The sequence below is a fragment of the Silene latifolia genome, chromosome 6, assembly GCF_048544455.1.
Source record: "Silene latifolia isolate original U9 population chromosome 6, ASM4854445v1, whole genome shotgun sequence".
Taxonomy (NCBI): domain Eukaryota; kingdom Viridiplantae; phylum Streptophyta; class Magnoliopsida; order Caryophyllales; family Caryophyllaceae; genus Silene; species Silene latifolia.
Window position 1 is genome coordinate 128,758,489 of NC_133531.1, and position 72,089 is coordinate 128,830,577.

General features: G+C 39.1%; 4 protein-coding genes and 1 non-coding gene across 5 annotated transcripts; 3 read left to right on the plus strand and 2 right to left on the minus strand.

Annotated features, from left to right (window-relative positions):
- Nucleotides 1-10,978: 10,978 nt before the first annotated feature.
- LOC141587272 (uncharacterized) lies at nt 10,979-12,141 on the plus strand. Its single transcript, XM_074408723.1, has 2 exons — nt 10,979-11,101; nt 11,359-12,141. Exon 2 carries the CDS (start codon nt 11,379-11,381, stop codon nt 11,793-11,795), a length of 417 nt encoding a protein of 138 aa, XP_074264824.1. The 5' UTR covers nt 10,979-11,101; nt 11,359-11,378; the 3' UTR covers nt 11,796-12,141.
- A 1,067-nt stretch (nt 12,142-13,208) lies between these two features.
- Nucleotides 13,209-18,264, plus strand: LOC141658993 (protein neprosin-like). The gene is made up of 8 exons (XM_074465697.1): nt 13,209-13,338; nt 14,940-15,067; nt 15,157-15,249; nt 16,028-16,258; nt 16,436-16,591; nt 16,696-16,749; nt 17,610-17,744; nt 17,867-18,264. The coding sequence occupies exons 2-8, from the start codon at nt 14,948-14,950 to the stop codon at nt 18,236-18,238; spliced, it is 1,161 nt and encodes a 386-aa protein (XP_074321798.1). The 5' UTR covers nt 13,209-13,338; nt 14,940-14,947; the 3' UTR covers nt 18,239-18,264.
- Nucleotides 18,265-22,981: 4,717 nt separating this feature from the next.
- On the minus strand, nt 22,982-23,718 carry LOC141658995 (VAMP-like protein YKT61). Its single transcript, XM_074465698.1, has one exon. It carries the CDS (start codon nt 23,681-23,683, stop codon nt 23,081-23,083), a length of 603 nt encoding a protein of 200 aa, XP_074321799.1. The 5' UTR covers nt 23,684-23,718; the 3' UTR covers nt 22,982-23,080.
- An 11,173-nt stretch (nt 23,719-34,891) lies between these two features.
- LOC141658996 (protein neprosin-like) lies at nt 34,892-35,917 on the plus strand. Its single transcript, XM_074465699.1, has 4 exons — nt 34,892-35,029; nt 35,134-35,187; nt 35,279-35,413; nt 35,502-35,917. Exons 1-4 carry the CDS (start codon nt 34,901-34,903, stop codon nt 35,871-35,873), a joined length of 690 nt encoding a protein of 229 aa, XP_074321800.1. The 5' UTR covers nt 34,892-34,900; the 3' UTR covers nt 35,874-35,917.
- A 29,301-nt stretch (nt 35,918-65,218) lies between these two features.
- On the minus strand, nt 65,219-65,325 carry LOC141589390 (small nucleolar RNA R71). Its single transcript, XR_012520331.1, has one exon. It is a non-coding gene; the product is annotated as a small nucleolar RNA R71 (small nucleolar RNA).
- Between the last annotated feature and the right edge of the window lie 6,764 nt (nt 65,326-72,089).

A 72,089-nucleotide genomic window follows, 5' to 3' on the forward strand; every position in this document is an offset into this window, starting at 1 on the left:
TATAAATATAAAATGAGTTTTTGTTGAGTTTTAAATGAAAAATAAAAATATGGGTTGAATTTCACTTTTTATTAAAGTTAAGGGGATTAATTATTACAATTGAAACTTAAGGGTCTAATTTTACCAATGAACAAAATTAAGGGTTAGGGGGCTAATTGCTACTTTCACGTATTTGAGAAGTTTCAACTCTTGAAACTTGAAAGTCATTAAACTTGGGATAGACAGTTTTTCAATAAGTTATTGAGAGACCAGTCTTCCGTACCCTTTTGTTTATATTTCGTGACCCTTTTCTTGTTGATCGTGACATAATACTTTCGTTTTTATTTACATAACTAGATTTGTGACCCGTGAAATTCACGGGTTTATCTATTTTAGTTTGATATTTTTATCGTATTGTTAATATTTGTTCGACCAATTAGTTGCTGGTCCATTTAAAAATATACAGTCTTGAAATACATAGAAATTAGTTAGTTAATACCTTATTTCTTTGACAATTTTGGTTTATTTTTTAAATCAAATCCTGCAAATGACAATGTGATAGATACTTATAATACTCCACTGAACCGAAGACGTTAGTCGGGTGGGGTACTCCCTTGAGAGTTCCATTGATAGGCTTAAAATCTAACTAGTGTTTAAAGGGATTGAAAGTACTACTCATACCAACAAAGTGCACTTTCTTTTCTGGTTATCCATGCAAAAGAACTCCACAGTTAAGCGTGCTTGGCTGAGAGTAGTCTTAAGATGGGTGACCTCCTGGGAAGGTTCTCGGGATGCGCATGAGTGAGGACAAAATGCGCTGGAAATAGGGATGGCAGTGGGTCGGGGACCCGACCCAGACCCTGAGGGTCGGACCCTAATGGGTCGGGTATGGGTCTCATTTTTTCAGACCCAATGGGTATGGGTCGGGTATGGGTCTTAAGAAAATATTTTGGGTCCGGGTCCGGGTCTAAGTTATGAGACCCATACCCGACCCTTGGACCCTTTATTAAAGAGAAAAAATCAAAATTACAACTTTTTTGAATTCATACTGGCAGACTGTAGAAACCCAACTAAAGTCTCTTTCTCTTCCCTCGTCCCATAAAGTGATAAAACTCAACCAAACTCTTCTGACAATACCACAACTCCACCACTGACACAAGAAAACCACCACCACAGCACTGATACGCGACTGGCAACCACCTCTTTAATAGCCGGCGACCGACAACCACCATTAACGGCAGATTAATAAACTCATAATGTTAAAGTAGTATGATTTTTTTTTTAATATTATAGACCCTATAGTTGTTAATCTTGTTATTAAAGTGGCTGAAACTCGGACCCGCGGGTAGACCCAGACCCTACCCTTACCCATAGGGTCCGGGTATGGGTCCTCAAATTTTAGACCCTTACGGGTCTGGGTCGGGTACGGGTCCAAAGGGAAAATCTCGGGTCGGGTCCGGATCTAGGCGGACCCTACCCAGACCCTACCCATTGCCATCCCTAGCTGGAAAGACCCGTGTTGATATGTGGGCCATGTACACAGCCTGACAAGCTACCGTGAGTGACCGCTCCCGACCCTAGGTTTGGGCCAGGGTGTTACACTACTAATTTTAAGAAACTTGACAAAAGAGCAATGACAAGGACGACTCATTATATATACGTGTGTTTTATTCCACAATATAATAAAGTGAGTTTTTTAAATATTAAAAGTTGAAACCATCCATATATAATAAATTCTGTATGGAAAAATCTTCAAGGACGACTTATAAGGTTGTAAACTCAATACCTCAGTATAGTCATCTCCAAAAGTTTTCCAGACCTTTCAATCAATCCTTCTATATAAATATCTTTGAAGTCTTATCACCACGTGCATGCTTCAAATATTATTTACATCCGAAAAATATTTATTATATCGATAGAAAAATATTAGATACGATTCAACGGTATGGTCGTTATCTACTCCATGTATGTATTACAAATTAAATTTTCCTTTTAATTGCTCAATAATCTAAAAAACTATATTCCCTAAATCCGAATTCCAAAAGGTTCATAAAATTTTTTAAGTTCCTTATTACTATTTCAAGAATTTGAACTATCATTTGTTATACTTATGTCCACGATCTTATATAAAAATAGAAAGAGTATTAAAGACTATAAAATAATATATTCCGGTTTTGAAAAAAAACACATAAATTTAAAAATATACGGATTAGAATTTAGAAACCATACTATTTAATATTTATCTGACGGTTCACTTTCGTTTCCTTTTAGTACCTTTTTTTTAGTATGAAATGAGAAAGAAAAATATATGTTAGAGATGATTATACTCATGAATATAAAAATACAAATTCAAATAGGTTGATCGGAAAAGCATAATAGTAAAATTACACAACAATATACACTTAATAACAAATTTAAAGAAATATTATAAGATCTCCATTTTGAGATCAACGATCATCTTATAATGGTTAAAAAAGCATAAACCACATAAAAAAAAAGTAAAGTAAACTTTATAGAAAACAATCAAAAGGTGAGAGTTGGAGAAAATTTAAATTGGAAGAGGAAATGACATAATTAAAATGATTAATTATTGTCATGATGGTTCAAAAATTAAATTGTGAAATTTTAATGATTTTTCATTCAATTATTTGTACTTATTTATTTATCATTAATTATGAGAGTAGGTTTTTTTCAGAAAATTATGAGAGTAAGTTTTATGTATTATTCCTGTTTTGACAAAAAAAACACATAAACTTAAAAACATACGAAGTAAAATTTAGAAATCATACTATTTAATATTTACCCGAAGGTTCATTTTCACTTCCTTTTATTACATGCCTTGATAATATTTCATATAAAATGAAAAAGAAAAATATATGCTATAGATGATTATACTCGTGAATACAAAAATACAAATTCAAATAGGTTGATCGGGAAAGTATAATAGTAAAATTACACCACAATATACGTTTAATAAGAAATTAAAAGAAATATTATAAGACTTCTATTTTGAGATCAACAATCATCCATTAATTATCAGTTTCTGCCTTACGTTTTTTTACCTTTAGTTTACCTCAATTTTGTGCCTTTTGTATTTCTTCCCTCTTCAGATTACCTACGTGATGGTTTGCCTTATCTGCATTCACATACGTTTCATGGTGCTTTAAAGTTATATAAAAAAATACATTGACCAAAAGATAAAACATCAACCTGGCAAAAACTTGACAAACGAATCAAAACATTGTCAAATGTATGTCACTTAAATTAAACCGACTGAAAAACATAAATTCAAATATAAAGAAAACAATTCATAAAACCAACAACATAACAGATTAAAATATATTTTATTGGATATAACAACAACAACAACAACAACAACAACAACAACAACAACAACAACAACAACAACAACAATACTCAACAATAATACTCGACAATAATACTCAATATAATCAATATAATCAAATAAATAAATTAAACTATAAAATACAATCCACAATTAGAAACTCATGACAAATGGGCATATTTTAAATAAATAAAGTGAATAGACACTATTATAGATATTATAGGTTTTATAGTCATTACACAACCATACCCATATTTTAATTTATTTTGTGGTATTATTAAATTAAATAATTGATTGTCGAGGACCTCAAGAGATGAATTAAATAGGACAAAATGTTAATGAAAATTATGGTTGTTGAGTAATATAAGGAGTTTTAATAAAATTATTCACATATTATATTACAAAAAATAATTAAATAGGAAAAAGTTTTAATTAATTTGGTGTGTATTAAGTATTATGAAGAGTTTTAATCAATTTATTACCATGTTTAATTAAAAAAAATTAAATAGGAAACTGTTAATAATGGTGGGTGTTCAGTAATATGAAGAGGTTTAATTAATTTATTAACAGGTTTTATTACAAAAAATTTAAAAATAATGAATTAAATAGGAAAATGTTAATAATGGTGAGTGTTTAGTAATATGAAGAGGTTTAATTAATTACTTAACATGTTTTATTACAAAAATTTCAATTTTAATTATAAATTATGAAATTTATTAACATGTTTTATTACAAAAATTTCAATTAAAATGTTAATATTAATTATAAATTATGAGATTCGATGTAAATTTGTAAGGGTTATATAAATTTTGGAAGACAATATATTTAAAATACAAAATTAGTTTAAGAATAATGATAATATCCTTAAATATCATAGATATAAGTGAATTAAATTAATTTATAGATAAATGATTTAAATTAATGTCATGTAATAATAAATTGATAATCCATGTCACATTAATTTGTCATGTCGCATTAAAAATATGCAACATCACATTTAAATATGCCACGTCACATTAAATTTTAATCTAGGGGGCTTTTTGGATCCTACGTGACTTTGTCGAGGTGGCGTTTTGTCATTTTAGGGTAGCCTTTTAATTATATTTTATAGATAAATGCATCTGTTTTATCTTATCATAATTTGTAACTATTTTATTATCTTTAGTACTCCCTCCATTATTTTATATATGACGTTTTCATTTTACGAGATAAGACTTTGACTTTCAATTATATAAAAATATACTATAGAAAAAATTATGAAAACTATATCATTAAATTCGTCATAAAATCAATAAAATACTATTAAAAGACATCCTAAAAAATGCCAACTAGATAAAGCCACGTAGGATGTGGAAAAACCACATAGACATTCACATTGCCACCTTGGTTAAGACTGACACACGTCTACCCAACCATTGTCCACGCACACATCTATAAAAGGCTACTTATACCATTTAATTTTATTCCACATGCCATTTTTGGATTGGTTAATATTAATTAATTTTAATTTATATTGCTTATTTGATTAATGACAATTGAAAACATGACATTAACTTATAAAATTAAAATTTTAATTGAATATTTTGTAATAAAACATGTTATTTAATTGATTAAATTTTTTCATAGTTTTTATTTTTAATTTATTTTCATATGATAAAATATTGGTTGAAAATGTTGTATATTTTTTTTTGGTAAAATGTTAAACTTAACTTTTCTGAAATTGTAACACTTAAAATTTACACTTACATCTATTTATTTAAGATCGTTATACAAATCCTTTTAATTAAAAATAAAATAATTGTGAAGTTTAATATATATATATATATATATATATATATATATATATATAGAGGAAGGATCAACTAAGGTCCTCTATATATTTGAGTCCATAAGTCCTATTGTGAGCCATTGGATGGAGGGAGATGGATGGCCAAGATCAACCTCCAAAAGTGTGTTTATGTACTAATATCACTCATTCTCTCCTCCTTCACTAATCCTTCTAATTAATCACTAATTCACTATAACTTCTTTTCCTCTCATTCACTTCTCTCATATATCACACAACTCATCTTCTCTCTAAAACCCCAAAAAATAAAAACCCAAAAAATCCAAATAAATAAAAAACCAAAACCCAAATAAATAAATAAAACCCAAAAAATCCAATTAAATCAAAAAACCCAAAAAATCCAATTAAATCAAAAAACCCAAATAAATCATTCATTCTTCTCTTCCTCATTCACCACCACCCACCACTATCCCACCCGACACCAACTCACCGCCCACCACCGCCGCCACCACACCGCCACCGCACCGCACCGCCACCCACCGCACCGCCTTTTTTTTTTTTTTTTTTTTTTTTTTTTTTTCGTTTGGTCTTTATTTTCATGTTTTGAGTTGTTTTTTCCATTCAATTTTTGTTGTTGTCTTTTATTTTCTTTTATTTTGTTACTTCTCCTTTTTTATTCATTTTCTCAAATCTCTTCTTGTTATACTTTTTTTTAAGATTTAGGGTTTTAAATCTTGTTATTTGGTTTATTTTAGATTTCGGGTTTGGTTGGGTTGTTGGTTTTTTGGTTTTATTATTGTTATTTGGTTTTTTGTTTTTGTTATTATGAGTTTTTTTGGTTTTTGTTATTATTTTTTTTTCATATTTTTCATATTTATTGTTTGATTTTTTAACTATTTACGACTAAAGTTATACATTTTATGACCAAAGTTATACAAAAATGCACCAAAGTTATACAAAAAATGGACTAAAGTTATACAAAAAATTGGACTAAAGTTATACAAAAATGAACGAAAGTTATACAAAAATGAACCAGAGTTATACAAAAATGAACCAAAGTTATACAAGAATGGACCAAAGTTATACAAATATGGACTAAAGTTATACAAATATGGACTAAAGTAATACAAAAAAGATCGAAGTTATACAAAAATAGACCAAAATTATACAAAAAAGATCGAAGTTATACAAAAATGGACCAAAGTTATACAAAAATGGATTAAAGTTATACAAATATGGATTAAAGTTATACAAAAATGGACCAAAGTTATACAAAAATGAACTAGAGTTATACAAAAATGCACGAGGAGTTATACAAAAAATGCACCAAAGTTATACAAAAAATGGACTAAAGTTATACAAAAATGGACTTTGGTGCATGTTTGTATAACTCAGTGCATTTTTGTACAACTTTGGTGCATGTTTGTATAACTGCAGTGCATTTTTGTATAACTTTAGTCCAATTTTTGTAGAACTTTAGTCCAATTTTTTGTATAACTTTAGTCCATTTTTTGTATAACTTTGATGCATTTTTGTCATACTCTGGTGCATTTTTGTACAACTTTGGTGCATGTTTGTATAACTCTGGTGCATTTTTGTATAACTTTAGTCCAATTTTTGTAGAACTTTGGTTCATTTTTTGTATAACTTTAGTCCAATTTTTTGTATAACTCTGGTGCATTTTTGTATAACTCTGGTCCATTTTTGTATAACTTTGGTTCATTTTTGTATAACTTTGGTTCATTTTTGTATAACTTTAGTCCAATTTTTGTATAACTTTAGTCCATCGTTGTATGACTTTGGTGTATTTTTGTATAACTCTGGTCGATTTTTGAATAACTTTGGTTCATTTTTGTATTACTTTGGTTCATTTTTTGTATAACTTTTGTCCAATTTTTTGTATAACTCTGGTCCATTTTTGTATAACTCTGGTCCATTTTTGTATAACTTTGGTTCATTTTTGTATAATTTTAGTCCAATTTTTTGTATAACTTTAGTCTTTTTTGTATAACTTTGGTCATAAAATGTATAACTTTAGTCATAAAATGTATAACTTTAGTGGTAAATAGTAAAAAAATCAAACAATAAAAAAAATCAAATCAAAACATAACACAAATCATACAATCAAACAAATAAAAAAACTTGAATAACAATAATAAAAACCAAATAACAATAATAACAATAACAAAACAAAAAACCAAATAACAATCACAAAAAACCAAATCTAAAATCTAAATAAAAACCCAAATAACAAAACCAAATTTAAATATCGTGTGTATAACTCTAATGCACGCAGTGTATAACTTTAATGGACAAGATGTATAACTTTAGTCCAAAAAATCAAATAACAATAACAACCAATTAAAAAAATAAAAACAAAAAACCAAAACAAAAACAAAACAAAGAACAAAGAACAAAAATAAAACAAAAAAAAAAGAAAAAAAAGAAAAGAAAAACGAAGTACTGGCGGAGGAGGGAAGGAAGGAACAAAACAAAACAAAGAACCAAAACCAAACAAAAACCTGAAACAAAACCAAACAAAAATCTGAAAAGAGTGAACCAAAAACAAACAAAACAAACAAAAATCAAATAACAATAGAAAGAGTGAACCAAAAACAAACAAAAAAAAAAACAAAACAAATCAAAAATCAAAACCAAACAAAAGAGGAAGGGACTACGCGTGTGGGTGGTTCGGGTGTGGTGTGTGGTGCGGTGGTGTTGGTGAATGAGGAAGGGACGGCCGCGTGTGGGTGGTTCGGGTGTGGTGTGTGGTGGGGTGGTGGTGGGTCGGGTGTGGTGTTTGGAGGAGGGGTGGTTTTGGGTTTTTTTTTTGTTGTTTTAGTTTGGTGCGGTGTGGTGCGGCGTGGTGGAGTGCGGTGGAGTCGGGATTGGTTGGTGGTGTTGGCGGGTTTCTTTGGTGTGTGGCGGGTTGTGGGTCGGGTGTGGTGTGTGGTGGGGTGGTGGTGGGTCGGGTGTGGTGTTTAGAGGAGGGGTTATTTTGGTTTTTTTTTTTGTTGTTTTAGTTTGGGTTTTTTTTATCAACTGGTTTTTTTTTTTTTTTTTTTTTTTGTTTAGAGAGGGTGGGAAGAAAATGAGAGAGAAAGAGTGAATGTGAGAAATGAGAGAGGATGAGTGAATGAGGAAGTGAGTTGGGAGATTAGAATGGTGGTAGAGTTGTACACAATTAGGTAGAGTTATACACAATTAGGGAAGGAGATTAGGGAGGGAGATTTGTAGCCCTCCATTGAGATGTAATCTCATCCCTCCATCCCTTCCATCCAAAGGCCCTTATAAGGACTTAGGGACTTATATGATAGGAGGACCTTATAAGAACCCTTCTCTATATATATATATATATATATATATATATATATATATATATATATATATATATATATATATATATATATAACGGGTTGAAAAACGTGGATGCGCCACGTGTCAACCTTGACCTTAAATACACATATTAATTACAGCTGAAATTAAATACAAACATAATAAATGTTGTATAAATCTCAGCAAAATATTAATTATAGTTTAATAAATTTTATTATAAAATTATATTAAATAATTACGGTGATTTGATTCTAAATTTACTAAAAAGTTATTTTGATAAAAATTCTAAAATGTAAATAATTACGTTCATTGTGAAAAATGCTTTCATTTGAGTATAATTTTCATTATATTTATTGAAATATTTATTTTGATATATAGAGATAATTAAAGTGAGTGTCTCACAATGTTTTACATTTACGTAAAAAAATATTTTGAGAAAGTTATAAAACTTAGACTATTAAATCCATTAAGAAAAATATATTTGGAAGAGTCGTTGTATATATTAAAAACACAACTTTAAAAACACTACTAAGAGATAAGTTTTTATAGTCTGGGAATGAAAAATAATTATATTGGACAAATTGAATACATATGAGATTTTGATAGGTTTCAATAGTGTGATAACGAGTATGTGTACGAGTGTGTATGTACATAGTGACCGCGAGTGCATTTGAATAATCAAAACAAAAGTAATGATTATTAAGTAATATAGTATTATACGACATGAAAAAGTAGAAAACACGTTACATTTTTCTTTAATATCTTTAATTAAATATGTATAAGTCAAATGTAAAATATTGATTATGACTAACCAAATACTCCGTATTACTTTTAGTTAAATATTTTATATGTTATCTTTTAAATACTTTGAAGTTAAATATAAAAAAATAATATTTGAGAAAATTCAACCTATTATATTTACATGTAATAAACTCTTAAACATCATTATATATATAATTGTTTAACAAAACAAAAGGTGCAAATTTTTCTTAGATATGTTTGACAAATATCACATGCAGGACACAATCAAAACATTTGAATAAGTTGAGGTTGAACTCTATATGTTTGATAGATAAATGTCACATGTTATACATAAAAAATTAAAAATTACATAAAATTATGTTCACATCATTGTGAATAAATATTAATTGATTTGAGACATAAAGTATCGTGAAATGATATTATTTGAGAACTTATTGTTGGTTGTTGTATTATTCGAATAAATTTTATTTTGATTAATATGATATTTCACCAGTCACAAATTTATTTATAAAACGTTGATCATGCATAATTAATTATCACTTATTAGTTTTAATTAAAACTCTTATGTATTTTATTTTAAAACATTGAAGTTAAACTTAAAAATATTAAATTTTGAGGAAAAATTATTTATAAGAGAAAATATCGAAGGTTATATGAATTATATAATTTTTTTTTCAATTATAATCATAAAATATTAAAACAGGTTGCGCGAAGCGCGGAATACTACCTAGTATTCTTAAAAGTAAAGGTATGACATTTGATTTAAACCACTATTTAAGATCAATAATAATAATAGTAATTTTCATTAACATATTTTTCGTATTTGTTTTACCTCTTGAGCTCCTCACTAATGAATTATCTTATTTAATAATACTCATAACTGAAAAATAAATGAAAAGGCAAATTAAAAGATGTGAATCAATCGTTATGAAGTTCCAAATTACAAACTATATTCCATACTAATTTTGCAATAATTCTTACCACCATAAAGATTATATAAAGCAACCCATTATATACAACCCTTTGAATGTTTTTTTTTTCTAATTAATATGTATGTCATTTAAAGTTTGTGAACATTAATTTTAGTGTACATCATTTAACTTCCAAATTAACATTATTTAGCCTCTCCTATTCAAGATCGTCTCATTTGTTTTTCTCCAAACAATCATTTGGGGTGGTAAAAAATTTGCATTATTTTATTTAACTTGAATTTGGAATGGCGAATTACTAATTTGTGTATTGTTTTTTGTTGTACTTTTGTTTGTAGGCGGTACGGAAGGAAGACCTTGTGGTGAAATTGTATGGTTAGCGGCTAACTCTTGATGTCATGCACACTGCACAGGTAAATTCACTTTTTATACAACTAACAACTTCAATATTTCATTTTGATTTTAAAGTTTTCTAATTCGTACATAATCAAATTCTAAAATTTATGAATTTTTATTAGATAATGATAAAAATTAATAAATAGGAATATGTATCAATGATGAAATAAATTCCGATTTCTTTTGATACTTACAAAAAAAAAATCAACTATCTAAATTTTTAATTTTCCTAGAGATAAAAAAAGTAGTTTGCTTTCAAAAGAGTATACATTTTATATTATTAACTTATATATTTTGAGAGATATTGAAAAGAGAAGTGAGTGACTCAAAATGTGAGAATAACATATATAAAATAATAGATGGAGTATCATTTTTTTCTTTTAAAAGTGTAAAATAGGCTCCCAATAAAAGGAGATGTTTTGCCTCTTGAAAGTTAAGCGAGCAGTTTACTTTGAACACTCCCCATCCCACCTCTTGAAAGCCTTATCAGAACTTAAAAGCCTTATCACTTTTGAATTTGAAAGCCGTTCCCCTGAGCTTCGACCTACTGCTGCCCTCCATTCTTCTGTAAGTTTTTCTACTTTAATTAATCACTTTAATCTTAATTTTCTTCTTATATTCTCCATTCTCCATCCTTGTTATCAGGAGTCGTGTCCCACTTTGCCGTATAAGGCATATATGCTTACTGTATATCAACCACATTGATTCTTTTTTTTTTTTTTTTTTTTGTATCGGTATTTTAATCAAACGTAAACAAATGAATGAGACAAATGAAGTATCTTTTCAAAAAAATGAATTTGGGCAATCTTGATATTCCTATGCAGGTAAATTTATCCGATAAGCAATGATGGCAAATACAATAATGTCTCCAATACCCTCCTGTTCAATTACCAGAACTAGCAACAACAAATTATCTAACCCGAGTTTTCGGGTAAAAGCGATGAGGATCGAAAAATCGCTAGAAGAACTTTATAATGTGAGGGTAGAAAGGAAAGTAACTCCTGAAAGGTTAACAGAATTAGGGGTTTCAAGGTGGTCAATGTGGAAGACTGGCAAGTGTAAATTGCCTTGGGATTGGCATGTTGATCAATTGGTTTATATCGAGGAAGGCGAAGTTAGGGTAGTCCCTGAAGGGAGTAAAGGGTACATGAGCTTTAAGGCTGGGGATCTCGTTCGCTATCCTAAGTGGTTTGAGGCTGACCTTTGGTTTAATGGATATTACCAAGAACGCTATCGCTTCAGAGCTTATGGTGATGATTAGTTACAGCTGTAGCTGTAGCCTGCCTGTAGGGTGCATTATCCTGCAAATTGTAGAACTGTAGTGTCGCATTGTGGCATGTACCCTGACGAGGTTCATCTGAATTGTATGGGTCTTATATCATTTTGCGAATTGTAGAACTGTAGTATGACATTATGGGCGGCATGTACGCTGACGAGGTTTAGTGTGGTTGTTTCTGTACGAGTTTTATCAGTCTTGTATCAGTTGTATCGGAACGATCAGTTGTTTCTCTAGGAGTTTCGTATTGAGGAGCTTGGTTCAATATATATGAGGTTTATTTAGTCAAACATTTGAAAATGGCTTGAATAAGAAATGTTGGATTTGGTTATCTTGTTGGTAACTTGCTTATATACATGGCTATTTATGTGATGATGGTTTAGCTTATGTATGATATATAGCTCAGTCTTGTGCAAACAAAGATCAGCATGTAAGTTCTTCGTTTATAAAGCGATAAACTCTCTCCCCTTTCTTCAATTTGGGAGACTCCCATGTGATTTTTATGTTGGCTTGATGTCTTCTTCACAACTTAAAAAACTCTGCCGAAAAGGTGGATTTAAGTTGAATATGGCGGGAATAGTTCCCCTTCCCCAGTCCCCACAGCCGAATATAACGAGAAAGTGTGGCTTTATTTAAAAATTTAAGAGTTTTGGTCATAAGTTTAGTGTTTCCAAATTTATTTCGAGAACACTGAGTGTGTTTATTGCATATTGAGAATGACGAGGAGATGTAACAAAGGAGATGAATAATTTCTTAAAGACGAGGAGATGAATAGTTTCTTAAAGATGACAAATTAACGGATTAATTTGTCACTGTGTATCGGGACTGAACCAATGACTGAAAAGTTTATCTGAATGACATTGTTGAAGAAGACTCCCACAATTTGATGGAAGAGAAGCCTGGTCTGAAAAAGAGAGTAATTTAATGGTTTCTAGCGCTGTTGAGGATCATGTTGAAGCATTTTTGGAATCTAAGAGATTTGATTTCAATGCAAAGACGACTAGGATGGGATTCACGGACAGTAAGAGAATTTTCATTTATCTCAAGTGTCTGCGAATCTCGTCCTAGTCCTAGCCATTTTTTCTTTGAAATCAAATACCTAGCGACTGATTGTGTGTATTCAGAGTGAATAATTCAATGGAGTCTACCATACAGACAGCCACTGATTGTGTGTATCTATGGAATAGTGTCTTTTGCAGGTATTCGGAGCAAGTACCTGAGACGATTAATCCGTTCATTGTAAGATCTTGTCTTCTTACGAAGACAGAAAAAGATATAAGAATATAAGATTCTGTTATTTGCATCAGTTGCACTGTATCATTTATTTGATTTAATTTTGATGCTAATAGGATGTCTGTTTTTTTTCTTTTTTTTTGGTACAATGCTAATAGAATGTCTGTATGGTATACTAGATCAACCTAAGAAATTGACGTCATATCCACCGAGAAAGGGAAGAGTTTATGCAGGTACTGAAAGCTTTAATGGTGAAGATGGACTGGATAAGCTGCCTTTGTTACAGGTGCTTGAGGTAGAACATCTTTTGTTATCTGTTGATTGATTTTTATCCTTATTAATCGTGGCATATTTCAAATCCTTTGTATATTACGAATCTTAAGAGATTCACTGGACACAAGTCGAGCTACTGTTTATACTGAAATAGAGTGGATGCGGAGTTGATTAATTGCAGCTCTCAAGGGTTTGTGGTACAGAATACAGATGCAACTTATGATTGCTGTAATTGTGCGGACCTCCCTTTTTCGCTCTTCTAGGAGAATTGTTGAATTAGTTGTGTTGGATTAGTAAGAGTTGCATACGGATTTCGTACCTGTATGGCTGAGTGTCATTTTGGACATGTGTGCGGCCCCATAATAAGTGAAAAGCCAATCTAACATAGATTATATATTGATTAAGATTTGATCGATTCAATAAAACTTACACTGATCTTTGGATTCGTATTTAAGATTTCAGTTATATGTAGCTAGACCTGTCAATAACCCGAACGACCCTCTTTTTCTAGGTTCATAGCCAATTAGGTCGTAAATCTTGTTTGCAATGCATTAAAATGAACATGATATGGTAATAGGAAATTCATAAAGCTTGTATCTTCATATGAGGCCAATGGAAATGGAAGAACTAGTCGATAAAAAGAAAATCATTACAGTATTGGAGCTACTGTCTTTATGTTTAGAAAGAATTATCTCAACCAAATGCTCGTATATTCTCTGTGCTTAAAGAGAGGATAACGTATTGGATCAGTCATAACTTGTATTAAAAAACAATTTGTGAGAATAAGAGACTCCCATGATTTGAACTTCAGAGCTCGAGTTCATTGAGGCTAGAAAGAACCATCTCAACCAAAACGCTTAGCTGAGGTCAATCAATGATTTTTTTACCTATACTCAGCACATATGTTTTCACCTTCTGAGCACAGTTTTCAATTTTTATCTTAGCTATGCCATCTGCACGGTGGAAAATATTGCGGAAATTGACTAGAGAAGTGAATGAGTCGTTTTTCAGTTTTTGGGTAGATTTTTGATTGTTATGAAATGTTGAGGCATTAAAGTAAGTCTACCTGCAGTTAAGACACTCTCTTATCCTACCAGATCTTTTACCTATTTAGGCTTCTATCTGCAATCTGTCATATGATAATAAGGAAATAAATCAAACTACAATTGTTGAATACTTGAATTTATTGTCAAACATAGGGATCTTCTGTTTATGCCATCGAATATACTGAAACCCCATCCCCCTTTCTTTTATAGCCCTGGGATATAAAAATGGTATCTTTACCAATTTCTGAGTGTATCAATTTAAACTATCGATCATATCTGCAGGTTTTGTCGACCTTTTAGTGGTAATTTCCAGATCCTTGGCTATATAGCAGGCTTATGTTAATAACTTAATGGTAGTAATGTTGTTAGCTTGTTCGCTTCAGTCTTCAGACAGGATGTTTGGTCTGTTGGTTTTGTTCTTTTAGACGAAATGTTTTTTTTTTCCCTTGTTCTGACCAACTGTAATTAGATTTTACCTGGCAAAAGAAAAAAAAATGTGTTTGCTTGTTGTCGTACCAATGAGCCGTCCTCTGGTACCAGTTTCTTATACTAAACTCCCGTAATTTATTTCATGCAGTTCAGGAAATGGTATTACAAACTATAAGGCATGCTCTCTTGATATGTTTCCTTCTCTCAATTTTTGGCAATGTTGCTACGGGACTTTCTAGAACGGACGGATCAGAATATGTTGGCAAAACTGTTGAGGTAAACGATTTTGAGTGAATTCCATAGGAAACAATGGAGTCGTTCATTACTCATTTTAATGACCCAACATTAATCTGAATGATCCACAGAGTGAGGATGGAGATATATACGATTGTGTAGATTTCTACAAGCAACCTGCATTTGATCATCCTCTCTTGAAAAATCACTCTTTCCATCCTCAGGTATTTCTCTCTTTCAACTTGCTGTATCAGACTTTCGCAACTCCCATCTGACCACAAAACAGTAGCTTTAGAAGATCGTTGTGGATATACGTTTTAGCATAGAAATGACATCTGTTCTCGACAAAACTACACATCTAGGAGTTTATTTCATGCCAAAATCATAGAATTATCATTTGTTCTCATTCTGTAGGTTACTGTACCTTTTCATATATTTGTTCCCCATAGGTAATTATAAGTATATAACCTCACAAACACAACAAGTCCTATCGTGTTCATGTTTATGTCACCTATAATCAAGTCATCAGTCACTCACACTAGAACACGACTCGATTATATAAACAGGGTGTGACATGAACACGACTCAACCTTAACTTGTCTAACATGTTATGAATAAGCCAGTCAGTTTTTCATCTACTGAACCTGTGTTTATGAACCCCTTTAATTTTAATTTGGAATTCATACCATATAGTTCATCGAAATCCTAGACCTAAATTGTAGATTATATGTGCTATTTGTATTTGGGTTATGTAGAGTTTGGGGGTTAACCCAATGCGGATCACAAGGAACGTAACCCATTTATACAAATGGATTACATGTGACATGCTCGTGTTGATAAACGTCACCGCAGGTCCGCAACAAGACCCGAATAACTCTAGTGTTGGGTACGACCATACAGGCCGACCTAGAAACTTAAATGGGTGACAGCGCCCTGAGTTCATGTCATGTTATTCAATACTTGCCGACTTGATGTATATATAATTTGGTGCTCTTTGTGCAGATGAGGCCTACATTTCAGCCTCAAATGATTAGAAACAACGATGTCTCTTGGGAGATGAATGCTACCGAAACTGATATACCTCTATTAAAGGATGGAGGCTGTCCGCAAGGGACAGTCCCTATTAGAAAGATGAACAAGAGCAGTGGCATTTCTGGAACCAATGTACATCTACAACGATATTCTAAAGCTAAGATTTCGAATAAGGCAAACGTAAACGTCTCTGGAACAATTGTAAGTTTTTCCTCTTCGGAATTAAGAAGTTTTCAATGGCTTTCTAGTTTCTATTCCTTGTGCATATCCCGAGCAGATATCACGGGAATGAGCACTCAATGATCTTATCTAGACTTGTTTCTTGAACAAAGTTAATTCTTGATAACAAATGGTTTGCTTAAATTGTTTGTCATGTAGTTAGCGGTCGTTCAAACGAAAGGTAATATCGGGAAGGTTTACAACGGTGTTGGTGCAACTATAAGCGTTTACAACCCACGAGTTTTGCCATCCCAGTACAGTTCAGCAGAAATTATGCTTAAGGGTGGTACAGATTTTATTACTGCAGGATGGACAGTTAGTGACCTGAACTCAACTTTTAGTACTCGTATTAACCATGTTTTTATTTATTTATTATCCAGTAACTACCATTTGATTTGTTTGCTGTGTTCATTTTCCAGGTGAACCCTATCAAGTACAAGGATTCTAAGACAAGATTCTTCATTTCTACAGTTGTAAGTCTCTTCCTATGTTACTCCCACACACCGACGCAGTATCAGGTGCAACACAGTGTCGAGTGTTTGATACCTTGTACACATAGATACAGTCAATCGAGTGTAGTATCTTGACCAATGATTAGACGTGAACATGTTTTGAAAAATATTTAAACAAGCTATGCTCTGTGCAAAAAGAAATAAGAGAGGAAACTTAATGCTCCTCTTTGGTTTAAGTGGATAGCCACAAAAATGTGTATGCTCTGCTAGATGTGTGGCCATACAAGGAAAGATTGATTGATTAATGAGGTGGTTCAAGAGAAGATAGGAGTTGTGTCAATTGAAGATAAGATGAGGGAAAATCGCTTAAGGTGGGTTGGCCATGTGAGACGGGACCACATGAGGCCCCGTTAGGAGGGTTGAAAAAGAGGGAGATGATATGACTGTCACGGGAAGAGAAAGACCCAAACAAACACGGAGTAGGGTGTTTGTAAACGACATAAATTTCCCGGGGATTAGACAAATATGGCGTTGGAGAAGGTATTATGGAAAGAAAGAATCCCTCAGAAAGATGTAGTTTGATTTTTGCTCTACTTTTCCTTTTATTTTAAAGAAACCATTATTTTTCAACTTGTATTACTCCTTGTTTCTTAGTTTTACAAACCTTTTTGCCAATTCGTGTTAACTGGTTTCGAAAGATGATTCATGTTAACCACCTGGGACATTTTACGACTACTGTTATGTTCTTCTGGTTGAAGGCGCCTCCCCCATGCCTCATTCATATTTCTTCTTGAAATGTTGTTGCATTGTTATGAATTTATGATATTGAAGTGGTGGGATTCTTGGTCTAATTGATACCCATATTTGTTTCGTTTTTACAGGCAGGAGACATGCACTGTTTCGATTCTGAATGCGGATTTGTTTTAGTCAGATCAGACTACCCCCTCAACTTTGTACTGAAACCAGTATCAGTAAGAGACGGCAAAGTCTTCGTAAACAAGTTCTTTATCTATCGGGTATATACAGTCTAAAACCAAGATTTAATACCCCATGTTTTTCAAATCCTTTTAAAGCCCTAGTCTTTTTTTTTCATTGGGAAGTACTCTGTGTCTGATAGAAAAAAATGTTGATAAATTAGGATCCGACATGGGGAGCATGGTGGCTCCAATTTGGAATGAAAAATCCACCAATAACGCTCGGGTTTTGGCCACAGAAGATCTTTAAGGGTTTACAACAGTCTGCAACTTATGCAGCGTGTGGAGGAGAGGTGTATACTCCGGCAGGATTACAGGCTCCGGAAATGGGGACAGGTTATTTGCCGAATTATGAGAGGGATGATGCGGCGTTTTGCAGAGACTATGTTGTGGTGAATGATAAGAACACCATTGTAACTGTTAAAGACACTGAGCCTTATGAAAATAGTAATTTCTATGGTGCTATTGATCAATATAATAGACCTGGTCATTACGTCATTTTTGGGGGGCCAGCTCATGCTGACGATGTTTCATAAATCTCTTATCCATTTATTGTAAAAAGTTTATAGTCCCATTATTTGTTTACCTTTACTTTTGACCCAACTGAATATTTAACATCATGCAACTTTGAAATTTACGGTACAATCAAGGAACAAAAAAGCCATAGAAACACATTGATGCAATAACTTGCTAGAAATAACGATAAATAAAATTTAAAGGCATTACTAAACGTTTATTTTCTTATGAGGGGTACTTTAATCAAACGTAAACGACTAGCTGAATTGGAAGGTCGAAAACATCAAGCAAAAGAGGGAGGAGCAATCCAGTAAGCTTGAGGACGAATGTTGGCAAGATCCCCAAGAGAAAGAAATGGTGTTAAACATTTTGTTTCCAAGTCATAGAAACCGAAATCATCAGCAATATAAACACAATTCGACTTGAGCCCTGAACATTCACGAGTTGAGATGAAAAACGGCTCGCTATTTCTTCCTAAGAAGAGCGCCCGATCACCTATGGATTCTACACGTTTCAACTCCCCATCGCCCTCTAATTCAATCTTATACAATTCGATATCTTTAGTCTCACATTGAACCCCATCATCTTTAGCTAAATGTCTAATGACGAAGAACAGACTTGGATTATTTTCTTCCGTTACCACCAGGAATTTCTCGACATTATGGTTCCATGAATCCTCAAATAATTCATCATATTTTGTGATAACTTTCGGATCCATAAACAAAGACAACTCACGGCGATTCTTCACGTTTTTATCATCCTCTAAAGGATACCATAACTTAATTTGGAGATTCCCAGAGTTCTCCAAGTGTAATTCGTACAAAGTGTTTGATTTCCTGTTATACGCCACTTGAGATATCGAATTAACTGGGCCTAATTGTTTAAACCATCCATTGGCGTAACCAATTTGCCTATCTTCGTTTATAAGTGCAAAGTTGTTTGACATTGGATCACCAGCCAGAGTAAAATGCAACCCTTCTCTATACATAGTGGAAGTTGCGGGTAACTTGCGACAACTCGGTTCAGTAGCGTAAGGGTTAGCCAGGAATAGACTACCATCCGAATCAGTTTCGAATGCAACCCACCCTTTGGCCGACCCCACACAAATTGTGTTGAATGGAACGCTCCCATGTGCTGTCGGACGGTCGATCTTGATAATTGTTTTGTTGATTATATTCAAGTAGTTATCAGTTGGACCATTCGGACCGTCTTTAACGTCAGGGAGAAGCATTAGCCATGGTGTTGATAATATTGGCAATGATGATTTGTACATGTTGATGATGAAAACTGTTTCTAGGGTTTTTTTTTTTTTTTTTTCTTTTGTTACAGTTTTAGGGTAAGTTATTATTATGGTCTACTTTATATTGGACTTGAAAACAGGTCAATCGTGTTGAGTTTAGATTTTTTTGGTTATCAAATCTCCTTTAAAGATAGAGTTTCTTGTTTCCAAAGCTTTAGATATCCAACGTGATTATATTATATGATATATATTATTAATTAATTTATTAATAAGGGTTTTTCTAACGTGTGCCATATTAATAAACCAAATATGGAAAAATTCAATAGGATATTCTCATCATAAATGCAAATATAAACTTAGTTTACCATAATTAGTGAGAATATAGTATGAATCTTTTCATATTTAGTTTATTAATGTGTGCCCTTAGGATACACGTTAGAAAAAATTAGGTAAAGATTTTTTTTACTTAGCAATATATATTTGACCACACACACAATAATAAAGACAAGAATAAAAGGGACACAAATATAACGAGGTTCACCAAATTGGCTACGTCCTCACTGCGGTTGCACTAGGATTTTATTGATCACACTCAGAGATTACAATAAGAGTAATATACACAAGAGACTTAAAGACTACTCTTATTATTACACTTATAACTCACAATGAGGATTTGAGGGATGCATATTATGAGCTTTGTCCATCTCCTTTTATAGGCAAATGAACCTCATACGTGAGCCACCATATTTTACTTTGCTCACAACAACCAATGCATACACACATACATTTCTTCATTTCATATTGCTTTCCGTAAGTTAGTGCAAACTTTATTGACAAACTTACTTCACTCCAAAAATGGAGGGACCCACTATCATGTCAACAACCCACTATCATGTCAACAAATCTCCCACCTCCCAACGCTTTTTGGAGGTACCATGAAAAACACACCTCATCTACCTGATCCACCTAATACAACCGCGTCTTCGCTCATGCCGACTGCAAGAGCCCAATCGAGGTACAGTCCAACCTCGACCCAATATCATCCAAGTCTGTTCCCAACGGCAACCATACATGTCGGGTTTCACCCATCGCTCCTCGGGGCGTGCACTCCCACCTGAACGAAACACCATTTCGTGCCTCCATGGAACTCCTTGAATTTCCGCACACATTCCAGCGTGCCAGTCTCACCTTGTGCGTTCTCGGACCACCTTCTGCCTTCAAGCCACCGCCTTTACTCACACGGTGCTTAGTGTAAGGCCCACTATGCATAGTTTTCGGATCCCGCGACAAGTCTCGTGAAACAATTTCAGACTTCATCCCTCCAACAGCCTACTCTACTCATGTCACAAACACCTGCAGTGGTGTACAAAGTTCCACTCTTAGTCCCACGAGCTAATACCATAGCTTCCTTGACTATTTTCCAGGAACTCCCCTCAAAGACAACCTTATAGCCTGCTTTATCGAGCTTTCCAACAGATATCAATTTCTTTTTCAAGTTCGGGATGAACATGACATCTGTAAGCTCCCACCTACTCCCAGTCGGGGTCAGGATTTTTACATCACCTCTTCCCATAATTGGCATAGCCTTACCATTTGCCAGGTAAGCGGTACCACACCTTCCACCAATAAATTTATGAAAGGAATTTTTACATGGGGTAGCGTGAAATGACACACCGTAGTTAACACCCAAGACTCCATCGGATCTTCGACACTCACGGTACCAAAAGATCACCCTCACTCTCAACAGCCTATCGCCGTACTACCATCCTCATAATTACGCTCGCTTCCTCTCGGTTTTCCTAGGATTCACACAATCCCTCCCGACATGTCCACTCTCCCCACAATTCCAACAAGTCGGGCCACCTTTCACTCGTGACTTAGATCTCCCATGATGACCACCTCTATAATTTTTCCTCCCTCTACCCTCTGCAACTAAACCACTCCCATCATTGACTGTGAGGTCTCACCTAATTCCTTCTTGCGAATACTTTCGCTCGTAATTAGATCTCGTACTCGTCAAACTTGAGCTTCTCTTGTCCTTGCGAACTACTAATTGCAAGTGATGAGTATCCCAACTACTAGGTAACGAGGATAACAAAATTAAGGCTTTTATCTCGTCATCAAAATCTATTTTTACCGAACTAAGTTGCCTCGTGATCACATTATAATCATTAATATGATCAGCCATTGTGGTTCCTTCATGCATCTCAGTAAACCAAACAAGTCTCACGATAAGGAATACCTTATTTGTAGCAGATGGTTTCTCATACATGTTCTCCAGGGCATTCATCGGGTCAACCGTCGTCGTCGCATTCATCACATTAAATGCAACGTTTTCGCCGGCGTCAACCGGACCACACCTAGCGCCCGCCTATCCAATTTTTCCCACTCGGCCTTCTCCATGGAATCCGGCTTAGAGCCTTCCAATGGAAGATGCATATTCTTCGAATACAAATAATCGATTATTTGCATTTTCGAAAAGCAAAATCTTTCCGTCGAATTTATCGAACATGATTTTACCTCCTTCCATTATTGCGAATTTTTTTGTGGTTCACTCTTCCCTCACCCTTACTCGCCCAACCGGCTCGATACCGATTTGTAGGGGATTTTCGTAGGGTAATATATTTGACCACACACACAATAATAAAGACAAGAATAAAAGGGACACAAATATAACGAGGTTCACCAAATTGGCTACGTCCTCACTGCGGTTGCACTAGGATTTTATTGATCACACTCAGAGATTACAATAAGAGTAATATACACAAGAGACTTAAAGACTACTCTTATTATTACACTTATAACTCACAATGAGGATTTGAGGGATGCATATTATGAGCTTTGTCCATCTCCTTTTATAGGCAAATGAACCTCATACGTGAGCCACCATATTTTACTTTGCTCACAACAACCAATGCATACACACATACATTTCTTCATTTCATATTGCTTTCCGTAAGTTAGTGCAAACTTTATTGACAAACTTACTTCACTCCAAAAATGGAGGGACCCACTATCATGTCAACAACCCACTATCATGTCAACACTCCGGTAGTCATTCACTTATAAGGCGTTTAGTAAAACCACACTCGTTAATTGGTTTTATAAGCATAAGTGGAGAATCAGACGCAAACAATGAGTAGTGACACTTATTTCTGCTGCCAAGTTGAGACCGCGTAGAAGGATTTGAGGTGTCGAAAGACTATACCATTGGCCTATAAAATTGTATGACAACTACCAACATAGCATTATTATTTGCAAAAGCGCGAATAATAATGCATATGTTAGTTAAATTGTGCTCAATTGCTAGTAATATTTCTGGAATGCGATTCATTCTTCTTCAATAATTTGGGATTTGATTAGAATTCTACTGTTCCATTGATAGAAAATTCAGGTAAACGACACTGTTACGAAGACTCGCCCAGATTCGACGTGAAAGAAGTCTGGGCATTTGCTAAAATTACAGTAATTTCAATAATGGATCAATCATCAATGCATGGTAATTAACAAATAAATGATTGTTTAAAAAGAGAATGAAGAACAAAGCACAATGCAATCATGTCACTGAATACAGAATGGAGTTTTCATGCAATATTATGTGTATAATTTATTAGAGTACGCATTAGAGAATATTACAGAATGAGTTGGTGTTCTTCGCCTGCTTGTAGAATTGCATGCGTTGGTGTTCTTCGTCTGCTCGTTGAATAACGCTATTAATGGTTCTGTGAAGTATAATTTTGGTCTCATCCAAGTCCCTTTGTATTTTTAGCAGCTTATCAGTTTGAGCTTCCCTTTGTATTTTTAGCAGCTTATCAGTTTCAGCTGGATCCTGATACTTGGCCAAGGCTTCATTCAGATAAGCCCAGGGTTGTGTGCTGTCTCTAGTCACGGTTTTCCATGAATCGCCAAAGTTGTTTTCGTATTTATCCAGCACCTTGTTTAGCAGTAAAAACGAACTTTGAATAGGATAGTGGTCATCCATAAATCCCAATGCACAAAGGCCTCCTCTATTGTACGCATGAATTTTGTATCCTTCATGTCCAACGGTTTGACGTTGACCGGCAGGAATACGCTTAGCAACCATACGAGAGACCAAAACGATGAATTTAGTAATACTATACCTCTGTAAATATCCAAATTGGGATAAATCTGATGCATTTGCTAATATCGTAGGGTTTTCATCGTTTTGATTAATCTTTAAGATTACTAAAGCTGTTATTTTCATCTTCTTACGTCTTTTTTGTTGGTATGAGAAACAGAATAGTGAATAATAGAATTGTAGTAATTATTATTGATGCATAAGCATGTATTTATACAAAAGCTAGAAGGTAAAGATCAATGGAGAGAAACTAGACTTCCATATAAATATGGAAACTACGTAACTTAGTAATTAAGCTAAACTTAAAATAATATTTTCCTACTTTATCTTTTCCTAATATTATTAGGACAATATAATCATAATATTCTCTAATATATCCCTCAACTCTAAGAGCCTGTCGCCCTATAGAGTTGTTCATGGATCATCCCGTCCATTTGACTCGGACGAGATTTTAAGAAAAATACAAAGGTTCAGCCCACTAACCCGTCCCAAACCCGATAACCCGCTTATCTGTGGGCCAAAAATGTATCATGAGCCCGGCCAATGTCCGACCCAAACCCGCATTTGAACACCCTACGTCCCAGGAAGAGGAACAAGGTATATATAACATTTTGTTCTTTGCATCACTTGCATATGTATCATATATCCGATTACTGTTATCCTTGCTAATAATAGCTATAAATATAATAGTTGGATCTCAACCATCACCTTAAACTTACAAACAAGAGAGAGAGAGAGATGCCTTTTCTAGAGAAATAAAGTAATTATGAGTGACACACCTTACCAACCGAACCACCACAACCCTTCCCCTTCCTCTGATCATGCCACCCCTGTCCCCACCCCCTCCTGCCTCCCTGGTTGTTCTTCTGGGAGCACCGCGCACGATGGCCAAACCCCAGAACCATCACCCATCCCGCCGTCTCTAAACCCCCACCACAAAACCACCACACCGATCACAAGCACCTCGCCACAACTAACCCCACAACAAAAAACAACCACCACCCCAACCACTTACAAAACCGCTCTCACCAACTCTCTTCTGAACCCACAACAAAAAACCAACCCCCCCAAATTCCCTATCTTTTCCCCTATCCCCGGGAAAACCACCTCCCGGCGCGATCCTGCCGTTGATCTGCCACCTCATGTTCTTTCCTCTTTAAGATCAAAGTGGGAAAATTCTTTAATTATTAAATTAACAGGGAAATCAATCGATTCCACCCATTTAGCCTCTTCAATCAAGTCCCTGTGGAATTGCAAAGGTAATCTGCAACTAATCGGTCTTGGAAAAGGGTTCTATTCCTGCAAAATTGAGTCTAACTCGGATCTTAACCGCATCAAGGAAAACGGACCTTGGTTCGTTCAAGGAAACTACTTGCATGTCCAACCGTGGACCCCCAACTTCCAGCCGTCCACAACATCTATCACCTCCATCCCAACCTGGTGGTTCCTCCCTGAACTTTCGATTGAATACCACCGCGCTGACGTCCTCAAAGCCATAGGGAATTCAATTGGGGTCTTCATCAAGCACGACCCAAATGGCCTTCACAGAAATAATGCTCGCTTCGCCAGAATTTCCGTTCACTTGGACCAGGCCAAGCCAATACCCGACGTGGTGTGGCTCGGTAATTTCAAACAAGAGGTTAAACTTGCTGATAAACAAATCTACTGTAGAATCTGCCATGGATTTTGCAAAGGGCAGTGTCCTGGCTCTACTGATGTTGCCAAACCGTCACCATCAACTTCTGCTGAGGAATCTGTACCTCCCTCTGTTGTCCCTGCTGTGGATAAAGAAATGTCCCTGTCATTATCAGAAAATTGGACCATTGTGCCTTTTAAAAGTCCTGGTAAGCACCCCCTACCCCACCTTTACTGTCTACTTTACCCAAAATTTTTAAAACTTTCCTTCCTTGTGTCCCTTCCTCCCCTGACACTAGCCGTAACCCCCCTTTCCCCAATCCTAAATATATCTTTGACCGACTTTTTGGTTTACCCTCCCTCTCCCCTCTCTTCACACAACCTCTCCTTTCCCCACCTTTTTTTCTCTCCTTCCCTTATTAAAACTCAAAACACCAAAAACCAAAACAAAAATCCCGAAACCACCTCCCAAAAAGATGTCACATTCTCCTTCCCCCTCCTCCCCGGCCCTGACCCCTCTCCCTTTTCTCACCCTAACCATTCCGTCCTCCTACCTCCTACCACCTGTGCTCTTCCAGCCAGACCCCCTGCCACCCCGAGCCCCTCTAAAACTTTTACTTTTTCCCCTGGATGCGACTCCCGTGGATTACTTCCAACCCCCTCCTCTAACCCTTCCCGAAATACAAATCAACGACACAACCTTCACCCAAGAACCTCGCCTCGTCTCGCATCAAGCAAACGTGTGCAATCTTCGAGCCATCCTCGCAAACCCGTACAAACCACCCCAAACCTGTCTCAACCTTTGCCTCATCAATACCAGGATGATTTCGGGTTGCCTGCACCCTGCACACATTCCGGACCTTTCGGATCTGCAGCTTCTTCCACCAGCTCTCAAATGCTTCCTGATGTGGTTCCTAAGGGAATGACACACTCTACACCCATCACTAGTCGTCCCACCAGAACTACAGTTTCTGCTGGACCCTATGCCCATCTTGCCTCGATTGAGGCGGGTTTATCTATTGAGTTTGGCATCCAAGGACCTCAAAACTGCGAGCTTCTCAAATGCAATAGTGATCTTCAGAACTGCCACTCTGTTGAAAGCCCTGGATGTTTGGATCAGTTGGGACCAAGTGCGGGGCCGGAACACGAGGAGTCGCTCCTCGACCATGTGCGGTCTGAACCGCTTCAACCCCAGCGACTTCTCAAGCCACGGGCAAGACGTGGCAGAGGACGAGGTTAACCCCTCTGACCTAGCTACCCCTTTTATCCTTCCCTCTAATATGAATATTCTCTACTGGAACTGTCGTGGCATTGCTAGACCCTCCTTCCGCACCCATCTTTCCTACCTCATAAACGCCCATAACCCTTCTATTGTGATTCTTTCTGAGACTAGAGTTCGGACTCCCAATTCCTTGGTCATCGTGCGCAAGCTCCCGTTTGACTCCTTTGAGATCTTGGACCCGGTGGGGTTCACTGGTGGCATCATTATCGTGGAATGCGGGAAAGGCAGCTGTCACCCTCCTCAATAAAACTAACCAGCTGATTAATGTGGTGGTTCAGGTACCCCTCACCTCCTTTATTTTCTTACTTTCTGCGGTTTATGCTAGTCCAAAGTTCAGATTTCGAAAGATTTTGTGGAATGACATTACAAATGTTTCTGTTAATCATGACCTCCCTTGGGTTTTCTTAGGAGATTTCAACGAAGTCACCTGTAGTACTGACAAAATTGGGGGACGGGGCATAAAACACAATAGAGCTAACCTTTTCAAGACTTCTTTTGACTCTTGTAATCTCATTGACATTGGATTTTCTGGACCTAAGTTCACTTGGACTAATAAGAGACGTCTTAATCCCATCCTCGAGAGACTTGATCGTGTCTGGGTTAACCAATCTTGGCTTGACCATTACCCGAACTCCCACAACTTCCACCTGACCCGCCTCTCCTCTGACCATTGTCCGATTATTCTCAAGACTTCCCTTCCCCAGTAACCCGTGCCTAAGTCCTTCAAATTTGAGACCTTTTGGACTTGTGAACCTTCCTTTTACCCTCTTATTGCCTGTACTTGGCCTTCCCTGAATGATTCCATTCCAACTAGGCTCTCCAACCTTAGCCTAACCATAAGTGACTGGGCTAATGCGATTTTTGGCAACCTTCCCATTAGGAGAAAACGACTCTCCTCCCGCCTCCTTGGTGTCCAACGTGAGCTTTGCCTTAACCCTAGCTCCAATTTCCTTCTTAACCTCAACGATACCCTCACCCATGAACTTAACTGCATTCTTGACTTTGAACATTTTTATTGGAAAGACCGTTCCCACATTAGTTGGCTCACTGACGGTGACCGTAACACTTCTTTCTTCCAAAAATCTGTCACTCTCCGCAGAAGCTTCAACCGCATCCTCTCCCTTACCAACAATGTTGGCCTTGAGATCTCTGGTCATGATGCTTTGAACACCCATATTACTCACTACTTCATTGATCTCTTCACCTCTGGCAAAGAGTCTGCTTGCCTTGCCTCCACCACCACTTCCCCCCCTTCTGGCCTCCCTTTCATCACCTCTTACTTGATCCCCTCTGATGATGAAATCCGTGCCGCCCTTTTCTCCCTTGGCTCCAACAAGGCTCCGGGGCCTGATGGGTTCCATGCCGGCTTCTTCAAGAAGTGCTGGGACATTATCAAGCCCGATTTTATCCCCTTCATTCAGAGTATCTTCCACTCTAAAACCATTCCTGAGCCCATCAACAAAACTTCTATCTCCCTTATCCCAAAAATCCCCTCCCCTCAATCCATCACAAATTTCCGACCCATTAGTCTTTGTAACACCACCTACAAGATGATTACTAAGATTATTGTTAACCGCCTCAAGCCTCTTTTGCACTCTTTGATTTCCCTCAACCAAGGGAGCTCCATCCCTGGAAGGGGTACCGATACTAATTTCATCATTGCTTCTGAAATCCTCCACTCCATGCACACCTCCAAGAGTAAACTCGGATGGTTCGCTCTTAAGCTTGACCTTGAGAAGGCCTTTGATAGACTTGAGTGGGACTTCATCAGATCTTGCCTAATCACTGTCAATATTGACCCTGATACTATTTCTCTCATCATGAGCTGCATTTCCTCGACCTCTGCCTTTGTGACCCTTAATGGCACCCCCCTTGACAACTTCTTCCCTTCCAGAGGAATCCGGCAAGGTGACCCCCTCTCTCCTTATCTTTTCATTATCTGCATGGAAGCCCTCTCCCGTCTTATACACCAAGCCTGCCATGACAATGAGTGGACCCCCTTTCCTCTTGGAAAAGGGGTCGTCTCTTTCTCCCACCTCCTTTTCGCCGATGACATCCTTGTCTTTGGTAGAACCTCGGAAAGGAATCTGTGCTCTCTTCAAGACACCTTACTTTCCTTTTGCTCTAACTCTGGGCAAAAGATCAACTGCTCCAAAAGCAAGATTACTTTCTCCAAGCACACTCCCCCTCTTGATGCCGCCCTTTTTGAGGATGCTCTGGGAATCAAGAAGACCAACAACCTCGACACCTACCTGGGCTTCCCCCTCCTAAGAAATAAGCCTAAGAGGGCCGACCTTCTTTTCATTCTTGATAACATTAAGTCTAAGTTAGCCTCTTGGAAATCCTAATTCCCCTCTAGGGCTGGCAGGATCTGCCTTATTAAGTCCACCATAAATGCCATTCCTAGCCATGCTATGCAATGCATCCACCACCCCTCCTCTATCCTGCGGGATATCGATAAGACTGCGAGGAACTTCCTCTGGTCTAGTCAGTCTGCGAACAAACTCCACCTTGCAAATTGGGATCTTGTCACTCTCCCCTCACCCTTGGTGGGCTTGGAATTAAGGCTGCTGCTCCCCTTAATGATGCCCTTTCTGCTAAACTCAGCTCTAACATCCTCCTTAATAACCATTCCAGTGCTGCCAAGGCCTTACATAGCAAATATTGTTCTCCCACCCGCTGATCCTTTTCCTGCGGCTCCCACATTTGGAAAAATGTTGGGAGAGGATGGAACACTCTAAAAGAACACCTCTCTTGGTCCATTGGAGACGGATCTTCTATTAGCCTTTGGGATGAACCCTGGCTTAGCCATGATCCCCTGAGAAAGGTCATCCTTGGCCCCTTAAACCTCTCTTCCTCCTCGGCTAAATTGAACACCATCATCATCAATGGAGCTTGGGATCTTGATTCCCTGGACTTTGTCCTACCTGATCACATCACCACTAACATCCTCTCCATCCCCATCCCGGCTACACCAAGACCGGACACCCTTTCCACCTCCCTTGCCCCCAAGGGCAAATTTTCTATCAGTGAGACCTACCTTTCCCCGTGCCGCCCTACTCTCACCCACAACCCTTCCCCTCTCTCCTCTGACCTGAGCTGGCTCTAGGACCTCCCAACCCAACCTAGAATCAAAGTCTTCAGTTGGCTTGCGTGGTGGAACAAATTACCACATAAAGCTTCTCTCTTTGGGAGAAACATCTTGCCCAGTCCATCTTGCTCTTTGTGCCCCAACCCTTCTATTCCTGAAACCTCCCTCCATGCCCTTAGGGTCTGCTGCTTTGCCTCTCATTGTTGGACCCTCCTTAATGTCCCTGACTCTTTCTTCACTTCCGACCTTCAACCTTGGCTCCTTGCTAACTGCTCTTCTCGCTCCTCTTCCTAGAATACCCTCTTCACCTTCCTTCTTTGGCGTCTTTGGCTTAGACGTTGTGACCTAACCTTCTCCACTCCTAACTCTCTTACCCCCTCCTCCTTTTGTGCTTCCGTCACCTCCCAGACCTCTGCCTGGATCCATGCCTCTGATCACACCCGCTCTGCCCCCTTGTGATTACCACCCCCCTTGATGCCTTTAGCTACCCTTTGAGCTGGGCCCCTCCGCCGCTTGGTTGGCTTAAGGCCAACGTTGATGCGGCCTTTTCCCCCTCCTCTTCCTTTGCTAGCCTGGAGTGTGTTATTAGAGACTTTTCTGGTTCCTGGGTTTTTTGTTGGTCCACCCGCCTCCTTGCCCCTAACCCTTTCCTCAGTGAGGTTCTCGCCATCTACGATGGGATCCTTCGCTCTAGAGTCCATGTGAACAATGTCCTGATTCTTTCTGATTGTCTTGATGTGGTGACCTCTATTTTACGCCCCTCCCCCCCCCTTGTGGACCGTGTACTAACATTATTCTTGAGTGTAGGGACCTCTTGCAGAACTCCCCCCATTTGAAGCTTGTATTTGAGAAAAGGACGGCCAACCGTGTTGCAGATGCCCTTGCCCACCATTCCATTTGTGACACCAGTTCTTCGTTAGGCTGCTTTGAGTAGGATTACCCCCTTCCCTTTGTTGTTGAACTTTGTATTTCGGACTCTGTTTTGGCTTGTGAGCCACTCTCCCCCGACCCGCCCCCGTGATGTAATCTAAACTCTTTTTCCTTTTAATTAATGATGTTCCTTTCGTCCAAAAAAAAAAACCATCACCTTAAAGATTTTTAGTTGAGTTGGTTCATCTAACCTGTATAACTAGTGTGACCAAAGGTCACGGGTTCAAATCCTACACAATTGCTCGAAGCCGCGAGCATTCGAGTGAGAGGGCGTAAGAGAATATAAATATAGCGTCTTGTAGCAAGTTAGATAAGCTGCCAAGAGATTGACTAGACACGAGTGGAGCAACCAAAGTTGTATACCTAATACCATTGGTGGAGCGAGGGGGGCTAGCAGCAGGGGTGCTCGCCCCCGTTGGCATTTGAAATTTCCGAAATTTTTAGTTAAAAAATTTCAAACAATTTCGAGGTCCCCTTCTAAAATTACCGTTTTGCCCCCGCTGACTTCAAATCCTAGCTCGGCCACTGCCTAATCCCCCTACTACTAAGAGAATAAAAATTCTCTTAAGGCTTGTTTGGTTGCCCATTAAAATCATGGGATTTTAAACTTCCTAGGAAGTGTAAAACCATGATATTGTTTGGTTGCCAAAATCATGGGAAGTAGAACTTCCCACATGAATCTACTTCCTCCATTATGTGGGAAGTCACTCACCAAGCCCCCCCTGGTCATTGGAACTTCCCACATGAATTAACTTCCCACATGCAAAACAAACGCTTTTTGGGAATTCACATGAATTGGAAATTCATGTGAACTTGAAGTTCCCGGGGACTTTAATTCCAAAAAGCATCTAGCTAAATAAGGTAACAAGTAAATTTTATGTTCATTACATTATTATCTTTTCAAATATTATATTCTTATAATTAAACTCTAATCTTTTAATTAAAATTCATATTTATAACTTTTTCATTCAAATACATAATTTATTATGCAATCATTTTCGTTTCCATAAATATTATTCTTTATCAGTTACACTCTAAAATTACGGAAACCTACTTCTTATGCAGTCTTTAACATAATTATTGTCATCGCTTACATCTTAAAATTACGTAAATCTGTTTCTTAGGGGTCGTTTGGTTGCCACTTAGAAAACATAGGCATTGGAAAATCCCATGAATTTGAAAAATATCCTTCATCAGTTACACTCTAAATATGGTGTATATTTAAAGGACGTAACAATCCTAACGTATTTTTTTAATTAAAAAAATATATTAGTCTACTACTTATTCGTAAATCGTATTTTTAAGTGTGTGGTATACTGTTTTTACCTGCTTTTTTTATAAGATTTATATGCGTTTTAATTAGATTACATTTTTACATCACTTAATTGTAATTTAATGTCATAAATTAGTTTCATGCAATGATATAGCATTATAGAGTTAATTTTTATAGTAAAGTAATATAAAAATGGTTTGGTTTAAGACAAAAAAAATAAACTTTTATTTTCTACCTCTTACTAAGATTATATTAGTACATTATAACATTAAAGGTACAGTTAATTTATACATTTAATTTAATGAGAATGTATCTTTATAAAACAAAACTAAAAAATACCGTGCTGTAGCACGGGTATCTACACTAGTACTCAATTAATGGCTTTATACAATTATACCGTAATACTAAACACCTATATTTGCTATTTCATTGTAATAGAAACTAGTGTAATTCCCGTGCTACATCACAATATGTTTAAGATGGAATTTATAAAGAGGAGCTTTTAATAAAATTACTAGTATAAATCCCGCGCATGCATGCGCGGTATTTCTAGATCATTTAATTTGTAATATATTATTTATAGATTTGAATTGACACATTATTACTTTTTTATATTTTAATAAGGATATAAAATTGAAATGAAAACTAATTAAAAGAAATAATAAGTAAAGTTGTAAAATGTGTATTTTAATGAAATTTTTTACCACAAAACAAATCATTTCATAATTTTTATGTTTTTTTAATACGAATCTAATCATATCAATTTACAGTTTTTCATATAGAAATTTTTAGATTTATACCAGTTTTATTTTAGTTTAATAAAATGATTATAATTTAGTTAAAAAAAGTTATAATAATTAAAAGAATATAAATTAATTAAAAGATAATAATTTCATAAAAATAAACTCTTGTTTCCTTATTTAAATAGATTCCTTTTGGAGGGAAAACTATTGAGAATTTTTATTCTCTTAGTAGTAGGGGGATAAAGGGGAGTGCAAGTTGAAAAAATATTATCCCCTTTTTAAATGTCATAGAATTATTTATTGTATGAAATAAATCAGTATAGCCTAGTCAAATATAGGATATAATGAAGCCCAAAGCCCAATATAGAGCAACTCATTTAGGCGGGAAAACTTGAGAATCTCTTATTCTTTTAGTTTAAGGGGGATTTGCATAAATTAAGCTACTTTTAATTTAATGTTATAATATACTAAATATAATATTAGTAAGGAGATAGAAAAGAAAGTTTACTATTAATAATAACACTATAATGTTAAATCGATAAGGGGAATTAATTTATGAAATTAAGTTAGATGTAAAATCTAGTTAAAAAAAATATTAGCCATATTAAGAAAACTGGTAAAAATAATATAATAGTATATATAAAAAGACGATTTACAAATTATTAAAACTAACATTTTCACTTTCTATTTCCTATAAAAAAAATACATAAAAATTGTTATACATTATTTAAAAAATACTCCATACTCCATATATTCCATATTACTAAAATAAAGATTTCATAATTCGAGAGTGCAATTGATGTGTTGTAAAATTGCATAATATATTAGGAGTAATTGAGTGTGATTGTATATTTTGGATAATATTGTAAAGATTGCATAATTTGAGAGGTTGTTCCATGTATAGGATTGCATTTATTCGAAAAGTCAAAGCATACATTTCTTTCCAAGTATAGGTTTTCAATTGATTCAAATCATACATTAGACTTGACGCAAAAGCAAATTTGATTTAGTAAAAGTCGAAAGCCTAACTTAGACTGGCTCATCAAAGAGTAGTGTAAGTTAAGCGGGAAAACTACTTGAGAATTTTATTCTCTTAGTAGTAAGGGAGATGCCATCTGCAGGGTGGAAAATACTGTGGACATTGTCTAGAGAAGCGGATGAATGGTTGTTCGGCTTTTGACTGGATTTTAATTTGTTACGAAATGTTAGAGGTATTCATTCATTTAACCTGTTTTTAAGACATTCTCTTATCCTACCCGATCTTTTACCTATTTAGCTTTGAATTCTGCAATCTTTCATACGCAATTAAGGAAATAAATCAAACAGCAAATGCTTTAGTTACAGTCAAAACACTCAAAACCAAGGGATCTTCTCTATATGCCTCTGAATATACCGAAACCCCAACCCCTTTCATTTACAGCCTTCGGATATAAAAAACGAAATCCTTCCAATCTCTGAATGTGTCAATTTCAAACTATTGATCATATATGCAGGTGTTGTCAACCATTCAGTGGTAATTTCTTGATCATTGCCTCGGCTGCAGGCTAATGTGAGTAGCAATAATGTTTTTAACTTGCTCTTTAAGACGAAATGTTTTTTGTGTCATGCTGCGACTAACTTTACGTAAATTTTGCCTGGCAAAATAAAATTTATGTCATGCTGCGACTAACTCCGCTGATTTGTTTCTTAACATGCAGTTCAGAAGATGGTACTAGAAACGATAACACGTGTTCTCTCGGTATGTTTCCTTGTCTCAATTCTTGCTGCTAAGGGACTCTCAAGGATTCATGGGTCAAAATATGCTGGCAAAACTGTCGAGGTAAAAATATTGAGATCAGAGATTCAATAGAAAACATTGGAGTTGTTGTTGGTTGACATTTTATTCACTCAACAGAACGAGTATGGAGATACATACGATTGTATAGATTTCTACAAGCAACCTGCCTTCGATCATCCTCTCTTGAAAAATCACTCTTTCCATCCTCAGGTAATTAAATGGGGCATAAAATCATGAGTTCATGTCGTGTTTACGGATAAGATCAATATTTGCCGTCTGGATGTATATATAATTTGGTGCTCTTTGTGCAGATGAGGCCTACATTTCAGCCTCAAACGATTAGAAACAACGATGTGTCTTGGGAGATGAATGCTACCGCAACTGATATACCTCTATTAAAGGATGGAGGCTGTCCTCAAGGGACAGTTCCCGTTAGAAGAATGAACACGAGCGGTGGTATTTCTAAAGCGAAGATTTCAAATACGACAAATGAAGTCATATCTGCCTCTGGAACTATGGTAAGTCTTCCTTGAACCAAGTCGATTCTTGATTACAGAAGGTTTACGTAAATTGTTTGTCATGTAGTTTGCGATCAGTCAAACAAATACAAATATGTGGAAGTTTTACAACGGAGTTGGTGCAATTATGAGTGTTTACAACCCGCGTGCTTTGGCATCCCAATACAGTTCAGCGGAAATTATACTCAAGGGTGGTACAGATTCCATTATTGCAGGATGGACAGTTAGTCATCTCAACTCAACTTGTATATGGAAGTTTTTCTTTCTTTCTTTCTTTCTGTAATGCTGTAATTAGCACGTCGTTTCTTTGCTGTGCTCATTTTGCAGGTTAATCCTCAGAAGTACCGGGATACCAAGACAAGGTTCTTCGCATATGCAGCAGTAGGTCTCCGGAACCTACTGTTTCAATTCTGAATGCGGCTCTAACTGATAGTCTGATACTCCGTATTTGTTTTGTTTCTACTTTCTACAGGCAGGAGATATGCACTGTTTCAATTCTGAATGCGGATTTGTTCAAGTCAGAACTGACCTCCCTCTCGACTTTGTACTGAAACCAGTTTCAAAAAGACGAGGCAAAATTTATGTAAACAAGTTCTTTATCTATCGGGTACATATACAAAAACTTTTCAAATCGTCATAGAGTCCTAGTCTTTTTTCATCGGTAAGTTTCTGATAAAAGAATGTCGATATGTTAGGATCCGACAAGGGGAGTATGGTGGCTCCAAGTAGGAATGAAGATGCCACCAATTACACTCGGGTTTTGGCCACAGCATATCTTTAAGGGATTACAAGAGCCAGCAACCTATGCAGCATGTGGAGGGGAGGTATCTACTCCGGCAAGTTTACCGCCACCGGAAATGGGAACAGGTTATATGCCGCAGCTTGGGGTTGATGATGCTTCATTTTGTAGAGAGTTTGTTGTGGTGGATGATAAAAGTACAATTGTAACTGCTGACAACACTGAAGCTTATGCAAATAATGATGCATATGTTGTTTTTGATCAGTATCATAGGCCTAGTCATTATGTCCTTTTTGGGGGTCCAACTCCTGGTAGTCAAGATAAATAAAGTGAGATTAAGCGTAAAAATGGGCGGTAATCTAATTGAGACGATTCTTGTTTGGGGATGGTCTAGAAAACAAAGAAAAATGAATTAAGGATTGTAAGTTTAATCCCTCCCCTTTAGTAGTGTGTTGGCCGCATACGGTTAGAATGAATTTTTAATTTTTACTTGCTAAGATTTTGTCTAATATTCTATTACTATAATCTTAGGCACACCTAGATAAATCCTAGGCCTATAAATACTCTTCATATATTGACCTATCTAAATCCTATGCCTATAAATACTCATATATCACTTATCGACGACACTTTTGTCATTTAAACACTCACAAAATAACCTAATTTACAATAGAGAAGAGAAGAAGCGCGATTAAGGAGCATTATTATTAATCTTTACACATCGAATCTTTGTAAGTAAGTCTAGATATATATACATTTAATTACTTATTTTACAACTAGTGTAGATCCCGCGCAAATGCGCGGTAAATATAGGCCTTTTAATTTTTACTGTATTAGTTATAGATTTTAGATTTATCTCACAAATTTTTATAAAAAATAACTAATATTAAAATTAATCAAAAGAATTGAATAATTCCACAAATTGTGTTTTTTTGCGAAAATATTTTAACTACCTCAAATTATTTTAATAATTTTTTTTTCTCCACGAAGTTAATAATAAGATATACAATTTATACGTATAGATTATTTTAAATGGAAAATTAGTTTAATAAATGAAAATCTAATTTGTTTCCATATATAAGCTTGAGCACTTTGGAGGGAAAATTTTAGAGAAGTTTTCTCTTAGTATATGAGAGGATTTATACTATTTAAATTTGCACCTCATTAATATTTATCAGTTCACTCCACTGTATTTTTATATGAAACAAAAAAATTGAAAATGGAAAATTAATAAAAAAACTTATTTAAGTTGTGATTTTTTTAGTGCATTTGTTTTTTGTCACGAAATTAATAGTAAGCATGTGTCAAATTATATTTTAAATGGAAAATTAGTTTAATAAATAAAAATCTAATTTGTTTCTATATTTAAGCTTGATCACTTTGGAGAGTAAAGTTTTCTCTTAGTATATGAGAGGATTTATACTTTTTAAATTTCCACCTCATTAATATTTATCAGTTCACTCCAATATATTTTGATATAAAACAAAAAAAATTGAAAATTGAAAATTAATAAAATAATTTATTTAAGTTCTGATTTTTTTAATGCATTTGTTTTTTTGTCATTAAGCTAATAGTAAGAATGTGTCAAGTTATATATTCTTTACAGTAATAATTATTGCATTACAAATAACTTTTTTTGGGCCTCTCCCCCCCCCCCCCCACTTATTATTTACAACATCCAACGACGGATGAAGTGTGGGTAAGAGACATTTTTGAAAAGGAAAAACATGTTTTTGTGTGATTTTTCATTTTTTTTTTCTTTTTGAATAAAATGCAATGCATGCCTTAACTAAATGCAAGAATTGAAGTACGATGCAATCTAGCCTATATGAATGCAATCCTACAAGTGACGTATTTTACAAAATTTAAATCTAATGCAACTAGATGACATGCGAATTCTACATATTTTACAACTAACTAAATGAATACGAAAATGAAACATGAATGGGAGATTTGGATTAAAGGGATCATATTTACATTTGGGTTGGAATGGGAGTGAGGATAGCCATCATTACTAGGCATCCTCTGTAATACCCCGTATTTATGAGTCTTCGGGTACTCTATCGAGTAGGCCTTACTCTGTCGAGTAAGGGTAAGTTGCGTTTTAGAAAAGTTTCTGACCTGTTGGGTACTCGATCGAGTAACTAGGATACTCGATCGAGTAAGGGGGTACTCGATCGAGTATCCGGTTTTACGGGGCGTTTTCTCGGGTTTTGTTAATTATGCGATTAAGATATATAACCTTCCGCCATTGTTTCTAAATCACTTTTGCAAAAACCTAATTTACTGTTTAAGAGAGAAAGCAAGCAAGTTCACCATCTTAATCGCATTGTTAGCAATTCCTGGAGTTTGGGAGGTCGGTTCTCATCGTTGGTTATACCGTTGAGTTCCTTGCGTCGAGGGTAAGATCTATGTACCCTTTTTATTGTCTTTCTTTTAATTTGGTTAAACCCTAATATAGGGATTTGGAGGTTTTTGAGTAGTATGTGATTTGGTAGCATTTATATGTCGTATGATAGGAGGAGGGTTCATAGAGGAAGCTTTTTGATACGGTAGAGAGACCGTCGACGGTGTGCTTTCCGGGTAGGATTTCTACTCGGTATTAGTCCCATAATGGGATGATTGTTGATGTGTTGAGATTGATTATTTGATATAGTAATTGTATTGTGATTGTGATTGTGATCGTTGTCTATGGTTCGCGAGGCGTGGCCTCGAGCGAGTGGTCACTTGCGGGAGTGGCTTCACGCCCTAGTTTCGCCTTCTCTGGAACCCGCCACAGAAGGGATGTTCACATTAATGGACAGGGTTATCGCTCACTATGTGGAGCGGGGATTTGGTGGTACGGGTGCTTTGTCCCCACTAACATGGGTCCAGTCCAGTGGACGATCGGTGATTGAGATGATTGGAATTGGCGTGATTGTGTGTGTGCGGCAGTTAAGCATCATTTATCTTAATATTAATATATATATTGAGTGTGTGATTAGTCACGACCCGGTGTTGTTTTGTAAAACTGCGGTGATCCATTCGGGGATGGTGAGCAGATATTGAGCAGTATTGAGATGAGTCTGGGATAATCGGGATTGTCACGACATGAGGATAGGAGTCTTCCATTTGTAGCTTATTAGTTTATTTACATTTCGATTAGAAGTCGGTTTGAGAACATGTATTACACTTTTGGTTGTTTTGAGAATTGTAACTCTTCGCTAAGTATTTATATTTAAACGTTGTTTCTTCATTGTTTATTTGATTATCATTGCCTCGGGTAACCGAGATGGTAATGTCTTCATACCTGAGTGGTCCTGGTAAGGCACTTGGAGTATGGGGGTGTTACAAATGGTATCAGAGCGACGATCCTGAAACCTGTAACCAATGAACCTAATGAACATAGGGAGTCAATTAAAATGAACCCGGGGTAAAAGTTGTAGGAGCTAATGCAAAGGCTTGGGAGACGTCCTAAAGTCGCGAACTTGCCCTACAATTTTGAACCGGTCACATGGGGGGTGTATGTCAAGGTCGTATGTGTTGTTTGGTTCGCTTGTGTAAGAATGTGATGAAGTGTGTGTAATTGTTGGATGTTTGAAGTAGAAAGTTGAGAATGTGAAAGAAAGGTTAATGATATACGTAGACTTGTTGTTGGAATGAAAACATGTTGGATGTTTACAACGTGGCGTTTAATAACATGATATAATGATTTTGTGAATCGTATGAAAGGATGCGGTGCATTGTATATTTATTTATGTTATAACGTTGATATTATAAAGTTTTAGCATGTTAGCATATGATATAGCATGCGGGTAGCGTTTCTGAGTTAACATGACTCGATCGAGTGGGACTGACTTGATCGGGTGGGTTTTTGGCGATTTTGAGTCCAGATTCGTGTTTTTGGGCACTCGATCGAGTACCTCGGGCACTCGATCGAGTAGGGGGTCACTCGATCGAGTAGCCTAGCTACTAGATCGAGTATGTTAGAGATCAGAAGGTCTGTTTGAGGTCTGATGTTGGGGCACTCGATCGAGTATGTTGGGCACTCGATCGAGTAGCCTGTTACTCGATCGAGTATGTTTGGGAACTCGATCGAGTAGGGGTCTGGGCAGCGTGTTTTCTTGTTTTGAGGTTTTGGCGCGTATGTTTATATCCACCCCTTTTCTATGATAGTTTCAAGATGCCGCCTAAGAAGACTGCTTTGTATGCGAGAGCTGAGCTTATGAACATAGATGACATCGTTAAGATGTTGTAGCATCAGGATGCTCTTACAGAAGCTTTAAAGACTGTGGGGAAAGATAAGGATAAGGATAAGGAGAAGGAGGTTGATCATTCTAAAATCAGCCTCTATATAGCGAGGTTTAACCCGAAAGAGTATAAGGGAGTTGGGGAGCCTAACCTTCTGGATAGTTGGCTTAGAGAGATGGAGAACATATTAGATTTGGTTCACTTGTCCGATGAGATGAGAGTGGAACAGCTGCGTTCTATCCGAGGGAGGCGGTGGCAAGTGGTGGGATACGGTGAAAGTGAGTGCTAAGGAGATATATACAAACCAAGGTTTACCTGCTATACCTTGGGAGGAGTTTCGTAGGGGGTGTGAAAGGAGTTTGTACCGGAGCATGTGAGGAGTAAGTTGAGAGAAGAGTTTGACAGTTTTAAGATGACCGCCGAGATGTCTCTGGCCGAGTACTACTGAGCGGTTCAATGATAAGTCTAGGTATCTTGAGGATATGGGTTTGAGTGAGGAGAATTTGGCATTGAGGTTTGAGAGAGGGTTGACCCCTAAGATTATGGATAAGTTACCCGTGGGAATCCTTGCGATGTTAAGGAAGCTTATGAGAGGGATGGGAGAGCCGAGAGGTTGGTGGAGATGGCTCGGGAGAGGTCGGGTGGTGAGAAGAGGAAGTCGAGAGCGAGGGTGGTGGCCAATCTAATCACAAGAAAGGCAACCACAATCGGTCTAAGGGGTTTTCTTCGGGTCGGGGTTCGATCTTTGGGGCTTCCTTTGGGCGTGGCCGTGGAAGTGTTAGTGGTAGTTGGGGAGTGACTGCTATAGTTTGTGGTGGTGTAGGCCACAAGAGACATGAGTGCACAAGTGCAGGGAACTTTCCGGAGACTGCGCAGAGCTATGCGAGCAATAGACCTACTGGGTCATGGCCAAACCGGGAAGTCGAGTTACCAGAGTGGAGGCAACCGCAACGGCGGTAATTCTTATCAGAAACCACCAACGAACAACAACAACAATCAAGGGTCGGGTGCTAAGCCGACCACATCAGCCAGTACTATCCAGGGAGGTGAACAGAAGACCAGTGGAAAGTTATTCATGATGGAGAAGAAAGCAGCTGAGGAGGATGCTCACGTTATCACCGGTACTTTCCTTGTTAATAGTATTCTTACCTTTGTTTTGTTTGATTCGGGGGCTTCTCAGTCGTTTGTGTCTTCAAGTCATGTTAAACGGTTGGGTTTGAGGGTATATGAGTCTGTTAGTGAACAAGTTTTTATACCTTCGGGTGAGTCTGTATCATGTGGGAGGTTGTTTAGAGATGTATCTATGATAGTTGGGCAAGTTGATCTACCTGTAGACTTGTTAGAGTTTCCTTTTGACGGTTTTGAGATGATAGTCGGGATGGATTGGTTAGGAAAGTATAAAGCTAAGATAGACTGTCATCAAAAGAAAGTGTCTTTAAGAGGTCCTAAAGGTGTTAGTGTGTCTTATCGTGGGTTTCTAGTCAAACCCAAAGTTAAGTTGATTGCAGCTGTTACTTTGAAGTCATATCTGAGGAAGGGATGTCCTTTGATATTGTGCCATGTGCGAGATGACCGGATAGAGGGTCCGACAGTTGATCAGATACCAGTGGTGGGAGAGTTCGAGGATGTGTTTCCAGAGGAGATTCCGGGGTTGCCGCCGGGAAGAGAGATAGATTTCACAGTAGAGTTGAAACCAGGGACGGGGCCAATTTGTAAGGCACCGTACCGCATGGGTCCTAAGGAGATGGAGGAGCTTAGGAAGCAGTTGGATGATCTGATAGAGAAGGGATACATTAGACCTAGTGTATCGCCGTGGGGAGCACCAGTTCTTTTTGTAAAGAAGAAATATGGGAGTCTGAGGTTGTGCATAGACTACAGAGAGCTGAACCGAGTGACGGTGAAGAACAAGTATCCTTTGCCAAGGATAGATGACCTGTTCGATCAGTTGAGTGGTGCATCAGTCTTTTCTAAGATTGATTTGAGGTCGGGGTACCATCAGGTGAAGATTAGAGAGATGGACATACCAAAGACAGCCTTCACATCGAGGTATGGTCATTATGAGTATGTGGTAATGCCGTTTGGGTTGTCTAATGCACCGGCAGTGTTTATGGATTTGATGAATAGGATCTTTAGACCGTTTTTGGATAAGTTTGTAGTGGTGTTTATCGACGATATCTTAGTCTACTCTAAGACTAAGGAGGAGCATGAGGAGCTTCTGAGGATCGTGTTGCAAACTTTGAGGGAGCATGAGTTGTATGCTAAGCTATCCAAGTGTGAGTTCTGGTTAGAGAAAGTTGCTTTTCTGGGGCATGTGATCTCTAAAGATGGGGTAGCTGTGGATCCGGCAAAGATAGAAGCAGTGACAAAGTGGGAAGCACCAAAGAATGTTGCTGAGATCAGGAGTTTTATGGGTTTAGCTGGATACTACAGACGGTTCGTGAAAGATTTCTCCAAGATAGCTAGACCTATGACAGCGTTGATGAGGAAAGAGAACAGGTTTCGTTGGGATGAGAGTTGTGAGACGGCGTTCCAAACATTAAAGGAGCGTTTGACCACAGCTCCTGTCTTAGCATTGCCTGAAGGGAGCGAGAACTTTGAGGTTTATACAGATGCCTCAAAGAATGGGTTGGGATGTGTGTTGATGCAGAACGGTAAAATGATTGCCTATGCTTCTAGGCAATTGAAGCCTTATGAGGAGAACTACCCTACTCATGATCTGGAGTTGGGTGCGGTGGTATTTGCTCTCAAGATTTGGAGACATTACCTTTATGGAGCAATCTTTAAGGTATTTTCTGATCACAAGAGTCTCAAGTACATTTTCACTCAAAAGGAGTTGAACATGAGACAGAGGAGGTGGATGGAGTTGATTGGCGATTATGACATGGAAATCATCTACCATGAAGGGAAGGACAATGTAGTTGTTAATGCTTTGAGTAGGAAGAGTGTACATTCTCTGTGTACAGCTCTATCTTTGATGAGGCTGAGAGATGAGGTAGCAAGGTTTGGGATACATATGATGCAGAAAGGAGATGCCATGGGTGATATGACAGTGCAGCTTGAGTTTTATGATGACATTCGAGGTAAACAGGCGTTGGATCCTAAGATAGTTGAGTGGAGAGCTGGAGTAGAGAAAGGGACAGTGTCTCGATTTTCTATTCATACAGATGGTAGTTTGAGGTTCGATGGTAGGTGGTGTGTCCCTAATGATGAGGAGTTGAAAAAGAATATCATGACAGAGGCACATTGTACACCATATTCAGTACATCCAGGTGGTGACAAGCTATACAAGGATTTGAAGAACACGTTTTGGTGGCCTGGGATGAAGAAAGAGACAGCTGAGTTTGTGTCCCGTTGTTTGACATGCCAAAGAGTTAAAGGGGAACAGCGATGACCACAGGGTAAGATTCAGTCTTTAGAGGTACTTGAGTGGAAGTGAGAATCCATTTCCATGGATTTCATTGTGGGTTTGCCAAAGAGTCAACAAGGTAACAACATGATTTGGGTAATAGTGGATCGACTGACCAAGTCAGCTCACTTTGTTCCAATGAAAGATATATAGACTAAAGCACAATTGGCTATGGCTTATCGAAAGAACGTGCTTAAGTTACATGGAGTCCCTAAGGACATAGTGTCTGACAGAGATGCGAGATTTATATCAAGGTTTTGGAAGGAGTTGCAGGAATCGTTGGGAACAACTTTGAAGATGAGTACAACTTTTCATCCTGCGACAGACGGACAGACTGAGACAACAATCAAGACTCTTGAGGATATGTTGCGAGCTTGTGTGATGGACTTTGGTGGTAGCTGGGAACAGAGGTTGGACTTGATAGAATTTTCTTATAATAACAGCTATCACACTAGTATTGGTATGGCACCGTTTGAGGCTTTGTATGGGAGGAGATGTAGGAGTCCAATCTGTTGGGACGATAGTCTTTGAGGCAAAGTGGTTTTAGGACCAGAGATGGTGCATGAGATGGTGGAACAGATTAAGATGATCAGGGAACGGATGAGAGCAGCTCAAGATAGGCAAAAGAGTTATGCAGATCTACATCGCAGGGACATAGAGTTTCAAGTGGGGGACAAGGTTCTTTTGGAAGTGTCTCCTATGCGTGGGGTTATGAGATTTGGGAAGAAAGGCAAGTTAAGTCAGAAGTTTATCGGGCCTTATGAGATCTTAGAGCGAGTTGGGGAAGTTGCATATCGTCTGGCTTTACCAGCTGCGTTAGAGAGAGTGCATAATGTGTTCCATGTATCGCAGCTGCGGAAGTATGTGAGTGATCCGTCACATGTGTTAGAGGCAGAGAACTTAGAGCTAGATGAGTCCTTATCATATCTTGAGGTGCCTAAGCAGATTCTTGATCGAAAGGTTAGGAAGACTAGGAGTGGTGAGACAGTTTTTCTTAAGATCCTTTGGTCTAACCACGAGACCGAGGAAGCTACATGGGAGCCAGAGGAAGCTATGAAAGAGCGATACCCTTTCCTTTTTGGTCAGGTATGTATGGTTACGGGGACGTAACCTAGTTTCTTTTAGGGGGGTAGGAGATGATCGCGAGCAGTTTTTAAGAGTTTTATACCCCTTTTTGTATGTTGTGTCGGCATGTTTGTCGGGATGAGTTGGGTTAGTAACATGTTTTATGTTGGGTTTTGTTTTGGTTGTTGAGTCGGGAGTGTTATGGGAGTACCTTTGTTTAGTAGTGGTTTGAACTTCGGGGACGAAGTTCTTTTTAAGGAGGGAAGACTGTAATACCCCGTATTTATGAGTCTTCGGGTACTCTATCGAGTAGGCCTTACTCTGTCGAGTAAGGGTAAGTTGCGTTTTAGAAAAGTTTCTGACCTGTTGGGTACTCGATCGAGTAACTAGGATACTCAATCGAGTAAGGGGGTACTCGATCGAGTATCCGGTTTTACGGGGCGTTTTCTCGGGTTTTGTTAATTATGCGATTAAGATATATAACCTTCCGCCATTGTTTCTAAATCACTTTTGCAAAAACCTAATTTACTGTTTAAGAGAGAAAGCAAGCAAGTTCACCATCTTAATCGCATTGTTAGCAATTCCTGGAGTTTGGGAGGTCGGTTCTCATCGTTGGTTATACCGTTGAGTTCCTTGCGTCGAGGGTAAGATCTATGTACCCTTTTTATTGTCTTTCTTTTAATTTGGTTAAACCCTAATATAGGGATTTGGAGGTTTTTGAGTAGTATGTGATTTGGTAGCATTTATATGTCGTATGATAGGAGGAGGGTTCATAGAGGAAGCTTTTTGATACAGCAGTAGAGACCGTCTGACAGTGTGCTTTCCAGGTAGGATTTCCTACTCAGTATTAGTCCCATAATGGGATGATTGTTGATGTGTTGAGATTGATTATTTGATATAGTAATTGTATTGTGATTGTGATTGTGATCGTTGTCTATGGTTCGCGAGGCGTGGCCTCGGCTGAGTGAGGTCACTTGCGGGAGTGGCTTCACGCCCTAGTTTCGCCTTCTGTGGAACCCGCCACAGAAGGGATGTGCACATTAATGGACAGGGTTATCGCTCACTATGTGGAGCGGGGATTTGGTGGGTACGGCTGCGGTCCCCCACTGGCAGGGCTGGTCCAGTGGACAGTCAGTGATTGAGATGATTGGAATTGGCGTGACTGTGTGTGTGCGACAGTTAAGCTGTCTGTTTATCTTAATATTAATATATATATTAAGCTGTGTGATTAGTACTGACCCCGGTGTTGTTTTGTAAACCTGCGGTGATCCATTCGGGGATGGTGAGCAGATATTGAGCAGGTATTGAGATGAGTACTGGGATAGCTGGGATTGCCACGACATGAGGATAGGAGTCTTCCGCTGTAGCTTATTAGTTTATTTACATTTCAGTTAGAACAGTCAGTTTGAGAACATGTATTACACTTTTGGTTTGGTTGTGAGAATTGTAACTCTTCGCTAAGTATTTATATTTAAACGTTGTTTCTTCATTGTTTATTTGATTATCATTGCCTCGGGTAACCGAGATGGTAATGTCTTCATACCTGAGTGGTCCTGGTAAGGCACTTGGATTATGGGGGTGTTACATCCTCGGTGTCGGAGTCTGCACCATCATCATCATTATCATCATAATCATCATCATCATCATCATCATCATCATCATCATCATCATCGTGCCCACCTCCAAACTCGGCCTCACGGATGTAGTCATCCGTGTTCATTGGCATAGAGGTGTGGACGGGGGGGGCGGGCACGGGGCGCTTGGGAGAGAAGAGAAACAAGCGTTTGCATTTTTGTTGGAGTCGCCACCAATTTTTATGGGAAATTAGAACCGTTCGAATACCTCGTGTCATGTCAAGACACAAAGTAGTGACATGAACACTAAGCAATCGTTACCCTTAGCATTCTATGTCTAGAATGACTCTCGTGGATGCCAATGAACACGGGTGTTCACGGAGATCTGGAGTAAGGGGTGAGGGTACGTACGTATTAGGAAGCTCTTTTGATCGAACACCTAGTCCCGCCCGCCTCGATAGCGGCCTCTACTAATGATTAGGGAAGGTATTCGTACTCGATATATCGTCGATTGTATGCATGCAATGCAACATCCAAGTTTTAATCCTAGCATGTGAGAATTAATACTAAGTCGGTAGACAATTAATTTAATCATACAATTAAGGTCGAAGTAGGATTTAATTCTCAATTACATGTGAAAACATTCAAGCAATAAAAGAAACACAATAATTATAAATTACAATAATGAAAATTACAATGATTACAATGGATGAGGCGATTTATGTCGAAAATACCTTTAAAACGGAAAATTTGAGAAAAAAGAAAGAATTAACGAACAAATCAGAAGGCGATAATACGAATAATAGTTGGTTAAATGTAAGCTAAGTAACTAAGTCAAGGCAGAAAACGGAGTTCAGGGACATAATTCAACCCGGAACAGGCGCAGCAGAGCTGCGTCCTTTGGAATAGGCGCAGCAGACGCTGCGTCTGTTCTGACTCGAATCTGGTTTGTGAAGCGGAATTGCGTGTTGTTAATACTCATTGGTGAATTTAACGATGGATTAATTTATTTACTCGGATGGAAGTGATTAGTAGGTTATTTACATACGATTAAAGGTCATGAAAACGATAAACATGGATGAAACTTGGATAAGACGGATTAATTACATGATTAATGATTGATTAGTGACATAGGTGAACTAAATAGACTAAATATGACAAATTAACGACAAATTAATGATGAACATGCGATGAATGTGACAAAAGACAGATTAAAATATATCAAAGATCGAATTGCAGAAACTCAATATGAACAAATCGAACTTCTACAATCTGGATTGAATTTAATGACGAAAACCCGCAAATATTGGTTATAAGGGATTTAAGTCGGATTTAATGACGAATTAAATATGATAACGAATAATATACATGTGAAATTATTAGACTATTACGACGAAGAATTAAAGAAAACAAACGAAACAAATAAACTTTGACGAATTACAGAGGACGAAGGAAGAAGAAAGGAAGCAGGAACTGCGGCAGCCTCACGAAGAGGCGCAGTAGGTACTGCGCTCCTTCGAAGAGGCGCAGCAGTTGCTGTGTCCTTTCTCGACGGTTAGTCTTCTGGAAATCCGTAAAAAGGGTTTTAAAGCACGGTTTTAGAAATCGGTTTTAAGGAGTATTTTCGACATAAACCTTACAATTGTGATGCAATAATTAAAATACAATAAATAAAAGAGAGATTTACACCCTCAGACTTACATGTTGACGAAACGAGAAGGACTAAGATATCGATTAGTGATGCTCGACGCTAATGCAAAGAAAGTGCCCTCGTAAGAGGAAAACGATTAGATTAACTAAGTTGATTGATGTGTAGTTGGTCAAATTGGTCGGTCATGCAAACGAGGCTGGTACTAAGAAGGATCCGAGCTTACGTGGTCGAAAGATCAAGCACGTAGACGCCAAAAAGTAAGAACAAAAGTCTAGAATGCAAAGGGAGAAGAGAAGGGCGGACACTCGCGTGAGAAATATGAGGAGCGAAGGGTCCTATTTATACTAATCACGTGACGGAATTAGGGTTTCAGAGACTCTTTGGAAGTGAATCTCGGAAAGATATGAAAAAGATACGAAAATTACGCAGAAAAGGACCTGGGAAGAGGCGCAGCAAGCACTACGTCTCTTGGAAGAGGCGCATCACCTGCTGCGTCTGTTCCAAAGTGGTTTCCTCCTGCGGAAGAAAGATTTCCGTGTTTAAGTTATGATAGGGCGGAATAATTTGGTTTTCCTTAATACTTTATATGAATATTACGGGAAATTGTTTGCCAAAAGATTAAGATTGTAAAATATTTATAAAATATAGAAATATCTGGAACATTCCAGAACATTCCGACTCGGGATTGAACGATTATCAGAAAATGGAGACGGTTTTAGACTCGGACTCCAAATGTACTCTAATTACTGTCAAAACGACCGTATCGGCACGTAGATGACAACTAAGAGGTAGACATTAATATTTGAGCAATCACTTGACGATAAACTTATGAACTGTCACAAATCGTTCCGCGTACCAAACATGCGGCCCAATCATCACCGGGTGGTTTGCGAGAGGTGCAGAAATGAGGTCTACAGAGCCCCCACTTTGACTGAGGCTTGGACAAGGCGAAAGTCAAAGTATAGCCATCAGGTCAATCGAAGATTACAACCTGACGACTATGGCGACGCGAGGCGGCTCAAGGGGTCTGAGCCAAGGACCTGTCGTCGGGAACATTTTAGAGTCTGTCGACTATCGGGGAGGGTCGTTTAAAGTCCATTAGACTACGTAAGGAGGCTCGCCAGCCATAAGAAGAGACCATACCTGAGACTTCTTTCCCGAGATGTTTCCGGAGGTGCATGGGAGCTAAGGAGCGAAGGTCAGGTGTGAGAGCTAAAATAAAGTGAGTAGCAGGACACAAACGGGAACTGCTGAAAGAAAACTGCTTGGGTAGACGTTGAGAAAAAGGGTAAAGAGCAGGACACAGGCGGGAACTGCTGAGGAGAAATCTGCTTGGGTAGACGTTAATCTCCATATCGTGAGAGGGAAAGTATATCCGCTTACTCTCGTGAAGGTGTGTCGAAACACCTGTGAAGGAATAAATGCTCGTTGCGACGAGCAAAGGTCTTGGAAGCAATAAATAACGTGTAATAGTCTGTTGCTGGCTCGGTAAATGCGGGCCGGAACGAAATATAATCGTCAAAAGGGCCAAAAGGATAAAATAGCATCGACGAAGAGGCGCACCAAAGATGGCCCCACAAATAACGAACTCATAACGAATTTTTGAAAATTCGTATGAAGGGAACACAAGGAAGAGGCGCAGCAAGAGCTGCGTCTCTTGGAAGAGGTGCAGCGCCTGCTGCGTCTATTCCCCAAAGTGTTTATTCTGCGTAAAAACGCGATAATCAGAAGGTTCATTTCATTATTTCTAAATACAAATCCTTCAATTTCTCTCTCAAAAATCAATCATTTCCGCCAAGGTTTGATCCAAAAGCTTGCATTAATCATGACTAATCGAGGTATGTGTCTCATTCTTGCATTAATCTTCTGTATTTGTCGAATTTTGGATCGAAAAATTAGGGTTCATGACCCAATTGATCGAAAATTTGGGGCTTTTCCCCCAAATGCATTTTCTTTGTCAAATCGACACTAGAAATGGATAATTGGTAGTATAAGGAACATAACCATGTATTTATCTCGAATTTTCGTTGAGTTTTTGAGCCTTTGAGTGAAATTTGAGACGGTTTCACAGCTGAACCGTAAATTGCTTCGAAAATATTCTTAGGATTGCCCATTTGCGATGAAACTTGATACTTGGGACCCTTGGATGATGGGTAAACTTTCTATCATCTCGGAATTTTGGTTTGTGACAGCTTTTTCAGGACACTTTCTAAGGCATAATCGCCATTATAACGAAATGCTGCCGAAATTTCGACTCGAACCCGGAACTAGGCTTCAAATTAGGCTTGACTTGACCCAAATTACCATATGAGTGATCGGGTTGGTGAGAGTTTGGCCAAAGACGGCGAGAAAAGAGCGGTTTTAGAGCTTCCAAAGGCTCGAAAATCCCTTAACCAAGGCTTGTCGTCATGCGATGCGGCCTAAATTTGCTTTAACGTCACAGGTGATGTGGCTTCTACTTCTGGGAGAGCTCCCATGGAGATAGACATTGCTGCTGTCGAGGAGGCTCTAGAGCAGGCCTTCACCGCCGCGGTGATGGCTGCTGGAGACGAGGTCCACGAGGAGGAGGTGGCGAGGAGGAGGAGGCCCCGAGACGGGCCAACGTTGGACAAGGAGGTCGTCAGCTGAGAGGAGCTCCTGCGTGGGCTGAGACTTGGGAGAGTAGGCACCTGCTGTGGGCTGCCGAGGGTCACTTGTCCTACAGGACGGTGAAGAGTTTGGTAAATAAGAATTCATCTTCTTTCGTTTCATTTGCTCATATCTTTTCCAATTTTCATTCGAAACTAAAGGTAGCTTTTGTTTCAAATCACAATAGGAGACCGGGAACATCAGGTCGTTCTCGGGCTACACGACAACGATGGAGTGCTACGAGCGGCTGTCGGCAGAGGAGCGCGCCATGATCGAGTCGGAGCGTTCGGTTCTTTGGTGCAGGCCTGGAGGGATATCGCGAAGAGGAAGCTGCGGGCTAACCTTAGCCTGGTCCGCGCTTTCTTGGACCGATTCTGGGATACGACTTCCACGTTTCACATGCCTTTCGGTAAGGTGGGAGTCACTCTGGAGGACTACGGCATGATTTCTGGTCTGCCGTGTGGGACCGAGGAGGTGGCGTGGCCAGAGACTGCCATGAGGGCGGACTCGGCTGAGGCGAGGAGACTGATCGGGTGGAACTTGTCGCCGAAGGCCGTCATAGTGCCGGGCTTGGTGCCCAGCTCCTACGTTCGGGACTACTTTGCGGGAAAGATCCCTGCGCTGGTGACGATTGACGGGAGGGAGACGGCTCCTCCTCCCTGTACAGCTAAGCAGAGGGCTCGTTTGTGGCTCTGGTAGTTTCTGTCTTCGATTTACCTCGGAGACAAGGGAGAGAGGCTGTCGACGAAGCTTCTTCCCTTCCTTTCTGACCTGGGCTCCCTAGGGCGTTGGGGACCGGGTCATCTGCGGCTTTGCAGTCCTCATTCGCTTCATGAGGGCCATGGTTCGTCCGGAGTTGATGGAGAAGGGGACTTCTCCTGGTGCTGTCGGACCTGGACTACTGCTGGAGGTATGAACCTTCATTGAGGCTTGAAATGAATTCCTTTCTTTATCAAATCACGAATGATCGTTATTGACTATCTTGTTTCACGGGCGTGGGTGTACTCCTACTTCCCGGGCCTCGCGCCCAAGAGGACGGAGCCGCTGGAGAAGGCATATCCCGTTGTGAGGGATTGGGTGATGTGTAGGACGAGGAGCAAGCGTTCCTCTCACAGCGTTTACCGGCGGGACGTGAACGCTCTTCAGCTGGACAGCGTAAGCATCTTACTTATATTCATTCGCTTCTTCATTGTTTTTAATCGATTATAGGGATGATCCTTGTTTGTCTTATCACAGTGGGTGCCCAGACCTTGGGCGGAGTACGCCGGAGCGCCTCCTTTTGTGGCTGAGGTCCTTCGACCTAGGAGCTCGAGCCGGCTGCTGCTGAGGACGTCGATGGGTCTTGTGTGGTACTTGGGCGAGCGCTTGGCTCGTCAGTGCTCTCGGGACGTGTTGACGGTTCCCATCGATCCTCCTAGGACGATGTTCAGGGAGCCTTCTGAGGCAGAGAGGGAGGCTGACTTGGCTGGCATCGATGGTGACGCCCTCCTTCTTCCTGGCGAGGACTACTCGGTGTTCCTCTACGGGAGGTTGGCGTATTGGCCGGTAGTGGTGAGCATCTTTACTCTTCTTCTTTACTTGATCTTTTTTGAACTTATGATGGGAGATCATCGATTAATGAGAAATATTTGGCTTCACAGGAGGTTGAGGTGGCGGGCATCGAGCCCCCAGAGTACCCCGAGACCCTCGAGTACACTGACGCGGTCGGGAGGACGACGATCTCCGAGCTGCGTGACTTTGACGTGGCTGTGACGGATGCTGGCCTGGACGACTGGCAGCATCTGATTCGGAGGGTGAGCCTCTGACTTGTATAATTTTTGTGTAAGAACACGTTTGATTGAATTTTATTAAATTTATCGAGAACTTCCTTTTGAAAATGCAGGTTGCACCGTCTCGGTTCGTGGCGCTATGGAGGGTGGCCAATCGGCTGCGAGCTACTGTCGTCGAGGCACTTGTCGGCGGTCGAGATCGTCAGGTATGAACCTTATGCTTATTTCATTTTTGATTTTTAATTCCTTTGTAATTGCTTGGACTGATTTGACACGATTGACATGAGCCAATTTTGTTGTTGTTTACAGGGGGACCGCGAGCTGGAGCGAGAGTTGACCCAGTCTCGGGAGGAGACAGCTCGCTTGTTGAGGGAGCTCGAGGTTCGGGACGCTGAGATTGCCGCTCTTGCGGCAAGAGTTGCGGAGCTGGAGGCCGACCAGCAGTAGCTTTGCTTTGTTTTTGTAGACTTGCATATTTGTACATTTTGGACCTTGATTTTGGACATTTTTTGGACTTTTGTTTGGGGCGAGAGCCCCCAGTTTGCTGTACATTTCCCTTTTTGATTGTATATATGACGGCCTGAGTGCCTTTGCTGCTGGGTTGTGTTGCTTGTATCTGCAGGTTAGCTTGAACAGGTTTGGTAGATGACGGTTTACGCCGTCATGCTGCCGAAATTTACATAGAAATCACGCAAAACATTCATTTGTATATACATATGGCCTTAATTAGCGCGAAATGAAAGACTCGAAAGAAATGCAAAAATGCAAAAATTTTGCTGGAAATGACCGGACGATAGGGAGGGTTACCCCTAAAAAAAGAAAAATAGAAATCTATAAGTTAGAAATGTAGAAATGGAATTAAGAAATTGAAATTAATATATAAATGTTGAAATTCGGTAAATTGAAAATTATTTTCTAAAATAAATGAATTAAATGAGAAATGTAAATGAATTAAAACAAAAATTATTTCCTAAAATGAAAATGAAAATTATTTCCTAAAATGAAAATGTGCATGTGTGGTAAAATGGCGAAAATGTCGATGTCGCTTCGAAATTCGTGCCCGCGGAATTAGGAAACCTGAAACATGGTAATTTTCACGTATTTACCAAAATAATAACCCGTAGGAATAGGAAATTATTCGTCATGGAATTAGGAAAGATCCAACGCGGAAAATCACAGAAGTGAAGGCGAGGAAGAGGCGCAGCATGAGTGCGTCCCTTTGAAGAGGCGCGGCCAGTCTTGCGCCTTTGTTCCCAAGGTGTTCTCGCGCGATTTTTGGAAACAGAAATTAGTATAAATAGAAATGCGGATGGAGCTTTTATTCACATAATTCTTCCGTCTCTTCCTCGTCTTATTACATAAAATTCTCAAAAGAAACTTTTCATCATGAATACTTTGGAGATTCGCTTGAAGGAATGGACCAACGAATTTTCGAACATGGAAAAATATGATATGGGTGCCTATAACCTTGGATCATTGTTGAGTCTGAGGCTAATCAAGGTTGTTAAACCGTTCTTGGATGCTTGTCTTGATTATTGGGACCCGAATTATCGCGTTTTTGCGTTCCCTGGAGGTGACATTTGCCCATTTCTTGAAGAAATTGTTGCGGTTGGTGGGTGGGATCCCGAACACTTGCCTGCCATTCCTTCTACTTCGCAAGGGTACAAGAGCAAATTTAGAGATTTGCTTGGGTTGACTAGACTTGAGGTAGACCGTCTAGTTACCTCGGAAGGAGTGAGAATGCTGGACTTCATAGACCGATTCATAAATAGGGCCAACCCCACCGTTTCTTATGTTGCTAGGCGGAGGGCATTTGGGTTTTGCCTTTTGCATGCGTATGTCTTCCAAGGGCATGTTGATGAGGACTTGAGAGGTGATCCCCGTCTTCTGGTCCTTGTTGAGCAAATGGAGCTGCGCAGGAGCCCAGCTTGTTTATACTTAGGAGAGATCTTGTTGGACTTGGATAATAGAAAATCCAACCGCGACCTACCGTATTTGGGGAGTCCCGTCATCTTGCAGGTAAAACAACACTTTCTTTTTGTTCTTTTTTTCTTTTCGTTTTTTTTTATCGTTTTTTTTTTTTTTTTCTTTTTATGTCTAATACCTGCTTTTGGTAGGTTTGGCTTATGGAACGGCTTCGATTGATCGAGCCCCCAGTTCATGTTCCTTCTTACCATGCCCGCTCGATTGCGATGAGGACGAGGTTGTACATGGTGGACTTCACTCAGTGTCGTGATTCTTTGGAAGAATAAACTGAAGAGTGAGGATGGTCCTTTGATTAGGTGGGTCGTACCGTGGTGGCACCTCAAATCCGTCACTGGAGTGTCTTCTTTGGATCCTACTAGGTCCGTGCGCATTCCTGGCTTAGAATTCATGGTGTGTATCTTCCCGGAAAGATTGATGAGACAAATCGGAATGAAGCAGATGATCCCGAAGCTGGATACCGTTGCGCAGACCGCTGTGGCACTTACTACTGATAGCCGGAGGGAATAGGCCATTAAATGGGCCCAAAGAAACATGTGGTTCTTGATTTCTTTGCTAATGCCTTATGGGTGTCGGATTCTTATCTGCGATGGAGGAGGGCTACTACTCCTGAAGAACACGAGAGATTGAGGAAGCGCGAGCCTGTGGATTACAAGGTGCGCGAGGTAAAGAAAGAGAAAGAGAAGCATCTGACAGAAGGAGAAGAAGAAGCCGGGCTTCGAGTTATTCATCCTTCGAAGAAACCGAAGATCTCTCCTGTCGTGGAAATGGTGGTTGGCAAGAATGGGAAGTCGAGGCCTCGAGAAAGACCATTGGTGATTAGGTCTGAAATGGTGCAAGAGCGTCCGGCTCGAGGTCGTGACAAGAAGTATGACAAGAATGACAAGGGCAAAGGGAAGATGGAAGAATAGCCCAAGTCCTTTTATTATTATTATTTATTATTATTATTATTATTATTATTATTATTATTATTATTATTATTATTATTATTATTATTATTATTATTATTATTATTATTATTATTATTATTATTATTATTATTATTATTATTATTATTATTATTATTATTATTATTATTATTATTATTATTATTATTATTATTATTATTATTATTGTAATAAAAAAGGTGGAGTTTTTAGAATCCTAGCCTCTTCTATTTTTTATTATGTAGCGTTCTATTATCATTAGAAAATGAATGAAATAAAAAAAGGTTAAATGGTTATGAAACCGTTGTGATTTTCTATTTATTATTCTTGTCGAATTCCAAATGCAATGCAAATGTCCTTCTATTTACATTTTTGAAAATAATGGGTTGTATCCTGTGAAGGATTGCCTACGTATTCACTTAGAAAATGAAATCAAACCCTTGCGCGTAGTTCGAGTAAATGTAAAAGAATAATTGTTCTAAGCAAGAGCTTGTAATGAACTTAGAAAATTAGCATGAGCTTTTGCTTACTCTGAAGGTGCAAATTTAGTTTATTTGATGACATGAGGATGACAAATTTGTCAAAATGCAAGAGCACAGTGACATTAGCTTATTTCAGCTTGGCCAGGGGCCGGTTTATTTAGTGCCACAAGAGCGACACGTGGAGTTACGCGAGGCGCGTTTTTGTTCCTATTCTAGGCATAGTACCGTTTCAATTGGTCAAGGTTCGTCGGGTTGGAGAACTCATTCCCATCTAGGTATGTGATTCTAACTGCACCTCCCGGAAGTATGGATTTGACTAGAAAAGGCCCGGCCTAGTTAGGTTTGAATTTTTCCCCGTGGATCGACAAGTAAAAGAGCTCTAACCGATTTGAGCACTAAGTCTCCTTCCTTGATGTTTCTGGGCTTAACCCTTTTGTTGAAAGCTCGTTTGATACGGGCTTGGTATGTTTGGACATTATGCAAGGCGCGTAGCTTGCGTTCATCCAGGAGGATGAGTTCTTCATATCTATCCCTTTTCCAATCAGCTTTTGGGATTTGACTCTCGAGTAAGATACACAAGGATGGTATCTCTAGCTCAACTGGTTGTACAGCCTCCATGCCGTAGGTCAAATAGAAAGGAGTAGCCCCAGTGGGCATCCTAACAGATGTACGATATCCCCACATAGCAAAGGGTATGTTGCTTGGACAATCTCGATAGTTGTCAATCATTTTCTTGAGAATTGTGACAACGTTCTTATTTGCTGCCTCTACCGCACCATTAGTCTGTGGTCTATAGGGCGTAGAGTGGTGATGCCTAATTTTGTACTTGGCTAGCAATTGCTCAGTCTCAGCTTGGAAATGGGATCCATTATCACTAATAATCTCATGCGGGCAACCGTATCGACAGATGATGTTGTATTGTATGAACTTTGCCACATTTTTGGCCGTGAGACTGGTGTAGGAAGCCGCTTCCACCCACTTGGTAAAATAGTCAATTGCCACTAAGATGAAACAGTGACCTCCTTTTCCGGCTGGGGTTATCTTCCCGATTATGTCAATTCCCCAGGTAGAAAATGGCCAAGGAGATGTCATCGTATAGAGCAATGAAGGAGGGACATGTTGTACATTCCCGAAGATATGGCAATTGTGGCAATGTCTTACATATTTGATGCAATCGGATTCCATTGTGGTCCAATAATATCCCAAACGTATGATTTTCTTTGCCATCATGGGCCCACTCATGTGAGGACCGCATTCTCCGTCGTGGACTTCTTCCATCACCTTTCGCGCCTGTGAATGATCAAGGCAACGTAAGATTACACCAAGAGGTGTTCTTTTGTATAACTCTCCTTGCATGAGAACGTATTGGGAAGCGAGTAGGCGTATAGCACGTTGTCCCCTCTTGTCCATATCCGGTGGATAGGTACTATTGAGCTTGAAATTCAGGATTGCTTGGAACCAGGGTTCCTGCGCGATCTCCTCTTCATCGGTGATTTGATGCACATAAGCCGGCTCCAACCGTCGTGCGATACATAAAGGCATTTCCATCATGTTGTCTGGCATATTAATCAAAGATGCGAGTTTTGCAAGAGCATCTGCAAATTGATTTTCCTCTCGAGGTAGGTGTAGATAGGTTACGTGATCAAAGAATTGAGCAACTTGGTCTCTAAGGTAGTAGATAGCCCTTTCTTCATTTCCTACAGTTTGAGCTAGCATGGCACCAATGGCGGTTTCGGTTACTGTGAGATATAAACCAAGAGGTTGATCTTGTTGAGGTGGCATGAGCACTGGCGGTTTGGCCAATATCTCCTTTATTTTGTCAAATGTCTTTTGACAATCATCATCCCACATGGTGTGGTCTGTCTTCTTGAGCTTCTTGAAGATAGGCTCACAAATCATTGTAAGTTTTGACTTATATATTGCACTTTTCCCAGGAATCCTCTGACTTCTTTTTCTGTTTGTGGTTGCGGCATTTCGATCAGAGCCTTGATCTTGGAAGGGTCTATTTCTATACCTCTTTGACTAATGACGTATCCCAGGAGTTTGCCAACGTTACCCCGAATGTGCACTTCTGAGGATTGAGCCTCATGTTGTACTTTCTTAGTCTTGCGAAAAATTTGCGAAGGTTCGCAATATGCCCCTCTCTATCCTTGGACTTGACGATCATGTCGTCTACGTATACCTCAACTTCTTTGTGCATCATATCATGTAAGAGTGTAGTTGCGGTGCGTTGATATGTAGCTCCGGCGTTGATTAATCCAAACGGCATCACTGTATAGCAGTAGGTTCCCCATTGAGTGACAAAGGCGGTCTTATGCATATCTTCCATGGCCATTTTGATTTGATTATAACCCGCGTATCCATCCATGAAGGATAGTAATGCGTGGTTTGCAGTATTGTCCACCAATATGTCGATGTGTGGTAGAGGAAAATCATCTTTAGGACTTGCTTTGTTTAGATCCCTAAAATCAACACAAACACGGATTCTCCCATCCTTTTTGGGTACAGGTACTATGTTGGCTACTCCGTCAGAATACTTGGAAACTTTGATGAACCCGGCCTTGAATTGATAATCAACTTCTTCCTTAATCTTGAGAGCCCATTCCGTTCTCATTCGTCGAAGCTTCTGTTTCACAGGTTTGAAACCTGGCTTTAATCGGAATCCTATGCTCGGCGATATCCATGTCGATTCCTGGCATGTTTTTCTAGGACCAAGTGAAAACATCTTTGAACTCGTTTAGAAGGTCTATGAAGTCGACCCTTTCGGTAGAGCTCAAGGTAGTCCCTATCCTAAGTTCTTGAGGTTCTAGTTCGGTTCCTACATTGATGGGTTCGGTGTCCTCTATTACTGGTCCCCCTTCCCCTTCCTGTAGTATTTCTTTGGCTACGTAGAGAGGTATTTCGATCGAGTCTGGGTCTTGGTCATCCTCAGTATCATCGTAAACAGAATTGCACTCAAGATAACACAAAGAGTAAGCAGAACCTGATTTATTCATATTAAAGTTTGAGTAAAGTTGAAACAAAGAAGCCAACTGATCCATGGTCAGTGGCGGCAAAGGGACAGTGGTTGGGGCATTTCCCGAACTACTGTGACTACTCGAGGCTAAGCTAGGAGAAAAAAAGGGGACGGGGATGACGACAGGAGGAGATTTCCTAGTGACTTCTCTAGACTCCGACTCTTGACTCCGACTCCGACTCGAACTCATCGGCTTCTGGTTCTCCTTTGAACATCTCTCCTTCTCCAGTGGTGAGCTTGAAGAGTCTTCCTTGATTGTTGGTCCACTTGATCGATTTTCTCCATCCTTTCTGCTGATTTGCGTTTGTTTCTATGATTAACGCGGTAGGGTTGAAGTGGTCGTCTTGAAGTATCATGGTAATGATCTCATCCTGCGCGGCTCTAACAAATCGATCTTCTCCGAACAACAAGCTAACAGCTTGTTCGTCTAAGCAAGGTGCTTGATGGGTTTTGACGGTAGGAACCATTTCTGGAGGAATGAAGTAGCAATCGTGAAAGATCTCGATTCCGGCTAGCTTCCTCTCGAGATAATGCCAAGGCTCGGGAAATCCGTGAAAGAGTTCCAGGCTTCCTTCCTTAACAAAGTACCCATTTAAGATGGGGAGATAGGGTCGCATTTGGACTCCTGTCTACTTACGGTTCTGAACTTGAGCAAGCATCTTGAGAACCTCTTCTTTAGTGGGTTTGTACCCTAGTCCAAGTGGTATTCTTTTTGAGTTGCCTTCCTTATATGGTGCGAAGGTATTTCTTCGGATAGGGTTCAAAGGCATTCCAGGGAAGTATCCCTGGGTTTTGAGTATGTGGTTGACCACCAAGTTCGAGTAGGGATCGTAGTACAAGGGTGCCAGTTCACTCTCTATGACGCTTATGCTTTGGAAGCCCCCAAGCTCATATACTGGATCTGCGAGGACTTGATTATTTGACTTCTTTTCGATTAATTCTTTGATGGGTGACGAGGTGATCGTCACTACTTTGTCATTTAGTGGAATCTTGATCTTTTGATGAAGGGTGGATGTCACTGCTTTGGAAGCGTGAATCCAAGGCCTTCCTAGAAGTATGTTGAAGGAAGCTTCGATGTCCACTATTTGGAAATTAACCTTTCGCTCAATTGGTCCTGTGGCTATGGTTAGGTTAATGAGTCCTGCAACCTTTCGTCGTGTACCATCATATGCGCGAACACCTTGATTGGTAGGGGTCCAATCCGACTCTTTCATGCCTAGTTTGTATGCCGTTTTGAGGGGTATGACGTTGACCGCAGAGCCATCATCTACCAAGGTCATTGGCACATTTTTCTTTAGTAAAATGACAGTGATGTAGAGAGCCAAGTTGTGACTAGCGCCGAAAGGCGGTAAATCTTCGTCTGAGAAAGTAATAGGATTACTTAGCTTCGGTGATTCTTGGAAGACCAAGGTGACTACATATTCGGGTGTTGAGTTATGTGCTACATTTAGCTTGGCCAAGGCTTGCAGTAAAGCTTGGCGATGTGGGAATGAGCTTGCTACTAATTGCCAGACTGAAAGATCAGCCTTTGTCTTCTGTAATTGCTTGAGCAAATGATCAGTGGAGTCATCTTCGTTATCATTTGGTGTGACAACATTGGTTGGACCATTTTGAGTAGTGCTTTGATATGGACGACCCGAACGAGTTAGGTGGTCCACATCTTGATCTTCGCCATTTTGGACTATTTCTTTGACTAAGGAGTTTTCAATGAGATACTCGTCCTCATCATCGTCGGCCCAAACTCCATTGATTGTAGCTAGTTTTCTCATTCTCATGATTTCATCTTCTAGTCGTATGATTTGGTCGACTAATTTATCTACCACAGCGACTATTTCTTGCATAGTAGCATTTTGAGAGAAGACTAGTGGCACATGCTCTTTAGGTGTTGCGTTGGGATCACGAGCAGTTGTCACCACATTATCTAATTCCCAAACTTGCCTATCCACACTCCTTGCCCATGTGACGAAGTCAGAAATAGTAGGGGAGATGGTAGAGTAGAAACCTTCATTTTCGATTGCATAGATTTCATTTTCGATTGAAGAAATGAGGTGTGAACAATCTAAGGTAGATTCATCACTTGTGATCACTAGAACTCCAAGAGGATTCTGAGTGTTGTTGGGTTTACTTCCCGGCGGTATTGGCAATCGACCATCTTCAATCATGTCTTGAAGCACATTTTTCAACTTGTAGCACTTTTCTGTGTCATGTCCCTTGCCCCTATGGTATTCACAATACGAGTTCTCGTCCCAGAACTTGGATTTCCTTTCGGGTTCGGGAGTAGGTCCAATGGGTTGGAGTTTGCCTTGCTTCATTAGCCTTTTTAGAGCGTTGGCGTAAGTGTCCCCAAGATTTGTGAATTTCCTTGGTGGGGTAGTTTTCTTGGATGGCTCGAGAAGGTTAACTTCATCTGTCTTGCTAGTAGAGCCGTATGAATGGCTTGTTGAGCCTTGATATCCTCGACCTACTGTTTTGGACAAGAGTCTTTTACAGATGTCATCTTCAATCCTTGTCCCTAGTACGGTTAAGTCCTTGAAACTTTTGATGTTTTGGTATCTCAAATGGTTGGCATAAATGGGTTTCAGATTATCCACGAACTTCTCCATAAGGGTAGCCTCATCCGGGCGTTCAACTAGTTGGGTACTAGTTTTCCTCCACCTACTTAGGAAGTCGGTGAATCCTTCTTTGTCATTTTGGGTAAGAACCTCTAGAGTGCGCATGTTAACTTGGATCTCGGCATTATCCGCATATTGTTTAGAAAACTCGATTGCAGCATCTTCCCAAGTAGCGACCTTCTTATGATCTAGAGAGTAGAACCATTGCTTTGGGATAGTGTCAAGAGATAAAGGAAAGATCCTTAAGAACATCTCGGGTTTTATGCCTTTGATAGACATGTAATCCTTGAAAGCACGGATGTGGTTCAAAGGGTTCTCATGACCCTTGAATTTAGGGATATCCGTCATATTGAAGTTGGTTGGTAATTTGGCATCGACGGCCTCGTACTTGCGATTATTTTCTCTATAAATGTCATACCCCTTAAGGTACATCAATTGCTGATGAGTAGTAATTTGGTAGCTTTTACTCCGCATTTATACCTTATTCCGACTCGATTTTGTGTGCCGAATTGATTAATTAGCTCATTTATTTACTAATTTGTAATAATTCGTCCTCGTAGTTATATTTAGTAATTAGTTGGTTTTATATAATATTATTATTATTATTATTTTATTTATATTTATATTTATATGATGCATAGGTAAGACGGAATAAACAAGGAGAATCAAGGAGTGAGACGATTAAATAAGCAAAGCGGGTCAAAAGTGAAACAAGCAAGGATTGATGAAATCAAAGGTGAGGCGGAATGACAAGGCGGAAATCCGAGCTCGAGAAGAAAATCAAACAAAGAGGCAGGAAGTCAAGATTGACTTTTGTCAATTAGTTGACCCGTCATCAACTTGTTCCCTGCGTTCCTTTTTCTACCATCAGCTTCATCACCATTTCGTCCTTCATCACCAAACCCGTCCTCCATTCTCCATTTTCATACCACCATCACGATCTCCATTCACCCATCATCATCTTCATCACCATGTACATCACCAGCAACCCATCAACATTAAACCCGTCACTCCCCTGCCATTTTCGTTCACCTTCGACAAACACCAGCAGAGCATCAATGTCACGCACCCATTTTCGCATTCATCATCTTCACCAATTCAGAAATCACGCCATCATCAACCCGAAACCTCCATAGCTGATTTCCTCGGCAGCAGCAACATTTGAACCCGTCACCTGCATCAACAACCGTCATCACCATTCGTACCCATTTACGCCTCCTTTTGCAACACCACTCTTCCACCATACGAAATCACCAGCAGCCCGACATCACTACCTCACCATTTTCACCTTCACCATTAACACTCCCCATCATCTTCGACCCACCATCCTCAACAACGACTCCTCTGTTTCATGACCATCATAAACAAACACCATCAACTCAGCATTCAACTCACCATAGCAGCCCAACCATCAAGACACCATTCATTCCCATAACCCGACAGCCATTTCCATCCCCATCGTCATTCATCCTCACCATGAAATTCAACCTTCATCCCCTGCTTCTCCTTCATCACCCCCGTGTTCATCATCACAAACCACCATTAACGACAACAACCTGCAACAACAATACAACCACCATCATACCCGCTACTTCCATTAACTCACCTCCATTCCGACCACCATCTCCCCTGCATACCATAACCAGACCGTCATCATTCCACCTTCACCATAGCAGCTTCCCCTGCCATCAACACCATTCATCAACAACAACACGACATCAATTCAATCCTCGACCCAGAAATCCGACAACAAACACAAATCAAGCCACCATCCATCCTTCATTCACTCGTCCACCATTAACCTTCATTATCGACCTCGCATCACCATTAACAACTCCCATTACCATCATCAAATTCACGCATCTCTGGAGTCGGATCGAAATTGAGCTAATATGAGCTTTTTACGAAGCTTTGCTCTCTATGCCGGTGCCCCGGCAGCCGACTCCTCCAACCGGCAGGGAATACTTCAACATTTTGGTCCAATTAATTACGCACTCACTACCGGTCATGACCCCCGGCAGCCGGCCTACCAGCATACAACTCGCAATCAACAAATCTCGCATCAATTTTGCTCTCTCTACCGGTTGCCCGGCAGCCGCCTAGCCGGCAACCAACACACGCATCCTATTTCTGCTCTTTCATTTAGAAGCTCGCTGCCGGTGACCTAGCCCGGCCACCGGTGGACCGGCAAAAGTCCCCTGCTTCCGTCTTTTGACTTTCCCTTTTCCCCTCTTATTGCTTTTGTTTTGTTTTAATAGAAAAAGTGTGTGTGCGTGTCATTTGTTTTAGAATGTATCGATTAGTATTAGTAATATGTGTCGATTATTATTAGATTATTATTATTATTATTATTATTATTATTATTATTATTTTTATTAATTAGACTAGTAGTATAAGAGGCAACATTACACACTCACATTAAACATACTACCCTTAGAAATTAGAATAGAAATTAGATTAGTCCATCCTTCTCTCTCAATATTGTAGAACCCTAATATTTACTCTCTCATTTTCATTCAATAAAATTTGCAATCTTTCTTTAATTATTAGTTTAATTCTTCCTTTATTTATGCAAGTTCTTCATCTCTCATTAGTATACAATTAGTATTTTGGGTTGTATTTGAAGATTAGAAGAAATTCATTCTTCCATTATTATCCAAGATTGTTACTTTCCTCTTTGTTGGTAAAATTCTCATCTTTTGTTTACATTACTTTCATTAGTTTACATTTCTTATGTTGTTTTATCATTATTCATCAAAAGTATTAGTCTTTATCATGTTTGCAATGTTTACTTGTATTTTGTTGGAAATTGTTGGTAATTTCTCACCCATGAACATGAGTGAGTAGTCTTATCTAAGGTCATAGGGGGAATTTGGGTAATTAAGGGGATGAATTTGGGTTGTTAACCTTTTGAATTGGGTGATTATGTGGTTTCTACTCTTAATGCATTTGAAGTGTTTGTGGAAATGCCTCAATGAAAATTGGACATTTCATTAACATGTTTGGCTTACCTTGGTGCATTGTGCTATTAGATAGTTTTAGAAGTGCTTATAGATGAGTTTTAATGAAAGTTAGAACATCTCTTTGATGCATTCGATCCGTCTTGGTGCTCATGCTATTGGGTAGTCTCTATGCTTAATTTGTATTTAGTTCATCTCGATCAAGTGACAACTTATTGAGGAGCTTAAGGTGACTAAGAAATTAGTCTTAAACCCTTGACCACCATTATTACCATTTTCTTGTTAGACCTTGTTTCTCCCCCTAATTGCCCTTTGTGAACCCAAAGACCTTAGCCTTCCATAAATTGAATACAATCCCATTTAGTTTAATTTATACCTTATTGCATCTTAGTTTTAGATAAATCAACATCTTATTTTGTTTGACTAAACTAAAGACTTAACAAACCAAGTACCTAACCCCCGCCATCTTTGTGTTCAACACCCGAATAAATACTACTTTTATTTGGTTTTATAAATTGTTTTTGGTACCGGAAGTGACGGCAAAACCCGGTCATCAAAATGGCGCCGTTGCCGGGGATGGCGTTAGGTTATGCTTAGTTAGTTAAAGTCTTAGGCTTAGTCTTTATTTGTTGTTTGCTTGTTTGTGTAGTTTGTGTGCTTCTTGTAGAGTGTGTGTGATTTTTGCCTTACCCTAGTGTGTAAAAGCACTAGGAGTCTTACGGTTTGACAAGTTGTATGCCTAGGAGGAACCACCAAGCATTGCTCTTTGACTCCGATCCCGAAAGGCTTTTTAGAGCCTTAAGGAATAGGACCATTGCAAGGGTTAGAACCTCTTCTCAAGCAACCATAAACCAAGCAAATTCACCCACCCAACCTCTCTTTGAAAACACAACACAACAACAACCAAACAACACCATTGATCACCTCCTAGAAAATCCTTTCTACAATTTCCAACTCCCAAATACTCCACCTCAAACACCACCCCCTCATATACCAAATCTACCACCAATGGCTTTACGTGACCATAACCGTCCTAACCACAATGATGCTTGTGACCCAATTAATTTTGGCGCCTTGGCTCCCAACAACTTTGAGATGCATCCCGCCCAAGTCGGGTTGATTGAGAAGGATTTGTTCGGGGGGCATATTGAAGAGGATGCCCATGCTCACCTCCGGAAGTTTAAGAGGAAGGTTTCAATGATGAAAAAGAATGGGGTGTCCGAGGACACCTTGAGAATGATGTTATTTCCGTTTTTATTGACGGGCAAAGCGGACCGATGGTTGAACATTCACCCACCGGATACTTTCACTACTTGGGATGCCTTGGCTAAAGCATTCATGGCCAAATATTACCCTTCCTCAAAGACCGCGATGCTCCGTAATGAGATTCATACATTTCAACAAGAGGATGGGGAGTCTTTGGGTGAAGCTTGGGACCGTTATCAAGACTTGATAGCAAGTTGCCCCCACCATGGAATACCGGAATGGTACATCACTCAAACATTCTTCCAAACTTTGCTACCGAGGACTAAGGAGATGGTAAATGCCTCCGCGGGGGGAGGATTTGATCACTTGAATGATGAAGAGGGCACGGCATTGATCAAGAAAATGGTAGATTCGGAAGCAAACTATGGTTCTAGAGGAAACATGCTAAGAAGGAATGGGAAGTTTCCTAAGGAAAACTCCTCCAACTCCGAGACAAATGCCAAGCTCGACTTACTCACAAAACAATTTGAGAAGTTTCAAAGAAATCAAGTGCACCAAGCCGCAACCTCACATGGGGCACCCATGGAGGAAGTGGCTCAAGTCTCAAGTTGTGAACTTTGTGGAGGAAGTGGTCACACATATGACTTGTGTGCCAACAATTACAACAACTTTGATGGGAACAATGTGCAAGAGGTGAATGCTTTCCAAGCATTTAACAATTTTTCCAACCGTCCACCTAGACCCTCATTCAACAACAACCAAGGATCCAACCAAAACTTTGCCAACCAATCTCAAGCATATCAAGATTATAAGGGTAACCAAGGGAACCAAGGTAATCAAAACTTTTACCAAGGAAATCAAGGAAACCAAGCTAATCAAGGGTTTGGCCAAGGATTCAATCAATGGAACAACAACAATGGGTCCAATCAAGGATACAACAATAATCAAAGGTACAACCAAGGGCAAAATCAAGGGTTCAATCAAGGGTACCAAAGGAACAACCAAAATTCCAACTTTAAAGATCAAGGATATGGTTTTTCTCTTCCAATTTCCAACCAACCTTTCAACCAAGAGCCACCACCCCAAGCAAGCAATACCATGGGAGATGATAAATATGACAACTTGGTGAAGTTGATAGGGGATTTGGCAAGCAATACCCAACAACAAATCAAGAGTCTTGAAGCTAAGGTGGCTTCCCAAGCTCTCATGAGTTCTCAAAAACCACCGGGTGTGTTTCTAAGACAAGGGCAAAATCCAAGGGACCCTATGAAGTCAAAGGAAGTTAATGCTATCATGGTTGGAGTTGAAGAGGAAAAAGAAGAGTCATTTGATTTGCCAAGTCAAGAGGAGTTATCTTACACTACTCCCTTTTCCATGGCTATGGAAACATTCCAAGAAGTTGACCATGAGCCCGAAAAAGAGAGCATAGAAGACTATGTGCTTGAGCAAATAATGACAATTCATGGTACAAGCTTTGATGTTGAAGTCAACCCGGACAAGGGAGAGATGGTTATGACTACACCAACCATTATGAGTGAAGAATTTGTGCTTGAAGAAATTGTGAAAGCACCAAATGTGATGGTAGAAGTTGAGAAGAACCCGGAAAAGGAAGAGATGGTCATGGTAGAAGAACACTCTTTGGCCAAGCAAGAAGAAGTCATTTCTAGAAGAGTGGACATTAGTAGCCATGAGCTTGATGCCTCAAGTGAGAAGTGCAATGTGGTCAAATCTAAAGAAATCCCCATCAAACTTGATGACCCCGGGAGTTTCTCAATTCCATGTACCGTTGGTGACCAAAAGGTGGATAGTGCTTTGTGTGACTTAGGGGCAAGTGTGAGTGTCATACCACTTGCCCTTGTGAAGAGGTTGAATATTTTAAGCTTAGCCCGCACTTCCATTACAATCAAACTTGCCGATGGAACAATCAAATCTCCAAATGGGATTCTCAAGGATATCATGGTTCAAGTTGGTAAGCTTTCAATTCCTACCGATTTTGTTGTATTGGACATCCCTATGGGAAGACGCTCTCGTATCATTCTTGGTAGGCCATTTTTGGCCACGGGAGGAGGTACCATAAATGTCAAAGAGGGACTATTGTCATTCAAAGTTGGGGAGGAAAAAGTTGAATTCAAGCTATGACATGCTTCAAAGAAAACCGTGGTTCAAAATATGTTTGCCGTGGAAACTTTAGAACTCCATGAGAATGACGAAGATGAGAACATGGAATTCTTGATAGCTTGTGAGCCAAAAGTTGATGATGAGCCACCGGATAAGTTCCTTGAAGAAGAAGTGAATGCTAAAGATAAGTGTGGGGAAATGAGCAAGACTTGGGAAACCGAGTTCAATTCTAGCACCAATGCCCCTCCAAAATCAAAACCGGGAATTGAAAAGAAGAAGCCAAAAAGATGGAGAAAGAGATCGAAAGGAAATAGGGTATGTGTCCCTAATGTTGACAAAGAGACTAAGGAAAAGCTTGAAGAAGAAATGAACCGAAAATGGCAAGAGATTCAAGATGCCATGAGTAAGTTGCATGACTTGATGATGAAGACCAAGGGGTCGTGTGTTATTGATTCTTGTGTTGAAGTTGGAAAGTTGGTGGGATCTCGGGATATTGATCCCGGTTGAATGAAAACTTTTGAATGAAGAGGTTTGGTGGAGTTACTTAAGAACCACCGCAATGTATATATTCTTCTCCTCTTTAATTAAGTTTTTACCGCATTTTGCATTTAGTAACATGATTAGAAAAGGAGCTAATCTAAATTAGTTCTCTTTGCATTCATATAGTGTAGCTTGCATCGTATTTCAATATTGCATATAGATTAGATCATGCATTGCATACTTATTTGAAAACCACTAAAAATTTGAAAAATCAAAAAAATCAACAAAAACATGTATTTCATTTCCGAATTTCCTCCACACATTTATTTACATATTTCCAATGGAAATTCCATCATTTTAAAAATACAAAACATGTTATTTATTTTCAAATATTCAAAAAATCCAAAAACATGTTCTTTAATTTCGAAAAATTCAAAAACCACCAAAAATATGTTGTTTATTTTTCCTATTCTCTCCCTATACTTTGTTCCATTGAGGACAATGTAAATTTCAAGTGTGGGGAGGGAAATATCCACTTTTTGAATATTTGTTTATATTTGTATATACCTTTAAATGTGATAAAAATTCAAGAAAATGCCTAAAAATCGAAAAAATTCAAAAATTACAAAAATATTGCATTGTATATATATGTTTGTCTAACAAGTGGCGCAGGCACATATGGGACATTTGAGGCATTAGGAGACTAGAAGACCGCTCGGTTAAATCTTTTCTATCTCTTTCTCCTTTACTATTCTTTTCCTTTATATTGTTGGATATATGGAGGAGGATGGGCTATGTTGATGAGGATGTTCCATTTTGGAACTTGGTGTGTGTTGCTTACGTGCTGCTAGGTTTAGATAATTGTTGCATGTTTTCCTTATGTTCATTTCAATTTCTTGCATACATTTGTTTCACATGTATATATGTGTTGTGTTTCCTTCTTATCACATTGAGTTTGTATATAAATTTTTGAACAAAATTTGGTCTAGGAAGGGAGCATGATACCCTCTATGATGATATTGTCTAAGTCGTGTCTTTCCCCTCTTAGTGTCTTGCACCTTGTGACCTCCTTGTTAGGGTGTTTGCTTGCAAATACCCGGGAAATGAGGCTAAACCGGAAAATTTTGACCATCATGTGAGACCAAGACCGTAGACTAGGCCTAGATTTCGACATAACTACTCAAATGTGAGGATAGAGCCTCCTTGGGATCGGTACATCCATACCCGGTCCCCCTTTAGGTGTGAGTAGGCTCCTTGCGTGGCATGTTACATCACGACGCACAAGCATGGCGTCCTTTCCTTTTAGACCATGAGATGTTCATTTTTATGCATATTTTGAAACAACAAGTTGCATTTCATTTTTTTTGAGCCTCACATTGCCAAATAAGCCTAATTCTTCGACCCTTTAGACTAGGACCGATTTTGTTTACCCCTTTTGAGCCTTGACCTTTCATTTGATACCTACGATACTAACTACAACCCAAAAACAACCGACCTTGATCAAGAAAGTTGTCTATGAGTTTTGGTAGTATGAAGCAAGGGGATTTGAATCTTGGTTTAGTGGATGTGCACAATCCACTTGAGTCGGAATGATGGTTTAGTTTGGTTTGCTTTGAATAAAGAGGTTTTGAAAAAGAAAAGAAAAAGAAAATAGAAAAGGAGAAAAATGTAATGAAAAAGAAAAAAATTTTGCACAATTACTTTGTTTGATGAGAAAAAGCCAAGCAACACTCCTTCATCAATGGAGTAGAAAAAGGCGTTGCAAGAATAAAAAGGGATTTGATGTTTTTCCTAAGTGAGTCGGGTTTACACATTTTTTGCTCGATTTTGGCAAGCCAATTTCTTGTTAGGGTGTAGACGTTGCTCATTGGTTGTAATAAGGTGACGATTTTTGTATTTTTCCAAAGAGAGTCGGGTTTGCACAATGTTTGCATTATTTCGGGAAACCGGTTTTTGTTAGGGTGTAGACGTTACTCTTTTGTTGTAATAAAAGTGGGAGAAGCGGAATTTTGACAACTACTTGATTTTAAACTCCAAATGATCCATAACGGTGCTTGCACCAATCCCGTTTCGACCCATCACCTAGCCCCGTTACAACCCTTGTTTCTTTTATGCATATTTTCCTTTTTTGCATCTCATTAATGGTCTTGTAGGAGAAGATTCCATGTTAGATTGCGGGCATGTCTCACGAGTCGGGTAGATGAGTGATTTTGGTTACTTTTTGCACAAAAATCACCCGTTCTAAAAAGAAAATGAGAGACTAGTGACAACCGTGAGGAAGTCGGTAGTCTTGGTCCCCTTAGTCATGGGTCAATTTGGTTGAATCTTGTGTGTGTCGTGTAAATCTTGAAGGTTAGGCTTTGCTTCCCCCTTTCCCGCCTTTGAATTTGTTTCTTAGGCATTTGGTTGTCACATTGAGGTTGCTTGAGCCACCATTAGGGCATTGACACCCTGCCAAGACTATGAGACGGTATCTCCCGACCAAAACCTTTAATCTTTCAAAACAAAACGGCCGCTTAGATGAGGAAAGTGGTTTGACTTTTTGTGATGCATCTTATATCTTGATTCGTGCTTAAATGTTGGATGTGTCAAAATTTTCCGCAAGCCCCCACTTGCCTTGCATCGGAATGCATACCTCATTGTGTTTCGGTGTGAGTTGAAGGGACGGAGGAGGCCCGTTAATTGCCTTTCATCGGATATTATTATTTTAGCTAATCTTTTATATTACGGGTCTTAAGTTTATTAAATGAGCTTACTCGAGGACGAGTAAGGTTTAAGTGTGGGGAGGTTTGATGAGTAGTAATTTGGTAGCTTTTACTCCGCATTTATACCTTATTCCGACTCGATTTTGTGTGCCTAATTGATTAATTAGCTCATTTATTTACTAATTTATAATAATTAGTCCTCGTAGTTATATTTAGTAATTAGTTGGTTTTATATATTATTATTATTATTATTATTATTTTATTTATATTTATATTTATATTTATATGATGCATAGGTAAGACGGAATAAACAAGGAGAATCAAGGAGTGAGACGATTAAATAAGCAAAGCGGGTCAAAAGTGAAACAAGCAAGGATTGATGAAATCAAAGGTGAGGCGGAATGACAAGGCAGAAATCCGAGCTCGAGAAGAAAATCAAACAAAGAGGCAGGAAGTCAAGATTGACTTTTGTCAATTAGTTGACCCGTCATCAACTTGTTCCCTGCGTTCCTTTTTCTACCATCAGCTTCATCACCATTTCGTCCTTCATCACCAAACCCGTCCTCCATTCTCCATTTTCATACCACCATCACGATCTCCATTCACCCATCATCATCTTCATCACCATGTACATCACCAGCAACCCATCAACATTAAATCCGTCACTCCCCTGCCATTTTCGTTCACCTTCGACAAACACCAGCAGAGCATCAATGTCACGCACCCATTTTCGCATTCATCATCTTCACCAATTCAGAAATCACGCCATCATCAACCCGAAACCTCCATAGCTGATTTCCTCGGCAGCAGCAACATTTGGACCCACACCGCATCAACAACCGTCATCACCATTCGTACCCATTTACGCCTCCTTTTGCAACACCACTCTTCCACCATACGAAATCACCAGCAGCCCGACATCACTACCTCACCATTTTCACCTTCACCATTAACACTCCCCATCATATTCGACCCACCATCCTCAACAACGACTCCTCTGTTTCACGACCATCATAAACAAACACCATCAACTCAGCATTCAACTCACCATAGCAGCCCAACCATCAAGACACCATTCATTCCCATAACCCGACAGCCATTTCCATCCCCATCGTCATTCATCCTCACCATGAAATTCAACCTTCATCCCCTGCTTCTCCTTCATCACCCCCGTGTTCATCATCACAAACCACCATTAACGACAACAACCTGCAACAACAATACAACCACCATCATACCCGCTACTTCCATTAACTCACCTCCATTCCGACCACCATCTCCCCTGCATACCATAACCAGACCGTCATCATTCCACCTTCACCATAGCAGCTTCCCCTGCCATCAACACCATTCATCAACAACAACACGACATCAATTCAATCCTCGGCCCAGAAATCCGACAACAAACACAAATCAAGCCACCATCCATCCTTCATTCACTCGTCCACCATTAACCTTCATTATCGACCTTGCATCACCATTAACAACCCCCATTACCATCATCAAATTCACGCATCTCTGGAGTCGGATCGAAATTGAGCTAATATGAGCTTTTTACGAAGCTTTGCTCTCTATGCCGGTGCCCCGGCAGCCGACTCCTCCAACCGGCAGGGAATACTTCAACATTTTGGTCCAATTAATTACGCACTCGCTACCGGTCATGACCCCCGGCAGCCGGCCTACCGACATACAACTCGCAATCAACAAATCTCGCATCAATTTTGCTCTCTCTA

What these genes read in the sequence shown, in the direction of transcription:
- LOC141658993 (XM_074465697.1), top strand. Translation starts at nt 14,948, where the DNA reads ATGGTATTACAAACTATAAGGCATGCTCTCTTGATATGTTTCCTTCTC. An exon ending in TTATTACTGCAGGATGGACA is followed by an intron (nt 16,592 to 16,695) that starts GTTAGTGACCTG and finishes TTCATTTTCCAG; the next exon opens with GTGAACCCTATCAAGTACAA. An exon ending in GATTCTTCATTTCTACAGTT is followed by an intron (nt 16,750 to 17,609) that starts GTAAGTCTCTTC and finishes TCGTTTTTACAG; the next exon opens with GCAGGAGACATGCACTGTTT.
- LOC141658995 (XM_074465698.1), bottom strand. Translation starts at nt 23,683, where the DNA reads ATGAAAATAACAGCTTTAGTAATCTTAAAGATTAATCAAAACGATGAA.
- LOC141587272 (XM_074408723.1), top strand. Translation starts at nt 11,379, where the DNA reads ATGATGGCAAATACAATAATGTCTCCAATACCCTCCTGTTCAATTACC.
- LOC141658996 (XM_074465699.1), top strand. Translation starts at nt 34,901, where the DNA reads ATGTGGAAGTTTTACAACGGAGTTGGTGCAATTATGAGTGTTTACAAC. An exon ending in CCATTATTGCAGGATGGACA is followed by an intron (nt 35,030 to 35,133) that starts GTTAGTCATCTC and finishes CTCATTTTGCAG; the next exon opens with GTTAATCCTCAGAAGTACCG. An exon ending in GGTTCTTCGCATATGCAGCA is followed by an intron (nt 35,188 to 35,278) that starts GTAGGTCTCCGG and finishes TACTTTCTACAG; the next exon opens with GCAGGAGATATGCACTGTTT.